Source organism: Ptychodera flava, chromosome 19, assembly GCF_041260155.1.
Source record: "Ptychodera flava strain L36383 chromosome 19, AS_Pfla_20210202, whole genome shotgun sequence".
Taxonomy (NCBI): Eukaryota; Metazoa; Hemichordata; class Enteropneusta; family Ptychoderidae; genus Ptychodera; species Ptychodera flava.
In genome coordinates, this window is record NC_091946.1 from 18,749,265 (window position 1) to 18,812,852 (window position 63,588).

General features: G+C 39.0%; 2 protein-coding genes across 12 annotated transcripts in view; both read right to left on the reverse strand.

The window, feature by feature from the left end:
- Window positions 1-4,823: 4,823 nt before the first annotated feature.
- LOC139118803 (uncharacterized) lies at window positions 4,824-29,674 on the reverse strand. 6 transcript variants are annotated; one of them, XM_070682270.1, is made up of 17 exons: window positions 29,574-29,674; window positions 28,910-29,004; window positions 28,375-28,419; window positions 24,149-24,262; window positions 23,601-23,711; window positions 19,578-19,691; window positions 19,266-19,371; window positions 18,665-18,798; window positions 17,002-17,203; window positions 16,346-16,474; window positions 14,739-14,952; window positions 14,279-14,394; window positions 8,729-8,860; window positions 7,886-8,128; window positions 7,186-7,266; window positions 6,618-6,752; window positions 4,824-6,308 (listed from the first exon to the last, which is right to left on the reverse strand). In XM_070682270.1, the coding sequence occupies exons 1-17, from the start codon at window positions 29,623-29,625 to the stop codon at window positions 5,911-5,913; spliced, it is 2,421 nt and encodes an 806-aa protein (XP_070538371.1). In that variant the 5' UTR covers window positions 29,626-29,674; the 3' UTR covers window positions 4,824-5,910. The 6 variants fall into 6 exon arrangements, with proteins under 6 accessions (XP_070538371.1, XP_070538370.1, XP_070538373.1 ...); XM_070682269.1 differs by having other exon boundaries at window positions 7,186-7,335; XM_070682272.1 differs by lacking the exon at window positions 28,910-29,004 and having other exon boundaries at window positions 7,186-7,335; window positions 29,574-29,633.
- A 30,400-nt stretch (window positions 29,675-60,074) lies between these two features.
- The window catches only part of LOC139118804 (uncharacterized), a 26,322-nt gene continuing 22,808 nt past the window's right edge, over window positions 60,075-63,588 (reverse strand). For 4 of the 6 annotated variants that reach the window (XM_070682279.1, XM_070682276.1, XM_070682278.1 and 1 more), the window contains 3 exons: window positions 62,971-63,120; window positions 61,252-61,386; window positions 60,075-60,942 (listed from right to left, as the gene is read on the reverse strand). In XM_070682279.1, the coding sequence (XP_070538380.1) occupies window positions 60,542-60,942; window positions 61,252-61,386; window positions 62,971-63,120 (686 nt within the window). In that variant the 3' untranslated portion in view covers window positions 60,075-60,541. Of the gene's footprint in view, window positions 60,943-61,251; window positions 61,387-62,429; window positions 62,629-62,970; window positions 63,121-63,588 lie in introns of those variants that run through there. The other 2 variants (XM_070682281.1, XM_070682280.1) reach the window with 2 other exon arrangements.

Below are 63,588 nucleotides of genomic sequence, written 5' to 3' on the forward strand. Positions count from 1 at the left end.
CAAAAATATTCAAATGAGGGGAAACAAGGATAAATTCTGCGAATGGCAAAAACTCAGTAAGCATTGGTCAGATTGGGTTGAAAATTAGAATGTAGATTCCTTTAGGTATCCTAGATTATGTGTGCACAAATTGGGGTGAAATTTGCACGTTTGTATTTATAGGCTATTTTTTCCGTTTGTAATCAAAAAAGCTTTTTCTCTGAAATCGCTCGTCTGATCGCTCTGAAAGTTAATATTCATGTACCTCAGGATGATCTCAGTCAAGTTTGTACAAATTGTATTGATATTATCATATTTGTAATTTTGGGGCAATTTTCCCAATTTTTGGTCAAATTTTTTTTTTATCCAAAAACTACTGATCTGATAGCTTTTGTATTTGGTATACAGTTATCTAAGGTTTATCTCTATATAATGTATTGAAGTTAGGTTGAAACTGGCAATTTTTTACTTTTGGGCAATTTTTGCCCTTTTTGATCAAAAAAATAATTCTCCTAAAACTACTGATCTGGTAGCTTTAATATTTAGTGTACAGATTCCTAGTGTTTATGTTAAGAAGATATATTAAAATTAGGATGAAATCTGCAAGTTTGTATATCGGCGGGCAATTTTTCTCATTTTTGGTCAAAAAATGTGTTTTTCAAAATTTACCAGTCTGATTACTTTGATATTTAGTAAACAGGTTCCTAGGGTTTATGTTAAGGTGGAGCTGCATGTTGCCAACACAATTTTTCAAAGCAATATTTCTCATCAAAGATGCAAAGGTAAAAAGGTAATCAGCCGCTGTACGTAAAGTGTACATCTGCACCTCCTGTTGTAGCGGACTAGTGTAACGTACGATCGATCGACCGTTTCAAAAGCTGATTTCTCCCTCAAAGTTTTCATGTCGGCGGAAGGGCATGAGAGTCTTTTGGTCTCCATAAAAGACTGGTCGGAAACAATTTTTGACTGATTTTGCTTCAAACAAGGAACGGAACTGAATTTCTGTCATCAACTTTCCATGATCCGCGATTGATCACGATATTGGATCTGCACCGGGGCAAGCAGGTACAGAGAAATGATCGTTGTTGAATGCTCCACATAGTTGGTACTCAGTTGAAGTTGCTTTTACTTTGAACATTTTTCTGCTACTAACGATTGGGTCATTTTAAAAGTCCAGATTAGAATTAGCGCTGATCACTGAATGTCATTTTTCTTTCATTAATATGCAAAAATAAACATATGTCTGCATTTTTTGCAAGAATGATGAAAATTAACCTGCTCATGTTACAATGTATACCACAGGACCTCATAAGTGGCTATTTAAGTCAATATTACAGCGTTTTTCTTTCTTTTTCAATGTTACAAATAAACCAGCTGAAGAGCACAACACTTGTGTAGCTGTCTTTGCAGGAACTGTGCTCGGGACTTGTATTATTTGACATTTGGGACACTTAAAAAGAAGGGTTTACACTCGTACTCAAGGCTGTAATGATTTATTCAGCTACCCACTTTTCTCACTACAAAAATTGTAATTGTATCAAAGGGACAGCAGTTTCAACTTTTACCAAGATGTTTAGCGTGTGTTTTCTGAGTGACAACTGCATACTTTGTAACTCGGTAAATTTTGCAGTTTAATATTTGAAAATTTTCAGGTTGTGAAAGAACACAATTTTGAAATTCATTGTGTTAAGGTTGTCAAAACAACTATTACTATTCGTTTTTCTCATGTTGTTTATCTAGTCCTGGCCTGCTTTTACTTATAGGCTCGTCCTGGCTCACTAAGAGGTACTGGGAATCTTCAAATGACTACACGAGATGTTCAGAGATCGTTGGCATCACTTTATTTCTCGGTATAGACAAACTTGATATGTATCATTGCCCAAGATACGCGTCTGTGTCTAAATGACTTGGACTTCTCTTTGATCGTTCTGTCTTCCTGCCCTGTCTGTTGCATTTTTCTCTCTTGTCCTTTGTATTTCCTTTCTTGTATTATTAAAGAATGGGATTTAAAAGTTATATTTAAGGCGTGGCTTTGATTATATGATAGATATGAATTCAAGATAAAATTATACGTCCAATCGTAAGCATCAATACAGGTCTGGATCATAAATTTACATGTCACAATTAATATTCAAATGTCAAGTGACACGTTGCAAACCAATCAGGGGAAATTCTCTTGTTCCTTTATTAAGTGTTGACTATCTTCGTCTTTCTAAATATATTCAAATATATTCTTGTTTTCGTCCAAACTTCTTAAACATCCCTGTAATACAAGCATCTTTTTTGCGTTTGTTGCAAATATGCTTTGTATTCATAATTGAGATCTTGTTATTTTAATTAATAATTTTGCTGGTGCCTATAACCACCTAGTTCATAAACCTACGTCAGAGGCAAACAATCTTTGTAACACAACCAGTTGACTACCAGCACACTGTACGGTGTTTACTGTCATTGTTTATGGAATTTTTGTTAAGACTCACAATCACCTAACTATTAGTATGTTTGTTGTACCAATACAAGTATAACTTGTGCTTTCAAGCATTGCTTTGAATGTGCTTATTGTAGAGCACAAGAAACACCGCATTGTGATGTAATAGTTGAGTTTTTATACTGTCTTGTTACCAACGGAAAGTCAAAGTTTATGCAATTGATCTATATATTTTTGCTTCTGTTTGTTCTTATTTTGCAGGCTCGCTTGTAAGTGATATCAAAAATATAAGGATGGCAAACAAAGAATATTCTTGATATAGCCTTATTGCAATGATGTGCGAGGGCCACTCCTTGCCAGGCCCGCGAGGAGAAGGGTACTTCCTTTACATATGAATTCAACGTGTATGGGACTGTTGTCCCAATGGACAACTCTGTGACGATTTAAAGGAAATCCGAGTGCCCTGTACATTGAGCTTGGCGATCTTGACTTTGTTGGCCGGATGTCGTGCTCGCGTTCGGTAAAAATCTGTGCATTTGGATCACATATGATTTAGAGGATCGAAGCGAGTTCAATGGCCCGTAGTGCAGAAGGCGTTGACCCATCGGTGAAACTTTCTACGGGGTTCACCGGTTTTCAACAACCAGATGGTTGCCCCTCCCCCACTCCATGCTAAAGTGTAAGCTTTCAAAATGTTTTCTGGTTCGGATAGTAGAAAAATATCTTTGCATAGACCATATGTAGGCCTAAGGGTAGCTCGAACCTCAAACTTTGACCGCAAAGTGGGACTTACTTGAAAGTTTATGATTAGGGCCAACGTAACACAGCCAACACGACAGAAGAAACTAGCGCACCTTCACGTTGCAGATTGGCATGTATTCCCACAAAGGAAAATGGTCACATGGTTCCGGATATGCTTTGACCAATTGCACTTGACCATGACTTCCCTCTATGCTTTACAAATAAAGTTTATTAACCAAGCGGGGATATATTGACAAGTTATTATTTTCGCAGATGAAAATGTGCCTTTTCTGCTTTAGGATGGACGTGCTGAATTGTATCGCCCAGATCTGCTCGTAAATTTTCAACGCTAAATTTGTAAGACGATTTTGTGGTGGTTCTAAAGATGTCTGCAGTTTGTAGAACCGCAAATCCTAAATCCTTCTCAGAATTTATTCAACATTTTTTTCTGTCGAGCACTCACCTTTTGTCATTTTTCCATGCATTAGCTGACTTTTGGATCTGTCTGTCCGTCTAAGCATACGCTCATTTCACATGTCCGACCCCAGGGGGTTGCGGTTTGGTGGGGTGTCTTGGTCTCAGCACAGGTTTCTTGTTGCTATTGTTCAATCTATTTTATTTTAGGTCGAGGCTATTGCCACACGCGTGGCAATAGCCAACTTGGCTATTGTCATGCAATGTGATTTCATTCCGACCTGTAATTGACTATCTCAACGGTTCACGTCTGAGTCTATACTTTTTGCCGATAATTCAGTCAGTGTTCTGAACCAAGCTTAATCTACATGGCCGACCGTCACGTCTAATTGAAAACGCGCCACGGACAACTCCATTGATATCCAAGTCATCGCCATCGTTTTTTATCTTTGTCTCACATATTTTGTTGGGGAAAAAGAACGATCTCAAAGTGTTTGGGTCAAGTCTTTACTGTCGTTGCCAACCTCGAGTTCAAGCATTCACTTCCCGGGGTATGGCTTCATCCTGACATAACTTGTGTTACGTGATATAGTGTGTGCCTCCAGAGTCACAGTGACTAAAATTATGCTCTTAGCCTAACTTTCCTCGATAAAAGCTGTCAACCAATCTCTTACAAAATAAAGAATAAAAACCAGAAGTCACTGTAAGAAGTTTCGTACAAAAGAAAAAAAATACAAAACATTCCCTGGGCCTCCCTTAAACAAACGTATCGCCATTATCCGAAAGTTCCGGCGTAGCGTAGTTCGTTAACAACTAAAACAGGCTAGGTCATGTGGTCATAGGTCATAGACAAACGTTTGAAGCAGTCAGGGTAGTTTTCTGGAGTCAGTTCAGGGGCCGAAACATTTTCTCTAGGGCTAAAATGAATACATTTTGATTTGCTTTCTTAAAAGTTCATTTTAAATGGTATCTTTTGTCATGGTGCATTCTTGAGCATGCAGTATAATACTGTCAATCGCAGGGTTTGTATTTAATCACAAGGACTGCCACCCGACCGGTCGCGGTGGCCCCTTCATGGAATTCATCGACCACCTTCCCGAACATCGACTAACTTCCCAAGCGCAAGCTGAATCTTGGTGGAAATATATACAATCTGAAGCAATTTCCACACAAACTAGGAACAGTTTGATTGTATCAGTCGACAAAATCTGCATCCTAAAAAATCTTAGTGTGTCTGACTCAATAGCCACCTTGACGAACATTTATAATTGTACACACATTTAAATTTATTCAACCTACGAAAGCCGAAAATACAGAGTACTATGTCCATTCTGTGTAAAAAAAGTACATAAATATCTGAAAATCAAATAAATGTTATTTCAATATACCGAAAGTACTCCTTCATTCACAGAATATAACAAACCTTGACAAAGGAAAAATGCTATACCTAATATTGTATTGCACTTTCTTCTAGAGGATGCCCACCGATTGTTGCCGGCGCGGCAAATATCGAAAGTGTCTGTTAATTAGACCAAAACAATAATAGGTTTGTCTCTGGTCATTGACATGTTCGAAAAATGATACGGCAACGCGACTTTTCTTTATTTTTTTAAATTTTAGTGGAACTTGTTTTGTTGGGCAAATGAAAAACAGGAAAACAAAGAGTTGGCGCTCAAACTTTGAAGTGATGCAGGCGGTGACCAGAAACAAATACATTTTTTTGGCCTAATATAAGTTTTTCCTTTCTATACGTCGACATAATATATATATATATATATATATATATATATATATATATATATATATATATATATATATATATATATATATATATATATATATATATAAGTTAGCACAAATGCTGGGATGACAATTATCATGATTCTTGTGTAATAACAAAAGATTTAGTCTGATTGGAGAAGTGTAAATAGATAGTTATAAGTGAGAGAATGTAATGGTTGTATACCAAATCGACTAGTTATATTCAATCAAGCCTATTACTTCTAAGAAGGTAAGGAATTTCTCCTATAGTTTTTTAAACAAATACAACGTCTTTATACCGCTTTAAGGATTTCACGCTGTGAACTATCACCATCTTAATATTTAGATATTTGCATTTTAAAGGAAATCTTGTGTACGATTCGCAATTGAATTTTCTTATTTCCGCATGTAATGGATAGTAACAATTCTCGGACGAAGAGTAAAAAAATTCTTCTATGTCTTTAGGAGATGCTTAAGATTAGCGGTAGCTACTATGTGTAGGCACGAATGTGTCAATGACACCTTTGAAGGTTACAAGTACTATAATTGTGCCGTACAATCCTGCAATAAATCAACAAACCGGACACTCAAATTACATGAGCTGGGACGCTAGTGTACCCTTTTCCACGGCATCTTAACAAGGCTGCCAATGCCCTTTTAAATAAGCCAATTCTTGTCTTTTTCATATTTTTATCCAAAGCGTTTTCCAACTCAATCCAAAATGTTTTTACCTCTTCCTCTGAGCCATTTTCAGGCCATTTGATATATGTTATGAATTTGACGATGCGTTTGATCACCTGGGAATGGTTTGCTTGTTCGATGCCACCTTTCACAACGGGGATCAGTTTCTGCCTTCTGTTGATCCAGTTGTCCAGGGCAATCCTTGCCTCGTGTTCGCATGTGCCACTCTCGAGGAAATTTGGAGAGATCACCAAAATGGCGGTGCGACTGTTGTCGAACGAGTCTTCGATGTTATCGAAAATAGCTGTCAGGAATATACAAGATTGCGACTAACTCAATACATAAATCGACCGATGTACCCGAAACTGTGAAAGGACTTTCGGGTCATTCGAGTCCATCGATTAAGTAATTTAATTCACTGATGAAACCACCATGAAGAATTTTTAAGCGGTAAAAGAATTAGGTCCTTTACAATGGTCTCAAGTGGCCTGCATATTCATGAACTTTTCATTTAAAGGACACAGAAAACATGTGGAGGAACTGTGATATAACAAAAAGGCATCGCTGCAATAATGACTTTGATAACAACACAGCTGACTTTACGTGCACCCACCTTTTCCAGCTATAAAGTCTCGGTGATGTAGCAACAATTTGTATTTGCCATTTCTTTCGAGTCTCTTCATAATATCTTCTGCGAAGTCTTCGTCCTTGCTACTGTACAACACGAAGGCGTCGTATTCTTTGTCACCTGTAAAGTTATCAGCTGTTATGGCCACCCTTGACGTATACATGTGCATGCTTTGTTCTAGGGTCAATTTTATCATAACCAAAGGTTTATCTAAAAAATGTATAGGTATTGCATCCGAATGACTTGTGTTTAGGTTTTAGAGATGGTCGTGTACGTTCTATAAGGATCATGCACAACCAACAAGATGATATTCTATTGCAGTTTACTATATTGAATTACAAAAAATGTATAAAAATGTCCATGAGCGTTACGTATTACAATGAGCTCTGTGATTAAATAAGTTTATCAAGACTTATTCAACATCGAGGCTAGGGATGCTCAGTGTTCTTGGCCAACTTAATTCCATGACATATGACAGTTCAACAATAAACGCGGTAAATGATTGTAAATAACACTAAATGATAAATTATAAAAACAGTAAGTTATCACTTACCATCGTCTTCAAAGTCATCTATGTCAGTTGTCAAAAGCAAATACATCTGTAGCCTGTAGCGGTATCCAAGATAGAAACATACTGGGATGATAAAAACCAGACAAGCTATTGGAATCCCGATGCTTAGGCCTATATACAATTTCTTTTGCTCTAAAGAGAGAACGTTAAAATATTACATGGAAACGAAGTTTGGAGCTGTGTTTTGCCTTTATACAGAAATACCGACTCAAACCTATCAACATACCGAAATGAGCATACATAAATATATACATTTGTAAATGCCTACGCTCTATGTAGGAGAAATGCTTTAATATACCGGTAACAATATTCCTTTCTATATCTACATACAATAATGCATAGACACATTAATCGGTGCAATGAACGCACTCAAGTACATATGTACATAGATTGATATCCGTATACGTATGTATACTATCTACGTACGTACATTCATAGTTCACATGACACAGACATAGATGCATACATAGATACATACATAGATACATACATAGATACATATGTACGTACGTACGTACGTACGTACGTATGTACATACATACATACATACATACATACATACATACATACATACATACATACATACATACATACATACATACATACATACATACATACATACATACATACTATTAAAATGATTGAATCTTCGTTGACCATTAAATGTTACAAAACTACTCACTCATGACCTTGACCTTAAATTCACAAGTGTCAGTGTTGTTTGCCGAGTCAATTGCTGTGTATTTGACTTTAGTTGTTCCAATGTGGAAGACACTGCCAGGTGCGTAGTTGTTCTGTACGGTAACATTTTCCGAGTTATCACTTACTGTTGGTACCTGCCACGTAACATTGGTCTCTGTGTCTTCATCTCTGATGACTTTCGTTATCTCCTGTGGACATCCATCAAATTTTGGAGAAACTAAGTCTACAGGTAAATAAACATTCGCAACATGGATGCGTGTTGCTATTTGAAGTGAGATCAGTATATAAATAAAACTTATGAGATCAACATACATACATCAAAATCATTATATGTTTCTTTGATTTTATTAACCCAAACATCCAATGACAAAAGAGCAATATAATTAATGCAAACTTCAACTGCTAAATCTATAAATGTGTTCGCTACTTGTGATCAAATACAAGACTTAATCGTCAAACTTCTACAAACTGTAAGACTTAACATTTAAATGTGACGTTTCTGTAGGAAAGGTGCAGCAACACCTTTACTAAATAAAGAATAATAATCACGTAACCAAAGAAAAAATATACCCAACCTTTGCCGATATTTGAAATTCGAAATGACCACAATATCTGTGCCAATCCTCTGCAGAAAATTAAATGTTCGACTTTAACGAACCTGAGACGCGGTGAAATCTCTGAACTTAAAACTTAGGATGCACATATGATCAGAAAACATGGAGGATTTCAAATTTCCGAATATTCGTCCCTGGGTAGCATTTACCTTAAAGTAGCAAAAAGGGTTTTGTGATATGATTAAAAAGAAACGGAGTGTTTACTCTACCAATATGACAGTGTCTTCCTGTCCAGCCAGTTTTGCACATGCAGCCGAGATATCGATCACAGGAAGTTGATGAACCTGGTACACAGTCACATGACATGTTGCAGTATCGTCCGAATACATTTGTAGGGCAGACTATAGGGCAAAGTAAAATTAATAAAACGTATATAATGAACATGCATGGTTTGACAGTTGAAAAAAGCAACCAGCGTGAAATCGCGTCATTAAAATTTTAACTAGCCTGTGATTATCATGCCCAACTTCAAAATCATACATGTAATAATGCTCACGAACCATGTGTGAGAAAAACACTTTCATATTCCATTTTGACAATAGTGAAACACTGTGACAACTCATTACTAAAATCTTATATTATAGGTTATATTGTTATGAATAATTTGTTTCCAGCATTTATCAAAACGCTCAAAATAAGAAAAGAATCAATTATAAATAAGAACGAGTACGGACAGTTAGAGTATATGATAAGGCGACACCCTGAATACACTTACACCGAAACTTTGCTAATTCAAGCATCTGTAGGCCTAAGGGTAGTAAGTTTCGTTTTAAGAAATCAACTTCGCACCTAACCCCATTAAGAGGACTTCTATTATATGCTCCTTATCTGTTAAATGCATCATAGTTTCTAGACGTCTGTGTAATGCAAAGGTGCACATGGTCGTATAAAATGGAACCTTTGAATTTGTTGTGGACCAAAGTAAAGATTTATTCTAAACATCTATTCAATTCCGGCATTAATTGTTCACTAAATTTAGCTGTCCTTCACTTTTAGTATACCAATTTATTTAAGCAATAACCCCCGCCGTATGACGGTATTCACGAGATTTTGGTAAGATGCGCGACATATAGCACGAGCTGATAGGCGCCGAGTGCTATATGAAGCGAATTTTACCAAAATCGAGTGGATACCCGACAGCGGCGGGGGTTATTGCTATTACATTATATCAACTTGTGTGTCTTTGTTTTCGTACTTGGGTATTTTCAAAACTTTAAGTTAAGCCCAAAATGCAGAAAGGACGTCTGAGAGATTGAACGTCGGAAATTCTGCGCCCGAGACCGAGCATTTTTATAAGTTAGGATTACGTACAGGCACACAGTATCCTACGATAAATACGCACTTACGTTCATCTTCATTGCACTTTATTCGCATGCAACACAAACACTAATACTTGTCAAAAATACCTGCTGCTGTCAAACAGAAAACGGGTCAAGAGTTCAAATCAAAAGAGAAAAGTAACAGTTTCTTCGTAAATTTACATAAGAACAATAGTCCTGGCTTTTTTTTGCATACTATATTTGTCTCATTCTGTACCGCATGCGCGTATACGGTGTACGTCGACCGTCCTGCCATTCAGAGGTGGCACAGTGAAGTTACCGGATCTATTTTTGATGGATAATTTGGACGTTAATTGTATCAGAAAACAAGCAGATTTGAAATAACCCAGACGTGCGATGACTTCAACTTTGATGAACAGTTGTACAGTGTGCTGACCGATTCAGCGAGAGCTGGACGCTGACACGCGCAGTCGCCAGGAGTCATTCCATTGTTATTTTGAACCTCTTGGTCTTCATCGTTGGGACAACCCGGTCTGTTACAGCCAAACTTAGCTAAAAAATATCTGACATACCGTTACTGTAGGGAAGTGACAATTTATTAGTGTATGAACGAATACTATCTTCATTCCAAAGAGCGGTAGGATATATCACGTCTCGACTCCCGCAATATCAAGCAAAGTGCACGGTGCGCTGTCGCCCTATAAGTTGTGTGCATCACACCCCAAATATGCTGCTTCAGAGATGCCTGTGTCATCATCGATCCCAACTTACTTTAATAAAGAGGTGAGTTACAGACCCACACTTAATCTGTGTATCACATTCGGTCTTCGGTCTTTGAAAGAAAGTGGGCTTTTTCGGTTTTTATCGAGAGTCTATGGTTTAGACAGATAAGTTCAAATGCACCGACTGGGCAATTTTCGAAAATGCTGGTTTAGGCGCCCATTTTACCACCACTATCAGTGCTACAGTATTTTAGCATCGATGGAATGAGCTCTTGTCCAATCAGAATAGCGCATAGTAGCATTATATATTATCACAAATCTTTTATGTTTTTGGTTTTTATCAATTGCCAGCTTTCGTCATATCGACAATCCCCTAAACTACCCCCTGCATGCATGTTTACAGCTAAACGTACTGCTTTCTTGTCGCCCATCCTTCCCTGCGGGATAGATCAACCCTCTTTCCGTCTCTAACTCACATCCACAGGCTGGACTATTGATCTGCCCCTTTCAAACTGTTTTTATTTTATTTTTGACTTTGTATTTATTTAGTTCAAAGGTGTTTTACCTATTATCACATGAACTGGCCCGAATTCCCACCTGTGTGACGTAGAACAAGGACGGATAAGAAATCCGAATTACCCCTGTTGTACGTCATCAACCGGAACTTTTTTCTTTCATGGTACCGTTCATACATGCAGGCGTCGCGACACGAACAGATTTGTTGTGATCGATGTCGTGCTAGCTCGCACGTTATTTTTACAAAAAGGTGACCCGATAAATCCAGACATGGAAACATAGAAGGCATATTTGTCCAACGAAATTTCAAGTCGCTAAAACAATAGTTTTTCCCGAGAATCGAATGGAGATACCGACGAACGTTATTTTAATGGCTCAGTAACGTCTCGGCTCCAGTCGAGTCGTGTGGACGTCGTACCTGGCGATCCCGGTTGGCGATAAAACCGAAACCTACACCTCAAACTGAATAAATGAGTATAGTATAATCTTCGGGAAAGCGACATAGGAGGCACACTAGCCTAAAGTCATTCGACTAACAACGATCAATTTCCTTAATCACACAAAAACTCCGTAAAGTCTCGCTCGGAATCAAACTTGCAGCGCGGCATAATGCTGTAGCGAAGACATAAGCTGTCGAGCTGTGTGCAGCGCTGGGGAATCCCATGTACTTCGATCCGGAAAGTTGACTCAGACAACACTCAAAACAGAGTTTCCGTCAACAAAATTAGGATGTATCCATGGACGAGATATGTGTCAATGCAAACATCAAAGTTCGTAAGACGAAAACATTGATGACCGAGATCGGGATTGACGAGTTGCCGGACGAGTTGACACCGGCAGAGACCGGTGACGGCAACGTTGTGGGCAATGAGTGTGTCATCGAACGGAATCTTTCGCGCTCGCAAAGGTCGTAAACTTGTGTGATATTTTGAAAGCCACGGCATCTCTGAGAATGAGAATTACTTTTTCGATCGTGTCATCTCATTTACTTCATAAATATAATTGTAAATATTCTAAGTAACTCTGAATACTATGTTTATCCGTCGCTAGCACGGTGAAAGCTATGTCCGCCGATGGCCAACTTGCCTTGGCATCGGTACAGCGCGAGACAATGATTGACACGTTCACGTGACCGAATCCGTACGTCTGGTTGGTGGAGATATAGCAAATTTCAGCTTGATGGGATTTATGAATGAAAGTATCTCCTGGGTGACGGGCCGCTTTACTCTTTAAATGAAAGTAATCCGCGTAAGTAAAACACAAATCGCGACGAAATTCATGCAATTTGTTACGATAATTTTGATCCATCTACGTCAAAAGAAAAATAAGAAGACTGTTCATGTGATAAATATATAATCCCATGGTATTTTTCTCTGTTTGACGTCATCGTATACGAGTGTTTTTCGCGGAGCCGCACAACTTCTCGCCTTCGGCTCGAAGTTGTACGACTCCGCGAAAAACACTCGTATACGATGACGTCAAACAGAGAAAAATACCATGGGATTATATATAAGCATTTAGGGAGCATTTAATTATTATTATATACTGGGCTTGCAAATTGTTCTTGCGCCTCTGTCAAAATAATAGAACTCCAACCATTAAAAATGATGGACCCCTTCAGAATATATCATACAAATTTGATGACACTGTGCGGCATTTCTCGAGTGAATTTTGAAGACTAGTTGCGTTTTGTTCTTCTATTGCATTTATCGATTCCGGTTTATTGGTATATTTATTTTACCAATTACATACCCTGTATCGTCAAGGTAATTTGTCTCTGTGTTGCGTGCATTAATTGTTATTGTTAAAAATCAAGTCTAGACCTGGGTTTGATTATCAACGGTAACAGCTTAGGACACAGATATACAGTGACTGTCTATGTCCACAAAGTGGGTACTGGGTCTTTCAAAACGCAGTGGTAAGCAGCAAACACGATTGGAACTAATTTGGGATAATTGGATTTTTCAAATTTCTCAAGAATGGTAGGTGCCCTACAAGTGAATTGTTGCGATATAAGAAATTACTCATAAAAACAAGTGTGTATCTTAAAAAGAAAAGCAGATGAGCTTCAATTTGCAGATCAAATAGACATTACTTCACCATCCAATTATCCCAAATAGGTTCCAGTCGTGTTACCACTAGAAATTATTAGTGATGCATACGACAAGAACCTCAGAATCTACTTGCAAAAGTTACAGTTACTTGGCCTTTAATTACCAATTTAATGCAATTAGCATTAGTGTGGAATCACGGTCTGTTTATATTAATTTATCATCTATTCTCATCTAGAATTAAATTGAACTGCTAACAATATCATAACTATATATATATATACATATATATATGTATATATATATATATATAGACAAGAACATCATATTTATATTGTAGTATTGGTGTACTTATCAGTAAGTTTACATCACGTACATGTAGCTTATTGGTTCTCAAATATTCATTTTAAGACTGTTTATATTGAAACTTCACATACCATATTTTCGCATGTATTCATCGTGGAATAAAACTAATTTGAGTCAACTGTCAAGTGTTTATACAACGCTTGTCCATATACGGTATTGGCTAAGCCATGTCCCACAGGTGAGCACCATATAGTATATACCTTGTCGACTATCGTTGTTTTTTGCTATATGGCCTCCAATGTATAAGGACTCAGGTATTGACTTAGATAGGTCTCATAACTTCCCAAATGTTTATCAGAAACCTGTTATTATTGAAACTTGAAATAAATATCGTGTACTAAATGCATCATCCCAAGTACATCTTACTTTGAGGCAGGTCAAGAATCATATGTGTCAAGATTCATATGTTCTGAGTTGATATATTTATACATGGGTCCATCTATGAGGTATACATTCGGTAATGTTTCATAAGCCCCACCAAACCTCGGCGACATTATGCAAATTATCTGCCACTGCCACAGGTAAAAGCTGTTCTGAGACAAACTTTTTTACACTTACCTAGTGAAGAATTTAATAAGACAGAAAACACATCGAAAATTACCTAGAGGTTTTGTAAACTTTTTCACAGGTGTGATTTATTTTGAAAATCAAGTGACCCCTGTGCTATTTGAAAAAGCAAAGGTCTAAATTACAGTTTTCCAAATTCCATATGACCCCCCTGCCCCAATCATTCCCGGCAATAATAACTTAACGTTCCCTTACTTTTGAGTTCATCAGCGTTGAATTTTTATGTGTGTAAATGAAATTTCAAAAGAAATGCATACCCGTTGCAAGAGTCGTGGATGCGACGTAGACATGATTATATTTGTCAGTTACTTTACATTCATACTGACCAGTCGTTTTTTCGGAAACGCCTCTTTTTATAGTCATGACAGATATTCTGCAAAATAAAAGCACCTCGTCAGCTTAATGCTTTTGATTATACTATACAGTAATCTACAACACAGAGATGTCGGACGTAGAGGGGAGCACAGGGAAGATTGCCTGTTTACGATTCATTTATGAATTCACTGATCTTCATGTAATGCCACAGACTGAATATTTTTAAACTTAAAAAAGCAGGATGTCGAGCAATAATACAGACAATTTCATTCCCTCAAACTTCAATCCTAGTTCAAGAATCATATTTAAGTTCTTCTAAAAACTGCATATTGTAAGAAGACATCTTGAATCATCAGCTTGCTTATTAAGGTTTGCCATATTTTATCTCTTCGATATACCTACCCCATGGTGCGTTCATCAAAAGAAAAGCCTTCCTTGATAATATGATTTAATGGGTTATGATTTAAGTATTCGTTGTTAAAAGACCATGAGATCCTATTCATCCATTCGTTGTTTTCCTCTGGCAACACCACATTGTGGCTCTCACACGTTAGAAATGCTACAGTACCGTATTCAACGTACAGTTGCTTTGGTAAAATCTCAACCACAGGTTTTGCTGCATAATACAAAAAAGAATTATGCCGGATCGACTATGCTTCTAGAAAAATGTAATATCGTTGGTCTTAGGTAAAAATTCAGGAAGTCGAATTCATCATAGATACTCTAAGCTGGCAATCGAATCAAAATCATTCACGCAAACCCTGCAAACACTATGATTCCGATGCTCCCAGCATCGGTTTTAGACTCCGAACACGATTTAACAAGTTCCGAAGTCGTTACACTACGATGTGATGAACAACATCTGTTGCTTTCATCAAATCTTTTCATAAAACAGCATGTATTATCGCGTTAGCGAAAAAACCAATATCCGATATAGATGAATGTATTATTTTCGTCGATCAGTAATTTAATAATCTGGGGTGTTTTTAACATTAACGGAAATACACCGTCAGGAAGTCTGTTCGCTGGTTTGTTGGTTACTTATTTGATTGGTTGATACAACTGCAGTTTGCATACATATATAAATACATACAAACATACATACATGAATACATATATATATATACATACTTACATATCACACATACATATGTATGCGTGTGTTTTACGAGGAAAAATTTTAGTTACGATCTAGTTGTAACTCGCTGATAGTATTAAGATATAGGACTATAAGTGTAACCGTCAAATGTACCAGACATCTTTCTCATATCATTCCCACAAGTTTCGCCTGGTGAACGACATTGTCGATTTAATTGATGCGGGCGGACTTGGCCATCTCTCGCCTTTGCCGTTGCAATGAGTACTTTTGAAGTAAACCGACTTGCAGAATAATTGTGGTCAAAAGCTGCAGTATTTCTCATTTTGACAGGGTATTTGACTGGCTAATGATTGCAATCAGACGAAAATGAACTTATTTGATGTCCTTACCATTGAAACAAAACATTATCACTATCATCAGAGTAGGTGATACCAGGGGATACAAAGTGGCAACAGAGGGCGTATGAGGGGGAAAACTGTTCTTGATTGTAAATTGTAATATGGCGGATTTTATGATGAATGCCACATATGGGAGAACTTGGGAATTTTATGTACAATGAATCTGAATTATTTTGTAATCGTGACACCAATCATGTTCTCTTTCAATTTTTCCACTGAGAATCTGATATAAATAGGAAAAAAGGGAAGGAAAAATAACTAACTTTTCTGTTTTACTATTTCTCTTTAATTATTACCCAAATAAACAAAAGTGGCTCATTGTTTTAACATTACGTTGGACAGCAGTCATACATAGATATGCTGCGTTTCTTTCAAATCCTGAGCTATTATCAACTCTATGCCTCCCATCGAAATAAAATAATATAAACAAATGAAATCGACGCAAATTTTTTTCCCTTCACGCAAAAACTATATTGTAATTTTCATAAACAGAAGCGTTGACTTAGACTTACGGATATCACAAGCAGGTCCATACCATCCTGGTTTACATTTGCATGCACCATTAAATACACTGCAGTCTGCATCATTCTTGCAGATACAAAGTTTTTCGCATGTCATTCCATATTTTCCCTGTGGACAACCTTAATATAAGAGAGAAAAATTGATTTTATAGGGTGTTCATTTTTAACTGAAGCATATCTTTATAAAGTTACTCTTTTTACCAAGTGAAACATGTGAAAACTTAATCGTTAATCACCATAGTACCTACTTTTTCTCGACGGTCTATTGATTACACGTTGATTCTCCTATATTGCAGGCGTAGTTCTTTGCATGCTGTGTACAATGAAGATGATCTAACTTTAATGTTCCAAAAATGGAAGGACACATACTGTTGAATACTCCGATAAAATATTGAACTCACGTGTACCTACCAACGTAGCTCCATCAACCTATTACGTATTTTAAACATCACTGTTTAGACGTCATTAACAACATTGAATGGTTGGCATTGTTACATATGTAATGGTATATAAGGCATTGTCAAAAGGTATGTAAAAATTGAGCAAGCAGCCCTTCTTCTCATTGTTAGGTTTTTCTAGGTCCCTTTTTCTTTCAATAAGCATTTTCTCCATTTGTTTCCTTAGTCACAACACTATCTTACTCTTACCTATATAATCTATCCAAAGTTCAGTCGAAAACATTTTTTTACCCGCTCCATAAAAGGTGACGTGTATCGGCATCGAAGGATTTTTTGTGTTGATGTTGTGAAAGTCTAGCTTGAATAATGCAGTCGGAATGAGTCCGATGCCATCATGGTGGGATCGGTTGAACCATCGATTATCGTACAAAGCACCAGGAGGAAAATCTTCCTGTTAGAATGAAAGACGAGGCGTGAGACTTCGATGTTTCATGATACACATCACATCGATTGTGCGAGACTGCGCATGTGTAAATTACACGAGGTTTACACATTAATGTGTTCCGGGGTCCGTGTTACAATAAAGTTACTATTTTGTGTCCCCTAGGGTTCGTTCGAGATAGCTAATATGGTGCTTAAACTTTTGCTCAAAATTTCCTCAAGGAATCTTATTTTGGGACCAATCCTGACGGGTGTAGCCATGCTAGCAGGGTACGCTTACCCTTTCCGGACACCTGGTACAACCACTAACTATAAGTGGTTCAGGACTGTCCTACTTAAATTTGTAAATCTCAAATGTCCCATGGACCTGGTAATGTATTACCTTGAATGAAAATGATTATTGGACCAGTTTGATGTCACATTTCAACCATTCTCTTTCAAAATGAATAATAAAAACTCGGGATTCATTGTGCAAATTTTGGTACTAGAGAAACAAATTACCATGATAAACCGATATTTGACTTTCAAATTGGCCACCATCCCTGTTTTAACCATATGGAGAAAAATAAAAATTTGCATTTTTAAAAAAAATAAGACAGTGAAATTTTTTCATACACCAAGGGCTTTAACATGACCCCCGCAAGTAGTAGATCAGAAAAGAATTTTAAAAGTTTGAGAGTCAAAGTATCTGTCCCGGAAGCGCATTCTACCTTTAAAAGGTATCGGAGGGAATAACGACGTCAGCAATGTTTGCCAGATACATGGTAAAACATGTGCCATATATGATTCGAAAAATGTTTTCATAACAAGTTACACACGTCGAACGTCTTGCGCCGAGCTATTTATAGAAATTTGTTCATCGCACTGTCGGACGTAGTGTCACTATCAAGGGAAATACAAGGGAACGTCCGAGATAATACTAAGATATCACGTAGTGTGACCCTCAACATGATCCTTTAATATATAATTTTCATCAAATGGAGAACGATGTGCGTGCTTTCATATTTGAAACCAGATATGGTGAGAATGATCCTGTCCTGAACCTCAAGTCAGAACAAGCTTACTTAAAGACAACGAGACGCAGTGTCGAGACTGGATTGGAAAGGGAGTCAGCTGATAATTATTCCAATTACCCTCTTCCACAAAATCACAGCTGAAGTGCACTTAACATGAATACTCAATAATTATAGCGTTTGCTTACTTGCAAAGCCATTCCTATCTATATGTACACATTGCTATGTGTGTACAATACTACACTTTACTAGTGGCCAAAGTTACTAAATATATTCTTGCCATCTTTATATCATGTTAGGGTAACAGATGACGAAATAATGCATTTTGTTTCTAAACGTAACGTTTGCCTTTGATATACTATAACCGGCTTCGAAAATTGAGAGAAAAACTTAGAAAATTCTGCCCCTCCCAATCTTCTTCTGTCGGTTTCATGCACTGATGACTATAAAAGGTATACCTTTTCCAAATATACGCTTGTATTTATTTCGAGACCGCCCAAGCTCTTCACTTTTATTTCAGCATCAGATACTGAAAAGTCGACATTCACGGCGGTATAACTCATATGTACGGGCACAAACACTGTAACCTTACCTACAAAGTACAGAAAACTTGTTAGGGTTACACGATACAAATAGAGTGTTTAAGTTTGGTGAAAGCGTGTCAAAAATATGATCAATCGATTTTGTTCAATCGGTTCGTTTGAATGATTTTGAATTCTAACTGTACGCAAACCGGGGAACGATTGAAATAGTCAGTGCGATCAGATGATTATCCAAATACAAACACGTAATGTGTATCTTGAACAGCGCAATTGGCGATACCTTTGCAATAGTGAAAACCTTCATGAAGTAGCTACAGAAGCGGAAAGCTTTGTACATTTTAGAGAGTTGCTTATGTAGGCATTAATAAGATGGAACGATCGTTTACTATTTTGCACTGATAAAACCTGGAAAAAAGCGAAATTCACTTATATTGTACAGCGCAAATTGGAGCATGCAAGTCGAAATAACAAATCGGCGAAGTAGTACTTAAAGGGGTTTCTTGCCATTTTGACTTACACTTATCATTATCAGAATCTGCCTTGAATAATGGATAATGGACTCTTCGTGACAATACTTCTTGCGGCAAATTTGACTTCCCAAAGTAGATGGCAATCGGTAAGTCCTGTAAAGGTGTCAAAACAAAACCGATCTTGTTGCCAATATCACGGTTACTCTCCTTGCAGTAACCGTGTTATGTTAATCATTTTTGACTTAATAAATCTTATCGTCATGCGTATGTTTTTTTGTTTGATGTCTTCCCACTGCTTGATAAGACCTTGACGTCCAGAGCAATATCACTACTCACCAAAATTTTCAAGAATTTCGTACCAATCCTTTTCGTGGTTCCCTCGTTGGCATCTCACACGTTTCATTGTAGTACAGTGGCCACCCTTCAACATCTTCAAGAATTACTTTTAGAGAACATTGAATATTGCTTTCGTCCTGTGTGGAAAACGGGATCCCATGTTACGTAACAAAGATAAAAGCTCGTTATTGAAAATAGCGTACCTTCCACTGAAGGAACCTAATCCAATCGAAATTTTCGGCAAGTGCAATGTCGACAGAATTTGTTTACGACCTGATACATAATCCATCTATGTATAGAACGTTCCACAAAGTAATTACACAATATACCGACGTGCCAAAAAGTATTTACGCACCCAGCTTCAGCAGTGAAAATGTTTTTAAAATAATGAATAGCACACACTTTACAAGGTTTTCAGAAAAAATTAAACTATATTTCCAAAAAAGCAGACAAGTGAAAGACAAAAATCGTACAATATTTGATCTCACAATAATTCCGGGCAAGAAAATCACGCTCTGAAAATCGTTCGATTCTCTATGGGAACAACTACGCCAAAGCATCATGAATATTAATGAGGTCAATCGAACGTTCGTACCAACTGTCAATAATGGGTATGTCCACCCTTTCGCTGGATGACGTCTCGTAGCCGCTTTGGCATAATATCGACCAGTTTCTGATTAATATCTTGATTAAAATGTTCCCACAAAGTAACTATACGGTTGTACAGGTCATCAACGCTGTGTATTGGACGAGAATGTAACTCCAAATTGATCAATTTCCACAGATTTTCGATCGGACTCAAATCTGGAGACTGCGCTGGCCAATCAAACGTTGTGAAATTGTCAAATGGATAGCCATAATCTTGGGGGGTTTGTAGAAAAGATTTGACATCCAAGGCAGTATGTACGGGAGCATTATCCTGTTGAAATACGAAATCAGGCCCGACAAGTCTCAGTGCCGACCGTACCATTTCATTCTGGAGTATGTCTAAATACTTCCAACGATTCATGGTATTCTCGACACAATCAAACGAGCAAACACCAGCAGCAGAGAAACATCCCCAAACCATATCGCTTTCAGCACCAAACTCGACAGTTGGATTGATGCAGTGTATTTCATACTCCTCGCCAGGTCGCCGTCGTACGTACATCCTCCCGCGACTTCGAAATACAGTAAATTTCGACTCGTCGGTCCAAACAACACCGGACAGCTGAGATGTTGTCAAGTTTACATGACGTCGAGCGATTTTAATCGTGCTGCGATGTGCCGGGGTTGCAATTTTGGCTTTTTCTTGGCAACAAATCGACGAAGGCTAGCTCCTCTGTAAAGCCACATCACCGCACTTAAACTCAAAGAGTTTCCCTGTGTCATCGTGAAATTTTGCACGAGTTCAAGGGCCGTTTCGAACCTGTCAGCCAGACTTGACCGCACCAACATCCTGTTTTCTAGTTCAGTCGTTAGCCTCGGGGTAGCGCCTATCAACACGATCATCGTGCCAATAGAAAAAAAGCTTTATCGACACGATGATCGTGTCTATAAGAAGTTTCCGCTTATATGCACGATGATTTGTCGATACGCAGGTTTTCTTACGCACGAAACGATCATAAGGATTTGTTTCTTACGATCATCAAACACAGCAAATAACGTTAATGTTAATAAGTCATCGGGCAAGCAAATTTGCTTTAATGTGTATCGGCGCACTTGTCTTCCTTAAAACAAAAGGCACGATACTTTGTAATTTTAAGTTCGAATCTCCATCAAAGATCGGCGAGATTGTCAAAATGCAGCAAATGTAGCGGGAAAAGAGAAAAAATGGGAAAGAAGAGCGGGAGAGAAGAGGAAAATTACAAAATAACAGATAGAATGAAAAAAGGAAACAAAAAGGTCTCGACCGAGCGGGATTCGAACCCATTTGATACGGATGGATACGTTCACTCTCACACCGCGCCTCAGATGCATATGCCACTGTACAATTCATAATTGTTATGGAGACAATAAGCTTAAGCTTTATCAATAAAAGAAGTGTTGTTATATGTTTTAAGCTGCGATTTTGTTTGCTATGCTCTCTAATCAACTATTTTTTGGCAGTTTTAGTCTCGAAAACGTGAAATATCGTGATCGCGAACACAATGCCATTGGTTGTTTAAGCTTTTATGAAACGGCGATTGGATTTTAGCAAGCGATGTCAGCAATTGAACACACGTAAATATGAAGTACACACTTTTTGTCACGCGAGGAAACTTTATTTCATCACGAAAGCCGTACATTTAAGGCCATTTGATAAAGCAAAATGGTGACATGTGTAAAATTTGCATTTAATTGCAAGTTATCATGATCGTGTCGACAAAGTGCTTTTTCGCACTTACCAACACGATCATCGTTTCGATAGCCAGAAGATAGCCCCGGACGTCTAGACCGTTGAACGTTGGCCATGGTACAATGTTGCGACAGTTTTTTGATGTTGTATCTTACAATGCCTTTAGATATGCCCAGCTGCCTTGCGATTTCCCGGTTTTTGACACCTTGAGTATGAAGTGCCTCTATTTGGCCCTTCATATGATCCGGAAGGTTGCAAACTTTGGGCATGGTTTCATTCACAGAATGTTTACAAAGAAAACTTATACAGTAACCTCTTAAGACCTCTATCAGATTATTCATAAGCAACTCTGGCAGCTTTTTCCGCCCCAAACTTTAATAGGAATCATATTGAAAAAACTCTGATTGGTCGATATTTATATATGAATAGAAGAAATTTAACCGCATGGAATTTGGCGCCAAATTTGTAAATATTTATGGTCCCACTTCTGGTATCTAAACATAATATTGTATGCAATAATTTTTTGACGAAGTTATTTTGAAAGTTTTGTAGGTTTGGTATATTTGTGTTTCTGTACGCACTTAGTTTAAGGTGCAACGTCAATCCACGAGCATGCCAATTTCTTTGTATTGCGTATTGAAAAATGAAGTAAAGCGGGAAATCTGCGTGGCATGGGACTGGATTTCATGTCGACCATCTGGTTTGTGAAAGTATGTTCTCGGATGCCAGCTCTATAACACTTTCACGTAGTCACGCTTATAAACGAGTGATTATTTTTGTTTATTGTCAGATCACGTGATCAGTTGGCTATGGTTTGATAAAATCTCATCTCCTATAAATTTCACTGAATTCAGTTAATTATTCAGTAACTATTAGGATACAGTTTGATTCGTGTTTGCTTATATGATGCACTCCTACGTACCTGTAAGTGGTAGCCTACAAAGAAAATGTTTAATCGGACTAAGGTCAAGAAATGATGTATGATTAATAAACACGATTAGAACTAATTTGGGATAATTGCATTTTCATACTTTGTAAATTTTCTCCAAAGTGTTAGGTGCTATAGCTGAATGTTGTAATATCGCAAATTACTCATAAAAACAAGTGTGTTATATAAAAAGAAAAGCAGATGAGATAACATTTGTAGATTAAATCGACACTACTTCACCATCCAATTATTCCAAATTAGTTCCAATTGTGTTAATGGTGTAAGGTAGAACGCGCCTCGGGGACAGATATTGGGACACAGAAACTTTTCCAATTCTTTTCTGATCTACCACTTGTTGGAGTTCGTCTTAAAATTTTTGGTGTAAAAAGAACTTGTCACCGCCTTAGTTTGTCGAAAATCGAAAAGTTTATTTTTTCCCTTAGAGTTAACACAGGGATGGTGGCCATTTTGAATTTTAAATATCTGGAAATCTCAGGTAATTTGTCTCTCTAGTAAAAGAGTTTGCTCGGTGACCCCTGATTTTTATTTTTTTATTTGGTAAGAGAATGGTAGAAAGCTTCATTGGGGAACGTTTTAGCAAAAGTTTAAGTCTTTCTCTTTGGAGGTGCATACTACCTTAATATCATGTTCTTATTATTATGGACATTACCTGTTTCTAGTGTGCAATAACATATAATTGTACAGCACTGATGAGGATAGGCGGAAGGATATAAAGTGGTATGAATACTTTTCAAGGGCGCAAAACAATTTAAAGCATGACAGGGAATCGTCATATCCTACCTTAGAATTCATAATCACAATAGCCAGGATATATTCAGGATCTATATCGCAGTCAAGGTACCCCTGCACAGAAATGTCGCCCGTTTCTGAGTCCACAGTAAATCGCTCATTCTGATGAAAGGGAACAAAAAACAAATAACCCTTTTCCATTTGACACTTCTAATCTACACTCTGTATAAAGTTTGTGTTTGTGTGCGCACTAAACTCTCATCAATCCATCCATCCATTTTCCTTTCTTCCTTTCCTTCGCCTTCTCCCTCTCTTCCCCTCTCTTCCCAATCTCTTTCCTTCCTATCTCCCTTCTTCCCGCTTTCCCTCCCTTCTGCCCATCTACTATTTTAAAATAGCGATAGAAATAGATACGTATGCAAATTTAAAACAGAAATGCTTTTCTTTGAAAAAATATACATTTCCGAATGTACGTACACTATCATGTAGGAGCTTGGCAGTGAGACCTTTGTCGGAGTTAGTGCAAGTTGTCAAAACTGTGTGAACTTCTGCGCGAGTGCGTAAGTAAATATTGAACAGATTGTTGAAAATCAACTAACCTTGTTTCCATCTGTTATCTGTATAAAAGTACTTGGGAACGCAGAATGTGTATTTGAATAATCGCTCGGAACGGCGGATGTCTCGTTTATCGTATTATTGGTTCTGATACTCAGCTAGATTTCAATGAAAATAACAATAATAATAATAATAATTAATATAAGTATTATATAGAAATAATAACGCGAATAATAATAGGTTCAATTTCCGTGAAAATTTCACCATAAGGGTATTTTGGGTCGAAAAGACCAAATATGATATCGATTTCACTGCCCATGTTTCCATGGTAACCATTTTAGGGGTTGAAAATATCAGTTTTTCTAATATCCAATGAAAAGTTACTTTGAATGATATGAAAATTATCTAGCGGGGGAAGTTCGGGTCAGAGAACACAAAAACCAGACTTATTTTAATGTTTTGAGTTGCCATGGTAACTATTCGACACTGGGACTCAAAGTTTTGTGACCTATAAACAACCCGTTTCACTCTCACAGTTGTATGCAAATTTTAAAAGTCGCCAAAACAACATGACAACAATATGGCCTTTTCAGCACTGAGACAAACTGTAGCAGGGCTAAAAATAGACCATGGCCCTTCTGTTGGGAGGAGGCATAATTTCCGTGTCATTGTGATTGATAAATTATTATCAAAATCCAACGAGAATGCGTTTTTATTGGGCATCGTTTCCTGTACCTGTCATTCAAGTACGTCAGTTCAGATACGGAAACTTTGTTGCAAAGTTCCACCACATGGCCGGTCGTCTCCAGAAGAAAGTCATACTATGGCAAATTTCTATGCCCAGCTGGGTTTGACTGCATTTATCTAGCTCGTCCCAAAGCGACGGACGCATCTTTCAACCTTTCAGCTTGGTGAAAAGGGCATTTATTGTTTCGCCAAAGGCCTGTGGACTCGCTTATTTTTGCACAAGTGCTACATGGACTTAGGAAAAAGTTGTTGAATACTCACTGTTTCAGTGAATCCGCCATGATGAGAGAGTTCTCAAATCAAAAAATGTTGCCGAGCTCGAATACAAATGTCTTCTCATTAAATTACGTCATTGTTATACAAGAGTTAGCATTCCAAAGTCTGTCACCCTGATTTTTTCAAAGTTTGGAGAAGGCCGACATTTCCATCTAAATGATTGAACGACGTGAAACACAAAATTCCATCGCATATTATCTGGCAATATGTACAGTAGAAATACTGTATACCATCGCTCCAGGTACATTTAAGCTTATTCTCCACAAAATGGCCACAGGCGGCGTGAACTTTCTGAAAGGATTTCCTAAACGTCCTACTTGTTACCTTAGGGACTCACTTGTGATGTCCTGAAAAGTACTCTCTGCAGTAATTCCAGTTTCTGTCAACATGCAAAGCTCAACGACAAGATTATAGCACAAGACGTAGTGTACAGACTACACATTCACGCGCAGGTGAACTCAATGGCGCATGGTCATATTGGCAGACTACACTGGCAAACGAGTGCGCATGCGTGAAGGTATATTTGCGGCAAATACACTGGCATAGACACTCCACAGTCGTTGCGCGCTGTGCCTTGTTTTGTGCGCGCCCACGACTGCCATGATGGGCCTGCATTCGAACACCTCTTTTTCAGAATTCCCACAGCTTCAATGAACTGTTATTAGATTTCTATATAATACTTACAGCCCCTAAACTTGTAATGATAATAATAATAATAATAATAATAATAATAATAATAATAATAATAATAATAATAATACAGTAGAAGTGGTAGTAGTAGTAGTAGTAGTAGTAGTAGTAGTAGTAGTAGTAGTAGTAGTAGTAGTAGTAGTAGTAGTAGTAGTAGTAGTAGTGGCAAAAGCTCAAAAAGAAGTGTGCGCTTTAATACTGTGGCAGCCTACCGGCTAAATCTGATTTGGTATATTATATTACGACAAGAGGTGCATTCACATGTAACATTATATTCTCCGTTGTTTTCAATAAGTTTTGATGGCAAGAAATTGAAAGCTCTCTGCAACTTCCTTCCTATTGAATGTTGAAATTACAAGGCGCCAAATGTAAAACAATTAATTTACAAAATCATGCTTACTTAAGAGATACAATAGATGAAAATGTATATAGAGAGGAATTTTCGATGTATATATTGGCCACACAAATGTGTACATACATATACATACACATAAACATAAGCGCACGCATATGATGTATTCATTCATACATTTAGAATACATACATACACACATATATCATACGTACGCACATACACACATACATTAGCACAAACATGCATAAACACATATACACTCTACACATACATTCATACACACATTCACACACACATTCATACATACATACATACATACATACATACATACATACATACATACATACATGCGTACGTAAGTACGTACGTACTTTCGTGCGTGCGTGCATGCATATGCATATATAAATATATATATATATATATATACTTTCTCGTGCGTGCATGCATGCATATATATATATATATATATATATATATATATATATATATATATATATATATATATATAATATATACTTTCTCTCTATATATTTTTCCATCTGATCTGTGCCTTAAATAAGCGTGATTGTGTAAATTTATTTTTTTACATTTGGCGCCTCGCATGAAATATCCCCTCCAGTCAGCTAGTTTAGCCCTGTCTACTATCCCAACTGAGTAAGTCTCCTCGCCGGTTCTCCGGGCAGTTAAAGCTAGTCATATCCTCTCCTCAGTACGAAACCTACATACTCCAATACCTGATTTTATCCCTCAACCAAAATCTATCGTATCTTGGCTGCTCCATGTGTGCTCGCTGTGTTTTCCTCTAGGTTCAACGTAGCCATTGAGCAAGAAATTGAAATTTAATACCAGGTGACCATAAAATAAGTGCTGATAGGACAACGAGCTCTCCAAAACGAAGTCAAAAAATTCGTTTTGCGAACACCGTTTTCTACTCCCAGCCAGCTATGTTACACAGTGTACTTTTACAAAGAAAGTCGCCGTTTCAGATCTTTTACCAAAGTGCAATAGGTGTCCATAGCATGTTACCCATGATTGTTGGTTTCAGGTGAGGATTTACTCTTTAATGGCCGACTTCATCGCTAAGTGGGTCAGTTATGTAGACTGTGAGTTCGAATCCGATCAAGAAGTTACTGAATTTATCATGCACGATACTAGACTGACACACGCCTCCCAGTTTATAAGACAAGCTGTTAGCATAAACATAGCAAAAAAGACGTCGACAGATATTCTCCTCCAAAGGGTCTTATGTTCTGTCTTATGTAAGCCCTATGCAAAAAAGGTCACAGTGAGTACGTAAATTCTCGTATCGCTCCACTCGTGTCATTCACCGGGATGAGGCCAAATCTTTCTGACTACATTTGTACCAATACACATATCGACCATACAGACATTCTTCGAGTAGCTCATAGCTCATAGTTGTCCTCACCGAATTACTTTGTGCTTCCTATGATATTGTCGTGCCAGTGACATATTTGTCAAATAGTTTATCAACGTTAGAAGCGCAATCGATGATCAACATTTACGAAATAATTATTAACGTCTGTAAACCTGTGATATTTACGGTTCACAATATGCGTGCTTTCTCTAAGTATCTAAATAAATTACCTCATGAGCAGCTAACGAGCTTTCTGCAAGCAGAAGACAACAGTCATTGCAAATCACAATATAACAAAGGAAAATTCACACGAGTTGGCCACGTGTAGACCGGGATGACATGAATTGGCCTAAACCAGTATCGATTTATTCGTCCATGGTCACTTTGTAGTGACAAGTATAAAATTACTTTATAGTTTTATGTTGATGAAATGTAGATTTTATTGTTCTCGCCAGCTTTTCTAATGGAAGAATTTTCATATCTTTTTCCTTGTTGTACTAAATATTATCTATTTAGTATGCGGTTTAAAATCTATAGCACAATATATGCCCTGAACTGTTGGTATGTTAGCAAATTTTGATTTCGGTTTGGGTACAAGTTTCCCCTCGAAGGATACCATATTTGTTTACATGTACAATTTAAATATTTTGGTCTTCATAAGTTGACATTATCGATCATATGGCATATATAATTTATGTTTATTAGGCACTCTCCGAAACATTCTACCTGTGATTTTTCAAACTAGGCGTTGTCAACCTGTTTGCTTCATCGCCAATGCCCTTCGCCATATGTTGGGAGGAAGTCTGATTCTAAATTAAAACAGTTACCTTGTGACGAGGAAAGGCAAATATAACATCGCCAACAGGAGTGTCCTGAAACATATAAAGAAATGTCCAAATTAAAATAAATTGTATGTATGTATGTATGTATGTATGTATGTATGTATGTATGTATGTATGTATGTATGTATGAATATATGTATGTAGGTAGGTAGGTAGGTAGGTATGTATGTATGTATGTATGTATGTATGTATGTATGTATGTATGTATGTATGTATGAATATGTGTATTCTCCTGAAGCACAATATATTTCCTCTAGTCCAAGATATAATATACTGGTTGTCAATAGCGGTTCCTCTACGGTAAGAAAGCAGAAGTACTTCAGGAAATCGTGATCCTTTGCTTGGTATATCCATTGAAGGACTTTTCTTCTATTGTCTGTTTCACAATGCAGGTACGAACGTCACAGTACACTCTATACACATGCAAACAAGCGCTCGTGATTTGAGCGTTCGGTATAAATAGACAAATATAGTTCAATCTTTATGTGTTCCGCATAACAAACGTTAACGTACGCCTTACCTCGCGAATACGAACTTCAAATGAACATGACAAAGGTTTATTCTCACAACAATGGCGAATGCTCTTTCCACTTCCTTCACACATAATCTTTACTCCTAGAAACATTAAATGATTATGTTACTGATCTTAAATGGTATCGTAAAAACAGTTTGCAGCCACAGTGCGAATACACCTGCAATATTACTTACAGGTCAAGCGAATATACGTAGCGTTAAAAGGGAACAAAACTCTGAATTACAAACGGTGTTTGACTTTTATTGGTGGCGGACAAATCAGTGGTGTTATTCTCTGTAGTTCTTCAAGTTGATGTTATTTTCCGCAGATTGGCAATATATTACATAAAAACTATTATCTCTTCATGGAGAATGTATCAGTAAAGCTTGGATCCCTTCCCCGTACAAAGTTGCAGTCATGTTTCACCGAACTAGCATGTTTTGCACTTGATTTTGTGTCATGTTAGCATCAGTGTATCGTAAAAAGGTTCACAATACACACTCTTCAATTTCGTCTGAGTCTACTTCCTTTTCTGACGAAAGACTAAAAATAAACAAAACGTTCCCCTATTTTAAAGCAAGAACTAAAATGGGTCATGACAGAGCAATCAGACACAAAGTTTCAAGATCAGATACAGGATCAGATGTTCAATACAAATTTTCGAACTCACCTGTATTTAGAATCAAGAACAACAGTTCTAAGGCACAGACAGTCCGTAACATGATGACGCCCGATTTCAACCATGAAGTAACAATTGCAAAAAGGAACTGCGCATGCGCACCCGATGGTCTTAAAGGGCTGGTGAAGAGTAAAAATGAAATCGCTGAAAAGGTGATTTTCACTCGTTAAATAATACATGGAAAGGCACAAGCAAAAATTTACGGCAGAAAAATGGTTTAAGTGCGTATTTTCCGGGAAAAAATTGCGTTTTCCGAGTCACATTTTCCCGCGAAAAAATCAAACCCGGAAGTGTGACGTCACTTTAGAGCAGCCTATCTGTACTCATCTGTACTTGCTTTGAACACGATGGCAACTTCTGTCGAGTACCGCGACCAAGATAGTGTTAGAGAACGAACAATAGCTAGATTTTGGGCTGTACATGGTAGCTGTAGGTCTCTATCAAATTGTGTCAGTCATACTGACAAAACGCTCGCCGGCTCTATCGTCGTCCACTGTTATGTTAGTCCTACCATAGACTCTCGAGAAACGAGGGTCTATTGTCCTACTGACAAAACGCTCGCTAGCACTGTCCGTATATTATCCATGGAGGTAAAAGCTGGTACACCGCCGTGGTATTATCGTACTGTCTTCCATGTCAGTCCTGACAAAACGTTATGGGCCGAAAAGCAGGTGCCGCCAACTGGTAAATTTCATGAATTTCGCAAAATCATCACAAAAGATGTTTTGAAGGCTGATATACCGATTTTTCTTATTTTTGACCTTGACTGAAAATTGGGAGGGGAAAGTAGAGCTGTTCGTAACTGCCCTCCCACTGGCACACACGGAAAATGTGCCCTCCCACTAAATTTTGATGCCCGCTGCCCTCCAGTATCTATAGTCTGCCCGCTCCCCACTCCCCACAACATTTCAAGCTCCCCTCTGCCCTCTCCCCACAACTGAAATTCAGGAAATTTCCCATTACCCAATAGATGCCCTCTAGGCAATCAAGATCAACGCAAACCGTGCGAACAGCTAGCAGTATAGCTTGGAACATTGCTCCCCTCTAAGGCGCTTGATACCCTCAAGTTCTATCAACCACGCCGCTTTCCCCTCCCTCTATACATATCTTCCGGTGCCCACTGTCAAAAATTTTCTCCCCGCCCACTGAAAACAGTGAAATTTCTTCCCCGCCCACAGTAAATATCGATTTTTTCTCCCCGCCCGCTGATTAGTTTTGAAATTTGCCCGCCCGCTGAAAAACTTCGCACGAACACCTTTTTGCACGAACAGCTTTGTTGGCGGCACCTGGAAAAGGCTAGGCTGTCATCGCCGAACAAACCGGGTTGTGAACATTACCGGCCGAAACAATTTGGGCTAAAACCTACAAGTGCCGAAACAGCTAGAAACTGGAAAGTCAGTGTGTATCGTCATGTATCATTCTGTGTATGATCTGTTGCAAGACAGTGCGCGAGCTGCGGTATTTTCGAATCATGTACGCCTGAAAACTTCTAATCTTTGACATAGTTTTGACGTGAGATTCAGAGCCCGTGTAAGACGTATTCTCAATAATCATGACTCAGTATCTCACTTTATATTTAATATTCCCATCGATCTGTAAACGTTGATTGACCGACTGTCAAAGGTCACGCCATGCCAGGCGATTGCCGAGCTACAACAGCCAACGGCACATACGTTTTTAATGAATCATTCTACCGGACACGTTTTTAAAATCAACTGCGAATTTCCGATATTTCTTCGGCAATGTAAGCTCAGGTCTGTTGTTGTTGTAACTTCTACACTGAATACATCGTCAAGTGTGAACGGTATGATATTTAATCGCCGCGACGTACATACATCAGACAATCGATTGCGCAACACATGGTTTGGCCACATACAAATGCTTGGAAAGCTGAAGCACTGGAGTCGTCTGAGTCGTTCGACGTCTTCGGTTACGTAGAACTCGTGGGGTAGAACTACACCACCAAAACAGTCTAGCCAATCACAAACTGCAATCACTAGTTTTATTGATAATCTTATAAATTAGGGCTTGCCTTCTGGAAAATTCATGATTGTATTCCGTGAAAGCAATCGTCAGTGAAGTGTTTGTAGCGAAGTACACGCCTGGCTAGCTCGAATGGCAGGGCTGTGTGTAGCGGCGTATATAATAAGCTTACGGCATCAGATCGTCTATGTAGCCGACACGAACACGAACTGTCTGATAGCAGTTACCAAATACTATGTGAAATAGCAAAGAATGAGCTAAAAAATCACTATCAGTTTTAAGTTGCAGGTAGAATAAGTCTGTGCCATTGTATAAAATACATGTTATTACGGCCGCCCCGTATAACGCGGTAACAGCCCTGCCATGCAGAGCTAGCGTCTGGCTACAGGAGTAAAATTAACCCGCTTTGCTTTTACAAATTTGGTCCATTTTCTGGCCAGATCTTCATCCTTTGGCCATTGAAACAATTTTGATGCTGAATGAGAACAATGCACAGCGACACAACGCTTAGGCGCTGTTACAACTTTTTACGATGGATTTCGAGAATGCACACAAAAGCACTGATGTGAATATCGCCGCCGGCGGTCAATGTGCTGTAAATTACGTCACACCCGACATTTGCCGAAGTGTACCGAAGATTTGTATCTTTGTTGCTAAGGGCGTCGCTAGGGCCTTTATTCGGAACTGGGAGCGCAGTTTTGAAAAATTCCAATGCAGATCTTTTTTTGACCATTTTATTCGTCAAAAAAAAATAAAAATTTCATTTTTACTCTTCACCAGCCCTTTAAGGAATTGAAACTCAGAGTGACCTGAATACAAATCAAGATGTAAACAATCGGTACAGCGCTCGTCTGCTGCTGGATGTGTGTAAGCTTGTTCAGACCATGCGTTTACTTTTAATTTAATTGGCAGAGTGCTTCAAATGACTACGACCCATCATTTCAAACCAACATACGTTCTTTTTCAAATGGCTGTAGGTTTCATTAGCAAACTTGCTAAATGCATGACGAAACGAAACGAAAGGAACGATACACGCCCTATGATTGGCTAGACGCTGCAATGTTGGTTCTTTTCGTATGCAATCTTTTGTTCTGATTGGCTGAACGAAAACGACGACAGAGTTTTCGTTCCTTTCGTTCACATTCTTTTTCTTGATTGGCTGAACGAAAGTGACGAAATATTTGCATATTCATTTTGTCTGCACAGAAGGGCGAGCTGTTGTTAACCGAAATGCTGGCGCCTCGCTCTCATTATATATTCACCATGTGATTCCGCACGTCTTTGAAATACAAGGAATAAAACTGAGCACAGATTGAAACACTTTCATGACACGAGTTGAATGTAGGTCACGGTGAATTAACTGTTTTGAAAAGCTGGTGGATTCATGCCCTGCCGTGGCCACAATGTAGTATTATTTCACTCAGTGTACGTTTCCAATGTACCTGGAAATAATGCGGCGGAGCCTCCCTTTTAAAGGACGCGAAGCTATGGCGGCGTTCACTGTGTAAGTGGACACCAAAAGGGCAACACGCGGGCACACGCTCCAGAAAATGCCACTTTTTAGTTTTCCCCGGCCGCAAAAACACGGACAGACTGTCAAATGGTCAGCGCGAAGTTGCTGCCGATCGAATTCTGTGGTTATATTCAAAGTCTAACGCGACTGGAAGACATTTTTAGGAAATTCGAGCGTTTGTGGTGGGGAATCAATGACCGTTGGTGATTTGAACCGACCGTCAATCAAACGCTTGTATAAACTCTGTTTGCAGGATTAGCAAAATGTGACAAAAGGTTGATTTCAGTTTGTGTAATCAATGTTATAGAAATCAAACATCGTACTGGCCAAATGTTTGACTTGGAGGAGAACGCCACTAATGCGAGAACCTAGGATTGAAAAGTGCGGCTTTAAGAAAGTTGATAATTTTGTTTATGTGATAGAACAATTTATTGTCGCGAGAGGTCGGTAAATTACACGCGGACAAAGTAAATAATCATGAATAGTAATAATACAAACACTTATACGTAAAAAATTCACAACATACATAACCCATACATAACCCATACATAACATGGGAATGATATCAAAACCAGTCATTTTATTCATCAATAAATTACGTATAAAACAATGAAATCTACGTGTGTGGAGCAAACGATGGCGCTGCTTTGCGAGAACTTCAAATAAAATCGCATTTTATTGCTCATACGTGATAATAAAAGTGTCTGAAACACAACAATATATAAAACGAAAATAAAACGACGCAAATTTTCTTTCCTTTAAACGTACATCTCACTTCACTGAACAAAATTATATGTCTCTGCGCTAAGAAAGCACACACGTCTGCAACAACAGGCATAAACCACCTAGGGTGTCGGTACATCTCTTCCACAGCTCTATATGTTTTCAGGTACGAGATGACATGTTCAATTATGATCCGACAGCAGTAAATTCCCGATTAAATAAGCGTCGATCACGACGATGTGGTATGGTCATGTGACGCCGGCTAAATCTCGTAATCAGGGGATAAACATTAGGATAACCCTGGTCGGCTAATAAATACACATCTCGCGGTAAGTGCAGTGCCTCGCCGGGACCAATCGTCGGTAGTAAAGCGAATTGACCGGCGTCGTTATTGTGCCCCAGAAAGCCCGATTGGATGAAGATTATACTGCATCGATTATCAGCTATTATCTGAGTAGCAATGCAATGATAATGGCATAACCACTGTAAACGTCACTCTTAGTTCAACAGTTGGCCTACATTTTTCATGCAACGTTCCGTCAATTGTCCCAATTGCATTCGGAAAGAACTCCCAGTTACCTCGTAAATCGTCTATTTCTTGCCGTGTTGGCCATCGCACCATACCTCGGAAATAGTGCCACATCATTGGTACAATATGGTGAATGTCCCGGCTAACAACTGATGTGCTTACCCTAAACCAGGCACCCAGAGTGTCAATATTGAGATATTTCCTCAACCATATGAGTACCATCAGGATTCGTTGTTCTGGTGACAACATGTTATGTCGTCCGACACGTCTTGTAAGGCGTGGCGACAAATCGTCAATTATTTGCAATAGTGATTCCGGTGTTTCTCCAGTCATTAGCCATAAATTGGTAGCTAGGGTTGTCAAGGAGTTGCATCCATGCTTGCGGGTGGTAATACTGGGTCGGAAACAGGATCGTAGTTATCCGTGGCAGTTGTTGAGGTATTGGCAGTGACGCATGCAACAAAAGCAGTGTGTCCAGCAGAGGCATAGTAGCAATCTGATACTCCACGGAAGACTGATGGTTTGGAAGAGGTGGCAATACCAGTACACATAATTCCCGATATAAAACAATGATGCCCAATTTCTGAAAAAGCAGTTCACGAGTAAATCCAGGCATGGTGATATTTATTGATGCTGTGTCAATACTGCAAAAATTTGTTATTATAGTTTATGCAGTGCGGACGATTTTCTCTGCGTGGGCAATCTTTTCAGTGATTGGTTAATAGAATAGTGTCTTGTGTATGCAAATTAAGGTATAAATATACACTTTGCTGATTAGGTAATAAAAACAGATGATACGCAACTTTATTGATTGGATGATGGCACGTGCTATAGACGAGGAAAGTGTCTGTCCTCGAGTCTTGGAAAGTGTGACGATCAGCATTCTCAGCATGGCCGCGCCGACTCGTACTCGTACACGTCTTTGCGTGCGAAAGCCAGAAATAACAATTATTGCCGAAGGGTACACTATCTTCGGCAATAACTACAACCGAATTGTTGAGTATGTCAGGGGTCGTGGCAATGAGCTCCCATCGCAAATTAGGGAAATGTACACTACTGGTACAACAGCTAGACTGAGGCGGAGAATTCGTGATGCAATATCAAGTAGAATTGCAGAGTAAGTATCATGCAATGACATTGCATTATTGTTGCTATTATGGTAGAGGTGATAAAGTATTGCATGTTTTAAAGATAGTATAAGTTATTCTCTAAAATCGTAATGATCTTTGTTTCCATGGTAAAATCTACTGGTAAATCATTTTTACATAATATTTTGTGTAGTAAATTGTTATTATTATTATTGTTATCATTATTTATAGTCAAATACACGTCCGGGAAAGAGAGATGCGATACGCACAGCAACACAAGCCAGAACAACGACGACGACACCAACAGCAACTGCAGCAGCAGCAGCAACAACAACAACAACAACAACTACAAGAACAAGAACAACCAAATCAACATGTGCCACCTGGCCGCGAGATCCCGGTTCCAAGAGCACGGGCCGGCAATCGACGACCGCTTCATAATATTGTCAGGGAAAGTTATGAGGCATATCTGGTTATTATGCAGAGATTGCCCAGAATTTTAGATCAAATTGAGAGAACACTTGAAAATATAAACAATTCTTTATAGAGTTATCTCATTTTTATTGTCATTAAAAACAGTGTATTTCATTTTGATATCTGCCTGTTTGAAGTAGTAGTAAAGTAAACGTGGACAACTGGGATTAAGTAAGAATTTACACCCATTTTATTCATTTATCTACATGAAGCGAAGGAAAAATTAACCATCCATGTAACTAAAGTATGACCCTGACCTATATACGAACTCACGCACGCGCAGCAGTGCATTGACCTGAACTAAGCGGGGAAATTCCCTGCTGAGTCACACACAACATGTTTATACATGTACGGGAAATTCCGTGTGAGTCATCACCATCAAACTAGCCTATATAAAGGACCCCGTTGTCAGTCCGGCCGGCCGGTCGCGGAGTCTAGCTGATGTTGAACACGAAGTTCCTATCGGTACGAACTAACTTTCATATCCATTCAATCCATAATATCGTAGATATCGCTCCAGCGGCGGACTAAATCCTTCTTGTTTTTGTATTTCTAGCGCCTGATGAAATATGTTCTGAATAAGTTCTGACCCCGGAGCCTCTGTTGTTGCACCTTTTTCTTGTATTTGTGTAAGCAGCTGTTTATATTGAACGTAATAATGTTTATATTTCTCTCTTCTTTTTGCTACTCCCGTTTTCCCTTGTATTACATCAATAACGACACCAGGTATGGGTGTTAAGGCTAACAGTACCGGAACTGTTGGAATTGCTGCTATTACAGCAGAGCTTACAAGAATTCCCTTAGTAATATTGAGAGCCATATCAATTCGACCCATTAATTTATAACTGCGACGATATGCAGCGCTAGTTCTTTCTATATAGTCGGCCAATTGTTCAACGCTTTCAACAACTGAGATGTGCATTTTTACTGTATATGTAAGGGGGATAAAAAATAATTGTAGTAATATAGAAAGACAATATGGCAGAAGGAGGAGAAGAAAATATACCACTCCAGGATTTCGATGATGCATATTTGAATGATGACGATGTCACTGCTGCTGAAACATCTTTTACGGATGATACTTTTGCAAACCCAGATCCTACAGTGGATAGCCCACAGGTGGATATTTTAATTAAACAGAGAAGAGAACTTACAAAAGATAAGGCTGAAGGACTCTTAGACAAATATAGGATTACTAATCCGGATGCACGAACCGAATTGATTTTAAATGCTAAGATTATTAATGGTGAACTGTATTATAAAGAAATCAGAGTTACAACAGATAAAGGAAGTAGATTTTTAGAGAGATCCACATTAAAAAAGAAGGCAGGAGGTTCTGAATTCGTAAATAAAGTATACGAATGGAGTGGAGTCGAATATCACTCAAGCGCAGAGCCCGAAAATGTGAGTCGTGAATTGCATTCTGAAGATGTGATAACCGATAAAATACCGGCTGAGAAGATGACACCAAAAGACATGGGTATATACAAAGATAAACTGACAGAGTTACGGCGAGATGCTTCTGGTAATGCAGATAAAATACGAGCTTTTGAAAATAAAATCGACCAATGGAACAATCTAAACCCTGAATATAGAGCTTTTGTTGATGAATTAAAGATGGCAAATATGCGTCTTGATGAGCTTTACAGTGAAAGAGAAAATCTGTTAGAGCAGACAGAACTTACACCCGAACTCAGAACAAGACTAGCTAAAAATTGATGACCGAATTGAAGTACAACTTGATATGATCAGTGGGGCACGTGAAAGACTGGCGTCGACTAGGTCTCTTCGTGATGTAATTTCTGATCCAGAATTATCACTGAGACTGAAGCTGACAGAGTTATTTAAACGAAATGGTATAACAATCGCTGCAATACTGACTGCCCTTGGAATGACAATATCAACAATTGCCCTGGCTGTGACTAGAGGAGGAGGGGGAGCAGGGGGAGGAGGAGCAGGAACTGGCGGGTCTGGTTCAGGTCCGCCCAAAGTATATACAAAAGCGAAAGAAATTGTAAAACAATTTGGTGAATGGTTAAAAACCTTGGCCGCAAAAAGTGCTGCTGCAATACCAGGTTTAATCGGCTCCCTTGTCAGTTTTCTATTAAAAACAGCAGGATCGGTGGTTGGATTTGTTGGAGAACAGCTATGGATATTTTTAACTGGATTAACATTAGTCATTATAAATAAAATTATGTATTAATATATCACACTCCCTACGCCATCAACATGTTTGGTGAAAAGAATATTGCAAAGTTTCTTTCTAAAAATAAAGACCTGTTTGGTTTCTCCGTTGAATTGGAATGGTGCAAACTCCGACGAGTAAATCGACATATACTTCGAGCAAATCCAGGTGTCCGACTCAAAGATGATAATCTATATCATAACATTTTAGCTTTCGTGAAGGAATGTCAAAAGACTAACTTCTTTAAGCGACTAGAATTCATAGCTGTATTCCAGGATACTGAGGATGACCAAGAGGCTCATCATCTCCAAGAATATTGGGTTCTTCGATTGATTCGCGACACAGGCAATCGATTTATCTTTCAGGCAGACGGAAATATTTATGTAAAGATGTGATTTTTTCTTCTAAGTTATTATATACACGAAGTGAAACGTAAGATGTGATTTATTTTCTTTTTTTCTTCTACTATATACATTACACGAAAATGGGGTACGATAGAACATTATCACCGACTTTCACCAACCGAATACCGAATGGAACAAAGTCAGAAAGAACTCATCACGTGATTGCACATAATCCAAGTGAGGCAGATCCAGGCCAGACACTTATAATACGATGTCCGAAGTTAGAAAGCGGAGTACTCTTAGTTCCAGATACTTTCGACCTGGTTTTTGATCTCGAAGTAACGGGAGGTGGAACTACCCGTGTAGTACAAAATGTTGCAAAAAATTTGGTGGAGCGTATGAAACTCACATTTGAGGGTCAGACACTTTCCGATTTGAATAAATATAACCTCATTGAATGTTATCGCGATCTCTTCAAACATAAAAAGGAGAGAACAAACATGACACTGTACGGAATTCAGAACGAAAATCTAAGAAAATTGAGAAGTGGCGCGACCGATGCAGATGCCGCCGTCGTGGGCGATAAGTTACTTTTCGACACATATAAAACAAAATATGCTATTCGTCTCACTCATCCCCTCGTGACAGGTCATGGAGTTGCATATCCAAAAGCGTTAGGGAGTCATATTGAATGGGAAATTACGTTGGCACCCGCCCCCCAATTACTTGTCAGTAATCAGTTTATTACAACCAATTATAAATTAAAAAACATTCAAATGGAATACGAGACAATTTCTGACCTCAAACTCGCGGGGTCAACTGCTGGTTATTACAACGGTGGAAAAGTTACCTTTACGAGCATATACATTATTTTAGAACAATCCCATTCAAAGAATCGGACACGGTTATCAATGAAAATATAAATGTACCACGACGTAGCATTAGAGGTATCGCTATACTCTTCACTAAAAATCAGAATCAGGCAGAACTGAACAGTGAACTTTTCTTTAATCCATCCATTGAATCTGTGTCTGTATCAATCGAAGGCATTGCAAATAAAGTGTACGCTCAGAAGATGATACCAAGACAATTTGGCGAGAGGTGCGACGGTATTTTGCTGAAGATAAAGATTGGTGTGAAATTGATATAGATGAGGCCGATTATTTGAAGAATAAATTCTGTCTGTTTATCGATCTGCGTAGTTTTAAAGATATTGAGTTTCATGGAAATGGTTTAAAAGTAATGAACACAAAGGACGGAATTCAACTTGAGATCCTGAAGAAAGATACCGCGTGGGTTGGCGATGACGCTCACAATGATAATATATTTGCCCACATTTATGTTATCAGTGATGCCCAGGTCACTGTTGAAAATAGTAGATTAATGTCTTTACAATTTTAACCGTAACCATGACCCGTCGTCCGTCCTATCGGCCATGTTCTGCCAGCCATTCGCCCGTGTCTGGATTGTATAGCTGCACACGTTTGATATCATTTGGCGCCATCATGATTTTACTACGCTTTTCACTACGGATTTCTCCAACCTTTTTCCGTACAAACTGTACAAACTGTGCCGGCTCCGGCTTCTTCCCAGTTTCAAACAGATCTTTATAATCTTCAAAGTTCAAATGTTTTCTAACACAAACATCTTTCACCCCTTTATTTTTTTTGTCTCCGAAGTTGGAGTTCGAAAAGCATACACTTTCGAGCGTATGCCGACAAAATCAAGAATAGGTTCACCATTCAACTCATCTTTAAATTTACCTATCACTTTTTTATTAATCTTCGGAAAGTTGGGGGCTATCGCACCGCTCATCCCACTAGTATCATATATAGACTTCTCACCATTCTTTTCCACATCTTCTCGGACTATATCATTGAAAGTTACGTCCGGGTCCGGTATCGGTACACTGTAAACAAAACTGTCAGTATCCATGTAGGCTAATCGTATTCCAGGGAACTTGACCGAAAGTAATTGTAATGCGTCTCATACATAAGCAGCTTAGAAAGTTCCAGTACTGCGGCGCCGATGAAAACTGGTTTTACATATCTATGCTCATCCGTTTTCAGTTCCAGTAGGGCACTGTCGCAGGAATCGCCATCCTCTTCGGAAGTTATGAAAGTTATATGTTTCATCTTTGGATTATACTTCTGAATCTTTTTACGTCCACTATCCGTGCCGTTCCAGTCCGAAACAAATTTAAAGTCTCTGTACTTTCGAACATCTTCTATTGTCTTACCGAACATTGCATTATTCATCAGCTTATAGAAATTCTTTTCAAAATCTGTCCTCCCCTTTGCCCTCATTTTAGTGTTAAAGTCATATATTTCGCGAGACATGGAGCTTCATCGAAAGCAAGCACCCGATAAATCTTTTCAATCTCATTCCCATCCGAAGATAGAATTCCAGCAACTTGTAGTGTAAGACGTATCTCTCTCTATCCATCACACTTGTAATCAGTCGACCGCCCTGCCTCGGAAATTCATAGTGATGCGGCGCTAATGGCAAATCGCTGTGTTCTTCATGTAATTCGGGGGGATATTCTAAGTCTACTTCTAGAAAACTTGGTGGAAAGGTGGCGCCAGGTCCCCACGCTCCGGCTCCGCCCCCCGCTCCGCCGGCTCCGCCCCCTTCTTCCCATTCCTCCCACTCTTCCATCGTCATCCAATGAAGTCCGCCCGTAGGCATTGGTTGACTCATTGCCCAGCCGTAGAGATTGTTTGCATCGAGATATTTTATTTCGGTCACCGGCTTCTCTGGATCGTAATTCCCGCCGGCGGGGCCAGCGTAAGCAGGATGATTTGTCTGTAAATAATGAATATTACACTGGCTGATGCCGCCTCGAATTCCCCGTTGTACGAAAGTCATCTGCTCAGCATCTTGAATGAGTTTAAACTTATTACCCGTGTAAAGTAACATAGCATCCCATGTCAAGCCAGGCGCTGACATGTAATGGGCCGGATCTAACTTATATGCTTCTAAACATGTGTCGCGAAAATTTTCGAATATATTAGCAAGAAGGAGAACATCCGTCTCACAATAGAATTCCATATAATCACGAATCGTCTTACATCCAACTTCGTCCCATACTCTTAATGCATGTTCGTAATCAGACTCAGAAATCCCCTCTTCCGTCAATTCGCTATAAAATTCCCCCTCTCCGGGAGCTGGTTCTCTCCCAGTCTGTCAACCGAGTCTAAATATTCGTAGGGAAGAAACCTTTCGCCCTTTGAATGTCCGGGTACGAAAGTGGCGCCGCCGTCCACCCGTGGGTCTCCGGCACAGTTTTTGCCAACTTCGCCAATGACCCCATCATCAACTGAGCACTGTCCATAAACTTTATAGAAAAGAAACGTCTCTTTATCTCCTCTTCCCTCCGGCAACAACAATTGAGGCGTGAAAAATAAATGTTTTCGAGAGACCCATAATTCCTCCATTGCTCGTCTTAGCTATGATTTTAGGCTCTGTCCGGAACCCCCATCATCTCCTTCGGTAACGATTTCATGTAATTCTTTCAAAATAAAAGAACCATCGTATCCCTTGAGGTTGTGAAAGTAGATAGGAATGGTTCTCGACGGCCGCATCCTTCGCAATAAAAGTCGCCTCCTCCTTCACTACTCGGTATCCTGCCGGCTCTCCACATGCAATACAGACTGGATCACATCCGTCGCGCCGGTAATTAGAAGGATCCCTCATCGGTATTATTTTCCAATAATACGATTTAGAATAATACTCGGCCCGTTCTTTCATATCCTTTAGAAAGTCTGTAACACAGGAGAGACCTGTGAATGTTCTTTTACCATAAACAGTGGGTCGGCCCGGGCCTCGTTCCGAAGGTCCCCACCCCCGTTCCACCATAACATACGAAAGACAAATTGGAATGTGTCGGCCGGTCCCCTTCTCAATAATTGCCTCAGTATCTGCATAGACGACGTAGGGAGAAGGAACCTTCTTCCGATGTCCTTCGAATTGACATACTTCCTTAGGAAAACCTGGCTGGGCAGTGTCTGTTCCACAGTACACCTGATGTTTTTCTAATTCTTCTGTTGACTTAAAACCTCTTTTACAAACCGGGCAAATACACTTCCGTCTGCGCTCATTCTTTCGATTAGTACGAGAATTACGAAGGCGATTTTCCGCAGTAATTGGTACGAAGTGAGAACGGCCGCCGTCTTCGCCAACTATCAGTAAGATATTTGCTATTTGATTCCTATCGGCTTCACCTTCGGCTCCGCCAGGGGCACTATATAACACAGTTATGTCGGACGGGGGAGCGGGATCATTTTCGTAGATCTGAAATACTTGAAGTTTGATGCCTGGATTTTGCTGCTCGAAGCGCCTGAATACAGTCAGATCGGCGGGCGTGGGCGTGGGAATACCTTCCCAACAGTAGTCAGCCATAAATGGGGCGTACGTATTCCATTTTCTCCTTACCTGACCACCCTCTTTTCACGAAACTCGGGGTCGGCCAACTTTAAACTTGCTACGATGGCGTATTGAAAACAGTTCTCGCTGCCCGAAGGTAGCACCAGATCGCTAACACAATGCTTATTTTTTAACCATCTGGGAAGTTGGACTGCGCCAGCCCCGGCCAGCCCCGAGTAAAACTTCTACTAGAATTACTTCAAAATTAAGTATCTCCTCGAGAACGAGACCAGAACCCTCAACATTTTCAATTGTATCAAGCATACGATCGTAGCGATCTATTAATTGTTGCCCCACATCCAATCCCGATCCTCTTACATCTTTTGTGTATGTATCATTTAATTTAACATACAATGAACGCGGTTGTGTATTACCAGTTTTCGGATCCGATAATTTGACTTCCATTTCGGTATAAACAGAGTACATCTTTCCGGCCCCTTTGACCATACCTTCAATATCCACCAGCTCCCCGATATCCTTGACTCGCTTGACTTCAGGAAATTTTTTTTGTAAAACTGCTCCCTTGAATGCTGTATGTAATTGACTGGCCATAATAATCTTTATGATATATACTATCCTAAAATTTTTAAAATGAAAAAATAATTATTCTATGATAGGTCATCAAAATCCACTATAATATTTTTGTCAGCATTTATTTGTTTATATATCTCGCCTAATCTTTCTAAGTCGACTAGTTCTTCCACATCTTGAATTTCTGGTTTATTAGGCGCAGCACAAAATATTAATCTCTCAACAGTGAAAGAAAGAGCACGCTTACTTAAGCGCGGTTTAAATGCTAAGAATTCTATCTTACTACCTTTCCTGATATTACGAGGTACAATAGCAGGATTTTCTCGGACTGGCAATGGGCTCACTGTTTTAAAACCGCAGTCAATTTCTTGAACCATATCAATACATGTAGCAAAATCGTGAGCCCCTCTCCCTCCCCCTCTTTTAAACTGAAATTTAAAATACGCCACTGGCTGAGGCCCCTCGCTACCTCGCTTCTGATAAACTTTAGATGGATTGTAAAATCCGGTAGGATTCTTGGAGTGAGCGGCTAGGCTTGCAGCATAACTTTTAGCAGTGCTTGCATCGAAACTTTCACCTAAGGTACGGAATACTATTAAATCGGTAAACTTTTGAAGACTCGGTTGCCAACGGACACACACCCCATCGCATGTAGCAGGATCTCTAGAGCCGTACTTAGGTCCGATGGGGAAAACTACTTCTAGCTCACTGTCTACGTATATGAAAGGATCTACCAATGATTCACCAAATATGAGTTTCCCTTCGTCACTGATTTGAATATTCTCTTCTCCGGTTTCAAGTATTTTTATTGCAGTTGAAATAGAAAGGATTGTCATTGTCTTATCGTATATATCTTAATAAAAAAATAATTTAAAAAATTTTTTCTATGATATAGTATCCTAAAATGTCATACATATTCATAAATGGACCAACTGGAAGTGGTAAGAGTTACGATGCAGTAAATTTGGATCCGTATCACGTACCAGAATTTGACACTAGTTTTTCCAGCAACATTGCCGACTTTTATAATGGCGTTGTTTCGATTGCCGATTTTCAGAACCAGTTTATAGAACATACGCTTAGTTTACAATGTCAGGCTGGGAGGAGGAGGGAGGTTTCCCTCCCTTCAGAACAATACATTATTTGTGACTCTTCCATAATTCAACATCTGACTTTTTCTCGAATCCGAGGCGTTTCTGTGGCAACGGAAGAAAAAAAGATTGTTTCTAGAGCATTTGACCATTTACCCAGTTTCATTATCATATTCAAAGATATGCCTTGGGATTATTGCAGGCGGAATGTGTTGACTCGAGCCAGGTCGTACGAAATAGGCGCCTTAGAAGAACTAGAAGAGATTCACAACAAGTTCAAACAGACTTTCTTAGAAATTTGCCACGACTACAGACTTCCATGTTTGGTAATCGGAACGCTCTTACTCCCCTCTTCTCAAGATATACTTAATCCAACAATTGATACCGAGACAGTCGGACCAGTAGAATATCCACAAGCTTTTGACTTTGGAATTGCATGGAGCGGCGGCAGCCAAGGATTTTTAATAGACGGTTTCAGCAAGGAAAAACTTGAAAAAGCGTACTTCCCACCTGGACAAGAACAACTAGAACAACCACGAGTCTCACTCAAGAACATACACAAACTTCTTAACGCTTGTGAATCTGTGTGTGCTTATAATGCTCCGTTTGACCTACGAGCACTTGACATTATGAAACCCTACGGTTCTGTAACACCGGACTTTGAAGTTACTTGTCTATGGCTCATGTCAGTTGTGTACATTATACTTCAACCAGAACTTATAGATAAAGCTGAAAAAGGGGGACTCGAAAGAACGGACTGTGGTAACATGAGAAGTCGTTTTGAAGATCTTGCAAACTTAATATGTTCAGGAACCGAGGGGCCCCCACCTCATCCACATACGGCCGAAAAAGATGCAGTAAGTGAACATTACTTACGACAGTACATGATAAATACTTGGCCAGGTGGGGGGTGGAAGTGGGGTGGTAAACTGACACTTTCGGCTTTCAAGAAATTAAGACTTTTTCCATGGTACTTATTGAATAACTTTCGTAAATACTTACGTTAGTACTTACGTAGTACTTGACAAGTACCATGGACAGGAACTTACGTAGTACTTGACAAGTACCAGCACAGGAACTTACGAAGTTCTAATAACATTTTCCTCCGGCTCCCAACTATTGAAACTTTCTGGATAACCTTTCCATTTTATCAGATAATATTTCTTTCCTCTAATTTTTTTCGTCTTCAAAATTCGTTCTACTCTGTACAGCTCGTCGCGTTCTGAAGGTGCGCTCTGAAGTTCATCGGAATAGAAAGTGCCGAGTATTTCCTCTCCATTCAGATCTTTTATTTTGTAAACTGGTGGCGTTCCCAAGCCAGCTGCGTACACAACTTTTGAAACTACGAAAATCTCCTCTGTCCAATTTGGTAAATATCCTTTCTTGAAAGTGGTCTTGTATTTTGTAATTCGGACTCGTTCTCCGGCTTGAATTCAGGGTTGGCTCCCCGGCTGCCAACTCAGGACCGAATAGTGTATAAAATGCCTGCCAATCGTTCTCCTCTGTTACGTCCCTGGGTTTCATTTTGATACTTCCGTGAACGGTGTTATTGTAATTCTCAAGAAGTTCTGGTAGAATAGAAAGCCATTCACGTGTCTGTTTATATGTGAAGTATTTCCACATCATCATCTTAAGAGTCCGATTAAAACGTTCACGACGCTAGCTTTTTGTCACTGTAGGTGTGAAACCAGTGAATTCCCACCTCCTCCAACCACCCCTGCATTTTTCGGTTTGTAAATTCCCGCCCCTCATCTGTCTGAAGTTTGTCGGGCCTTCTCCCGGATTTCTTAATCACGTCTTGTAGCGCCTCTAACGTATCATCAGCCGTTTTTGACTGTATCGGCCTGGCCCATGCGTATTTACTGAGCACATCGATTACTGTTAGCATGTATCGAATGTTATGGTTCTCTTTTGCGAATGGGGGAGGGAATTCCACGAGATCCGCTTGCCATTGAGAGTCTATCGATGTTACAAAAACGCGTCGGCCGCCCCGGAAGGCACCCCCACGAGAACGAGGTACCGGTTTATGTAGATTATAAGTTAGCTGAGTTTTTAACCAGTCCTGCACCTCTTTCTTAGTAACTTTTAGTCCGCTGGCCCGTGCTGCGTCATACAATTTTTGCACACCTCCAAAACCAGTTTTCGGGTTGTAATATAATTCTCTAAGAGTACCTTCGGCTTCCATAATTGCTATATTATACGAATAATTTTATGTCGTACGGATTCCGTAAACGAAATACTAGTTTACTGAATGGCCTACTTTTCAATTGCTTGATTAGGCCCACGGCTTCCCGTTCTGACACCTCCATTCCATATCTTTTTATAATAGTTTTGTGTCTATCTTGTTCGGTGTGTAAAATAGTACTAACATCTGTATGTTTTCCCTAAATGGTTACTAATACTAGTATATTGTTGAGTCAGAACCCAGACAGATAATCCGTCATGTCTTGCGCTGAAACCAAGTTGGACTAAAACGTTACTGCGCTTCTTCATATCTTTGGACGAGGCGCAGTCGTCGAGGATTATTAAAGTGTTCGTTCCAGCCCATTCTTTATGCACGTAGGCTAGTGTATCATCCACAGCATCGAGTCCGACCGGAAATATAAACACGTTGTCATCGGTGAAAATGAATCTTCTATTATACGCTTTATTATTCATGAATGTTGGGCAAATGAATATCACATATTCGAATTTCCTTAAGTACGGACCGGTGAGGAGGTCCAACATAAATTCTGTTTTGCCAGAATATGTCGGTCCAGTTATAATCATGTTGAATGGTGGGGTTACGTATATTGACATTTCCTCTGGATCTATATACTGTAAATTAATGAATCTCTTCTAGTTCTTTTAAGTTACTGGTTCGAGTTAGATGAAACCCAGTCACATCGACAGCATCTGAATGAACTATATAGTTAGTGACTTTATTCCAGTACCTACAATAGTAATGAATATTGCTAAAGATAACAAACCAATTTTACCATATTCATGAATAGGGTCTGCAGATGCTGCCTGTTCTGGGAGGGGAGGGGAGGCCCCCGAGTCGTGTCATTGTGAGGTGACTCTCCGGGCTCGTCCTGCCACTTCACAGGATCTCCCCCCTCCTCCCCTCCTTCCATCTCATGTATAGCACTTTCTCGAACTTCCGTGTTTATATCACCATTCACCCCGAAGGACATAGATTCTGTTGCGTATTGCAATTCATTATTATAACCTGAGATCGCCGGGCCCGAAAGAATGACCATCTCAGACGGTAAGAGAAGTAAATTTGGTGAGACTGCCATATCAAGTTTGACACCAGTATTCATTATTGTGTCTTGATATCGCCTATAACTGATTACTTTGTCGGTATTGCGAATTTCATCTTCGAGGAGAACGCCGAATTCTTTTCGGACTTGCTCTGCACTGCCAGTATCACCCACTATGGTACTGCGAATATTTGCTTGTGCGCCGAGTATGCAATATACGTAGGCTTCAAGACTTTCGTTGAGGCGAGCGAGACCGGCCTTTGTTAGTCCCGAGTCTCCTGTCAGAGGAATGAAACTATTGTATTGTCCCTCCGATCCATCATTTCGGAAGAAATAGTAGTGCGGTCGTTCTTTGTCGGACAGTACATGTTTTTTCTTTCCAAAAATGGTATGTGTATAGAAAACGCCTCCGTCGGCGGAGAGGAAAAAGTCCCGACCGTTGTATATCGCTTTTGGCTGTCGAACAGGGCCACGATTAGTGTAATATTCATATCCATAACCAAGACCTTTATTTTGACCTTTTCGATAACGAAAGTCGGACTTCGTTGGACTTATATTTCCAAATTCTGTACAGAGAAGTTCATATTGGACGAGATTGTACGGATTGTCGCCCGCTTTGAAGGTTGGGGTATCGTCTGGAAGTGCAACGCCCATTTCGTGAAGGATACGACGTATTGTAAAATATACATGGAAACGGCAGAATGATCGTATTTGGGCGGAAATTTCTTATCGACGAGATGGGCGAATGATATACCGCAACCAGTAGTGCTGCACCATACGGCGAAATTTAATTGCTGGTCCCAGTATTTCATCTTTGGGCCGCCCAGCCAGACATTACTTTCTTTCGCTGATCGATGAGTGATTACGTTATCTTTAAATATATCCCTTGGATGAAAAGTAAATTTATCTGTCGGCGTTACATATATTTCTAAGTCCATGAGAATAGGTTTTACTCCCCCGTCCGGTTTGGAAGGAATATCAGCATGCTGTACTGTTGGTATGCTCGTCTTATTCAATTGAAAAGCAACTGGGAATAAGTCTGTACTCATTATTCGTGTTTCTATATACATATAGATTTAAATGGAGGAGAATTTTCCCGGAATCCCTGTCGGAATCCCTATCGGAACGATACTAACATTCCAGACTATGTTAATACTTTATTTCGGATTCAGGTTTAAACGAATTTTTTATTTTTTACTAAGAATAGATAACATACTGCAAACAATGGAGAATTTAATAAAGTCATCGGCAGCGGCAAATACGCGTTCCGAAGGGGCTTCGGCGCCTTCGGTGCCTTCGGACGCTCGATCCATAATAGAGACGAAACGTGAAAAAATACTCTGTGTCATCGCAAGTGGTCAAAGTAAGTTATTTTTGGTAAGGAGTTTACAGTTAGAGAAGTGGAAACGTGGAAAGATGAATTCATAACACGAGCCTTTAAAGTCTATGAAGCGAAATACAGTTCTCTTATAAGTGATACCATCACTCAAAGTTTCATAGATCTAGGAGCCCGTGCAATAAGTCAGGTAGTTCCAATCGATGATCGAGATAACTATGCCACTGATCTTAAAAAGGATTTTATTCTAAACAGTGAAATAAAACGATTATCAGGACGGATAGCGTACACGTGGGGGCCCCTGATTGCTCTAATTTCCACCGGTTTAATTACGGGTAAACATTTAAATTTTAAAAAAATCGGGTTTAATATAGTACCTGAAATAAATGGATTCAACTTCGCCGACTCAGCAAACGACTCCGTCAGAAGCCCCGCCGACGACCCCCACACCGCAAACGGCTCCGCCGACTCCGACACAGCGCAACATAGAGAAAGTGACGTTACCGCCGAAGCATCCAGGGAGAGTTGCTTCAGGGAAGCGACTAGCGGAATGGAACAGGCAAAACAGGGAGAAGAAACTAAAAGCAATGGAGGGGAATGGGGGGAGCGATGCGGTAGCGACTGAAGCAGACCTACCGCCTACAATGAAAGAACAGTGTGATAATAATTCACGCTGGTATAATAAATGTTATCTTGTTTTAGGAATTGTGGGAGTTTCATTGACTGCATTAGGGCTATATTGGGGGCGTGCTCGGCATACCCCCTGTTCCGTCCGGAAAGATCCTCCCCAGAAAGCGAAAAAAACAGAGCACGTAGCAGCTCCCTCCGGAACAGTTCCGACAGGGGAGGGGGAGGGGAGGGAGGACCCAGCTCCTCTACATTGTATGAGATGGATTAACTCCCCATATTTTTATTTTTATTTTTTTATTTTATATACTAGTCAGCAATCATGGATATTAAAACAGTTGTAAACACAATGTACGATGGTATTGTAATCGCAGGACTTGCGATGGGATATCTTATGATCTCCAGCAAATTTCTGAAAATAGAGGTTGGCGATCCAAGTCGACCAAATTTGACTCGATTGGCAAAATTAGGCGGTGCGACTGCTGCCGCGGTTGCGACCAAAGATCTCCTTGAACAGAAAAATATTATTCCTGCAGAACCTTATACTTCGTAATGGGCACCTTCGGAATAATAATAATATTCATCGAACATTTATACTTAGAATATATACATACAACGTACAACAATGATCATTTGGATTGAAAGCCAAACAGGTGAACCAGTCACTGTTAATTTTTACCCTTGCATTGACACGACACAGTTTACGAAGATAAGACTGCTAGAGTGCGGACTATATAATTCATGGCATAACATAACATCGACAAATAATGTAATAAAATATCAAGAAGGTGACCAACCGAAGAAGACTAAATCAATACGTCCAGGTAACTACAATATCGATACGTTAAACAAAGCAATCGGGTTGAAGCAAAAAATTAATTTTGAAAAACATCTGCCGACAAACCATGTTTATCTAACTTTGGCTAAAGATATTAAAGTCTATTTCAATGCCACAGGTAGCTTCGCCAACGTCGTCGGCTTTTCAGATAAACCTGAGAACAACCCAGTTATAAAAAGTACTATGAGTCCGAAGAAAGTGGATTTCTTAACAGTCACTAAATATATAGTTCATTCAGATGTAGTCGATGTTACTGGAAATTATGTTTCATTTGGTTCGGGTACCTCCGGAGGATACATACAGGGGAAAGTATCGAACTGTTTACAAATACTTCCCATCCGGGATACGAGAGAAATAAGTGAAAAGGTTACTTACGATTTTAAAAACGGAGCAATTTCTATGCCATTGAGAAAAGGGGGAGATTACATGAATTCAATTCGTATCTGGATAACGGATCAGGATGGAAACATGATCGATTTCAATAACTGGCCAATTAGCTTTTGTATTGAATTATTGTAGTCCCGAAGCGGGCCCCTACCGGTGTAACCCTATCGGAAGATAAACCATCCCACGACCAATCCTCCAGCAATATATATCATTTCATATTTCTTTTGCTCAGGACTGGGTTGATAATAATCTGAGAATTGAACTGCTTCGCCTTCGGAACGGCTTTGCGCCGCTGCTTCTTCAAGGATTTCTGCATCTGTATCTCTTAACTCAGCTGCAGCATGTGCGTCCTTTGCTTGATTTTCTCTTTCCCAATCAGCCTGTAGTAATCTTTTTTCTGACCAGACGTTGCGATCATGTTCAAATTTTTCTAATGCTTTATCATGTCGGACTTTCTCTTCAATAAGAGCCTCACCATTCCCAGAAAGCTTTTGCCCGATAATATTTCCTCCTGTGAATGCCGTTGCATTTAATACAGCACCGAGAACTGTCATTCCTATAGCTGAAGCCATGATTGTGTATATTACAAGGTATTATTTTAATTTTCACTGTATATAGGTCCCTACGGAGTATGTCTGATCCAAGTGGCTTCGGTCTAGGTACAATTCGTATGCAAAATCTTGAGCTTGAAGATCTGAGTGATGTTAAAGTTAACAATAATACTAAGATGGCTGCTAATCATAATAAGGATTACGTCCTTCGTTATAAAGACCGCGAAAAATATTTCGTTTTAGCCAATGCCGCGGCGCCACCCCACGAACATGCTGTAGAATTTTCCGAACTTAAAGACATTGATGAAACTGTAATTGACGCCACAAAGGCTTCGAATGATCCTACTCCTTTTGCTCTGACATGGGATGGGGATAGTCAGAAATTCATGCCTTATAATGTGCCGCGTAACATCTTAGATATATTGGATAGTGAAATTGCAGGAGGTGTTGCTGAACCACCAGGAACTCCGAATGTGATTTATTTTGATAGCAATGTAAACAAATACAAGTTGCTAGATTTTCGTAGTTGGCTTACTCCTACGAATCCATACATTGCACTTCTTGGTATACCAATTCATCTTAAAATTAGTCCTCTTAATACAATAATGAAGGCAGATAATACACTAAGAAGGTGGATAAACGAGGGGGAGAATTATTGCTCGTATACAGCTAGCGGAGTTCCAGTTAGATTATTTTGGGACACAACTTTAAAGAAACTGGGTCTGAAAAGCGTCGGTGATGAGGCAGCTGAATAACTTTACAGACAGTAAATCAACAGATGACTGATAATATGAAAATACTTCAACATGGTACAGTTCTCATTAGATGTGTAAAGTTAGCTACGGGAGATGAATTTGACGATTTGGTTGGATATTATGCTATGAAAACAGATAACAGAACAACTTGTGATATTATCATAAGTATTGATAAAGATCGGGGAGGGGAAATGAGTATTGAATGTTTTGTTGGTGGGAATAGAATAGAGAACGACTTAGGAACTACATTTGTACGTAGAGATAAAAGAGTGAACACTTTAGATATCAGTACCATTCATCTGAAACGTCTCATATTATTTGAAGTAATGGTCTTCCGTCACATTTTAAGTTCAGAGGAAATTACTAAAATTTTATCTATCAGGTGAACAAGTTCGCACCGATAGGAACTTCGTGTTCAACATCAGCTAGACTCCGCGACCGGCCGGCCGGACTGACAACGGGGTCCTTTATATAGGCTAGTTTGATGGTGATGACTCACACGGAATTTCCCGTACATGTATAAACATGTTGTGTGTGACTCAGCAGGGAATTTCCCCGCTTAGTTCAGGTCAATGCACTGCTGCGCGTGCGTGAGTTCGTATATAGGTCAGGGTCATACTTTAGTTACATGGATGGTTAATTTTTCCTTCGCTTCATGTAGATAAATGAATAAAATGGGTGTAAAATTCTTACTTAATCCCAGTTGTCCACGTTTACTTTACTACTGAAGTGCATTATTCACGAATATAACATCTTTGGTCAACTTTGTATTAGAAGGCGTCCACACCCTACCCCACCCTCGCGCCCATTCTAACTCCGCCACTGTCTGGTTACTAATTATAGCGAGGCTTGGACATTTAAGGTCCGCCGCACATCACACACCCCTAGTCATCACATCTCATCTCAATTCACACAGTTAAGTTCAGATTTGTTCAGATTTAACGACTGAGATTCCATCAATGTGTACCTGAAAAAGTGCGATCGCAGTCGTAGATCCACGTACACTGCTACGACTCTCCATGACTGTGTGTGTTGAGATGAGTCCGGGCGTGTTGTTTCGGGCAGTGTGTGCCGCTGGCCTAAACAATGAGCGTGATTCATTGCGGCACGCCCGATTGTTCCTCCATTCCATATTTGAAACCAAAATAAGGTTGAGAAAAGTTTAGAAAATTGCTTTTTCTTTGATTTGTATGTTGTGTTGTACAGTACCGCCTGCATTATACATGAACAGTGTATACATTGGGCAAGTAGCCTGTGCTGTTTTACCATAGCTAGGTCCCCGCAGTCCGAGATAAGTCTTTCTATAGTATCAAACATTTTCTCCGATTACTGTTATCTACTGCGATAGATTCCCACTTAACTGATTTGTATGATTACACAGGGAAGCCTATCTTTCACAATCTAACATTTGAGATATTTTAGAACAACATGTATGCAATTTTCATGTTTTTCATAAATAACACACAGGAGAAAGTCATACTCAGTGTTTTGTCCAATTGAAAGTCAAATTTTCACCGAAACATGTAGAGGTGACCATCTGTAAGCCAAACGAGAATAAATATTAGTAAAGATGGATATTAATTGAGCGTTCCCATTTCAGATCCCAGTTACTCATACAACGGGGGTATAAGCAAGATATGGTACCTCCATGACAGCAAAGAGTATCGAATGTGTTGAAACCCAAATGGCCCCTATTCAGTACCACGTAGCCTACAGGTACACCTTAAAGGCATACTTACCAGGCCAAAATACCGAGTGTTGAACCCCTTCAAAAGTGGCAACACCTGGAAAGACATCGTGGCAACCAATTTGCCACCCTGATCTCTAACTATTTATCTCTACACCCAATAAAGCACCAGGACACAAGACAGTTGTACATCACAGAAATTAAGGGAGAGATCGAAGACATTCACTACTTTTGTCCTTTGTATTTCCTTTCTCGTATTATTTTAGAGTGGGATTTAAAAGTTATCTTTAAGGAGTGGCTTTGATCATATGATAGATATGAATCAAAGATACAATGAAAGGTCCAATCGTAAACATCAATACAGGTCTGAATCTTAAATTTACATGTCACAATTAATATTCAAATGTCACGTGACATGTTGCAAACCCTTCACGGGAAATTCGCTTGTTCCTTCATTAAGTGTTGACTACCTTCATCATTCAAAATTTAATTCAACTATATTCTTGTTTTCGTCCAAACTTCTTAAACATCCTCGTAAGACATTAGCATTTTTTTGTGTTTGTTGTAAATATGCTCTGTATTAATTATTGAGATCTTGTAATTTTAATTAATAATTTTGCTGGTGCCTATGACCACCTAGTTCACCAACCTATCTTTGTAACACAACCAGTTGATTACCATCACACTGTATGGTGTTTACTGTCATTTTTATGGAATTTTTGTTCAGACTCACAGTCACTTAACTATTATGCTTCTTGTACCAATACAAGTATAATTTGTGTTTGCAAGCATTGCTTTCCAAGTACTTATTGTAGAGCACAAGAAACGCCGCATTGTAATGTAATAGTTGATTTTTTATACTTAATACCAACGGAAAGTCAAAGTTTATGCGATTGATCTGTGTGGTGTTTTTCTTCTGTTTGTATTTTTTGCAGGCTGACTGGAAGGTTTTTCAAAAATCCAAGGACGGCAAACAAAGAAGTTTCCTTATATGGCCTTATTGCAATGATGTAAGAGGGCCACTCCTTGCCAAGCCAGCAAGGAGAGGGGCACTTCCTTTACATGAGAATTCAACGTGTATGGGACCGTTGTCCCTGTGGACAACTCTGTGTCGATTCAAAGGAAATCCGACTGCCCTGTACACTGAGCTTGGTGATCTTGAGCTTTCAAAATGTTTTCTGGTTCACATAGTAGAAAAATATGTTTACATAGACGATATGTAGGCCTAAGGGTAGCTCAAACCTCAAACTTGGACCGCAAAGTTGGGACTCACTTGAAGGTTCATGATTCGGGCCATCGCAGCTGGGCATGTATTCCCACTCAGGAAAATGATCATCATGGTCCCGGATATGCTTTGACCAATTGCACTTGAGTATGATTTCCGTGTATGTTTTCCAAATAAAGTTATTAACCAAGCGGGGATATATTGACGACAAGTTATTATTTTCGCTGATGAAAATGTACCTTTTCTGTTTGAGGATGGACGTGCAGAAATGTATTGCGCATGCAGAACCAAGCTCAAACTGTTGCTCAGCAGAAGTAAAACATGGTCGACCGTCACGTCTAATGAATGCGCGCAACGGACAACTCCATTCATATTTGAGTCATCGTCATCGTTTGTTACCCTTGTCTCACATATTTTGTTGGCAAAGAAAAGAACGATTCGCAAAATTTTTTGGTCAAGTCTATATTGTCGTTGCCAGCCTGGAGCTCAAGCATTCACTTCCTGGAGTATGGCTTCATCCTGGCATAACTTGTTTTACTTGAAAGAGGGTTCGCCTCCAGAGTCACAGAGTAAACGTTTGCTCTTAGCCTAACTTTCCTCGATAAAAGCTGTCAACCAGTCTCTACAAATCAAAAAATAAAAACCAGAAGTCAATGTGAAAAGTTTCGTACAACAGAAAAAATGTAAAACATTCCCCGGGGCCTCCCTAAAACAAACGTATCACCAATATCCGAAAGTTCCGACGTAGCTTTTCACTTCGGTCGTTGACAACTCCGACAGGCTAGGACACGTGGTCTTCGGTCATAGACAAACTTTTGCTGCAGGTCTGGTTAGTTTTCACGAGTCAGCCCAGGCCCCGAAACATTTTCTCTTGGGCTAAAATGGATAAATTTTGAGTTGTATGCTTACAAGTTCATTTTGAATGGTATCTTTTGTAATGATGCATTCTCGAGCATGCAGTATACTGTCAATCGCAGGGCTTGCATTTAATCACAGAGACTGCCAACCGACCGACCTCGGTCGCCCGCTTCATGGAATTCATCGACCATCTTCCCGAACATCGACTAACTTCGAGAGCGCAAGGTAAATCCTGGTAGAAATATATAATTATTAGAAGCAATTTCTACACAAACTAGGAACAGTGTGATTCAATCAGTTGACAAAATCTGCATCCTAAAATAAATTAGCGTGTCAATAGCCACCTTGGCTATTGTCATGCGTGTGGCAATAGACACTCCGTTTATTTTAATACGTTGGAGTATGATACTGCCAATAAAGATTTATACTACCAACCTTAAGAGTCTTGGTCTTATATAACCGGTTTCTGAAGATTTCTTACTGAAGTTTTCTCCTTCACTGCATGCACAGTTTTATGTGCTAGAATTTGTCCACGCTGACTCCGTGTTCGCTGTACATTCCATTACAAGAGAGAACCAGCACAATGGGACCAATAATACAGCAAACATAGTAGGTGCACTAACGCCAAATTATGTACCCCCTCCCGGTCCATAATGGACGAGAGCAAATTTTGCATCACATAATTTACGAGGCGAAGCAGAGTACATTAATGAGGGGCAAAGTTTACTACTTGCGTCCATTATGGGCCAGGAGAGGGTACTTTTTGCTATCATTTTTTAGTTTAATTTCTTGACAGTGCCAAGAAACTTATAGTTTCTTGGCAGTGCCAGGAAATTTGTAGATGTAGAAAACATCTGGGGCTACAAAGCTGGATATTCAGATACAATAATCTGAGGGGATGACGTCATTAAATTCACTGGTACTGACAAAGCTATAACATGATATATAGTATAGCAATATTAAACAGAGAACTATGTGACCAGTTGCTTTCCTGACATCGGGGCAAATGGTCTTCTGCCTCGAGGGTTATTTAAGCTATGATTTTATTACATGCCTCTCTTACGTAGTTTTCAATTTAAATGTTTTGGCTTATTTGCAAATGACGATCATAGCTTTCTTCCATAGTAGACGGAAATCTATTTAGAACGGTTTTCGTCATCGAACGGCGCACTGATATAATTTAAATCAATGTTATGCGGTTTCTTGATCTCTATGCGTGATTTTCTAACAAAACCCGAATATCCCATTTAAAATATGTTATTTCTCCAAATTTTAATCCCGAAGTTGTTTCGATCAAAATAGTTCTAGGTCACTTTTAGTAAAATGATGACTGTGCGACCCGCTACGTTAATGAATCCTGTGGGGTTTGTGACATTCGATACATGTAGTAAAACACTCCAAGTGACTGCTATATTGTACAAATGTGTCTTTCACCACTTTTTCGCGAAGCAAAAAAGATAGTCTATAGCTTGACATGTATCATCGTATGGAAATAACTTGTTTATCTCAGTTTTCTACTGTAAGAGCTTATAGTGACATTTAGTACAAGAAGAGCTAAATTGTAGAATTTGCACGCATTCAAAAATGTAGTATTTAGAACTTTGTAATCATGCTCTTGTGTTATCAAATGACTACATGATATACTGAGGTGATGAGGTGAGTTACGGATGTCATATCATGTACGTGTACGAGCATTTGTAATTGTACACACATTTAAATTTATTCAACCTACAAAGGTACTATGTACATTTTGTGTGGAAAAGTTACATCCAATATCTTATTATTATTATTAATCTTTATTTCAGGCCATGAATGCCCATAATATAAAATAATAGAAGCAAAAAAATATACAGAAGTTAAAAAGAGCAAAAAACTTAATAAAGAACCTTTCTACAATGTTTCCGAAAAGCTGAATGAAAATACGAATCCGACTCTACACAGGTACGGATAACTGGGTTTTCACTCACGGACAGACGCTTGCAAAATGCGAACAGCAGTCTTCGGTGAAGGGAAGCAAAATTAAAGATGTTTCTTGGTCACAAAATTGTGACTAATACTGACGTAACGCTTCAGATCAAAAATCAACCTCAAGGCATTATTATAAGCTATCCTCAGTTTTGACATTAGTTTAGCACTAAAATTACACCACACGTTCAAACAATAAACACTACACAAAAAACTTTTAAAAAGGACACATTTTACTTTCTGAGAGCACTGGCCAAAGTTACGAACAATAAAATTGGCTCTCGCATAAAACTACGAAGCTGTCTTTGCATATCTGCATCGTCCATCCCAGTGGAGGACATAATGTAGCCAAGATATTTCTTCGAACTTACAAATTTAGAGAATTATCATACAAATATACATGAGGAATCCTATCCTGCTTCCAAGATTTCGGAAAAATAGCCATACACTCAGTTTTCTCAGTATGAAAGAGAATATCATGCTCGTTACCTTAGTGTTCACAAATGTTGATCAATTTTCGTGAAGCTTTCACAGATGGACAAATCAAGGCCAGATCGTCAGCATAAAATAAGTGATTCATAATATGATTCGCTAAATAACATCCTACGCCAGCAGACTGTAGCTTACTACTTAACTGGTCTACATAAATAGCAAAACGTTTTGGTGAGAGAATACTTCCTTGTCGTACGCCATTAGAAACTTGAAAAGGATTGGAATCAGCTGATGCCCAGTGGACGTAAAACAGCTGATTACTATAATACCAGTACTGCAAAATACGAATAATAAACAATGGAATGTTGCGACTGATCAATTTTCTAAACAAAGTCCAGTGGTTGACCCTGTCAAATGCTTTCGTGGCATCCATGAAACTCAGAAAAACTGGCGAATTTTGCCTTTTATAAAAATCAACCATTTCCTTAAGCACAAAGATACACACGTCAGTAGATGTTTGCTTTTAAAGCCGAATTGAAGAGCACTAGTTTCTATAAATGAATCAATCCTGTGTAAGATACATAATTCCAAAGTCTTCGAAATAGCTGTTACAATTGCAATGGGCTATAGTTGTCAACGGATGTAAGATCTTTGACTTATCTTTCACAATAGGGCATATCGTAGCATACATAAATGTGTCGGGTAAATAACCATGTATAAAGAAACTGGTAAAACACAAACTCAATAGAATGTATAAAATTGAGCTAGCATAAATCAAATGCTCTGCGGCAATGCCGTCTTTACCACTTGCTTTTCCCTTTTCAAGCATTTTAACACAACGAGTAATTTCGTCTACAGTAACCACCATATCTTTGTGAAAATCAATTTCTTTCAATGACGACAACACAAAATGCTTGTCATTGCAGTTTGAGACTGAGTTAAGCAGCTTCTCATAGTGATTTTCCACATGTCAGCAATGTTGTCGTGCCCACAGCAACCACCTACGTTAGTTGGAAGGGGACAGCTCCGAGTAGCGGTAACAGATTTCCAAAATTTGCGCGAACCTCCCTGCGTCAAATTGTTAGCTAATGCATCCGCCTTAGCTTGACCTTCATCCCTTTTACATGCCCTGAGTACAGACTTAAACTTAGCACGAGTTTTACGCATGAGATCAAACAGCGGACCAGTTCTTGGCCTACCATTAGCGGTCCATAATTCAAACGCATCGCGAGTGGCATTATGAAAGTTACGCACATGCTCATTCCACCCTGGAACTGTGTTGAAACCCGTTCCAGAAGACGTAGTAGGAATACTATTGTGAGCTGCTGTAGTGAGACTAGTAACAATATTTGAGTACAGAGAGTGCAAACCGTCAATATGGTCGATATTCTTACAATTACAGTCATGACACTTTAAAGCAAAAATATCTCAAAGTCAAATGAACGTAATGTCAATATACCAAAAGTACTACCTTCACAGAATATAACACACCTTGACAAAGAAAAAATGCGATACCCAAAATGTCCTGCCCTTCGTCAAGAAGATGTCCATCGATTGTTGCCAGAGCGGCAAATATTAGCACTATCTGTGAATTAGTTTCCTTTCTATACGTTGGCAGATACACACACATATATATATGTAATATATATATATATATTATATATATATTATATATATATATATATATATAAGTGTTAACAAATATCAAGTATATATTAAAAATTGTTCACAAGTTAGCTCAAACGCTGAGATGACAATTATCATGATTCTGACGTAATACAAAAAGGCTTAGGCCAATAAAAGAAGTGTATAATAGATAATAATATGTAAATTTAGAGAATGTAATGGTTGTATACCAAATCGACTAGTTATATTAAATTAAGCCTATTACTTCTCGCAATGTTCATATTTATATATCTGTATTTTAAAGGAAATCTTGTTTATTCTTCTCCATTGAATATTCTCATTTCCGCATGTAATGGATATTAACAATTCTTGGACGCATAGCGATAAAAATGTCTGCTATATCTTTAGGAGATGCTTAAGATTAATGGTAGCTACTATGTGTAGGCACGAAGGCGTCGCAGTCCATGGCGCCTATGAAGGTTACGTAATTGTGCAGTCCAATATATTAATTACTCCTGCAATAGATGAACAAACCTCGTGCTTATAAAACATGATTTGGGACGCTAGTGTACCCTTTTCCACGGCATCTTAACAAGGCTGCTAATGCCTTTTTGAATAAGCCCATTCTTGTCTGCTTTTGCATATTTTTATCCAAGGCGTTTTCCAACTCCGTCCAAAATGTTTCTATCTCTTCCTCTGAGCCATTTTCAGGCCATCTGATATATGTTATGAATTTAATGATGCGTTTGATCACTTGGGAATGGTTTGCCTGTTCGACGTTCCCCTTCACTATTGGAATCAGTTTCTGTCTTCTGTTGATCCAGTTGTCCAGGGCAATTCTCGCCTCGTGTTCACATGTGCAACTCTCAAGAAATTTTGGAGAGATCACCAAAATGGCGCTGCGACTGTTGTCGAACGAGTCTTCGATGTTATCGAAAATAGCTGTCAGGAATATAAAGAGAATAGGGCGACTAACTCAATACATAAATCGACCGAAAAAACTTTTGGTCATTCGAGTCCATCGGTTAAGCAATTTCAGTCTCAATTATGAAACCAACATGTCGAATTATTTAAGCGCTAAAATAATAATGTCCTTTACTCGACAATAGTCTCAAATGGCCTGCATGTTCTTCCATGATGAACAATTCATCAAACGACACAATTAACATATGGAGGAACTGTGATATAACAAAAAGGCATCGCAGCAATAATGACTTTGATAACGACACAGCTGACTTTACGCGCACCCACCTTTCCCAGCTATAAAGTCTCGGTGATGTAGCAACAGTTTGTATTTCCCGTTTCTTTCGAGTCTCTTCATAATATCTTCAGCGAAGTCTCCGTCCTTGCTACTGTACAACATGAAGGCGTCGTATTCTTTGTCACCTATAAAATTATCGGCTGTTATGGTCTACCTTGACGTATACATGTGTAGGCCTTTTTCTAGGGTCACACTTATCACAACAAAATGTTTATCCACAAAATATAGGGTTATGCATCTGATTGGCGTCTAGTTACGTTTTAGGGATGGTCGTGTGGGTATTACAGGGACCATGCAAAATCAACAAGATGGTATTCTATTGCATTTTGCAATATTGTATTACAACAAATGTATAAACGTGTCAATGAGCGTTACGTGTTACAATGAACTCTGTGAAAAAAATAGCATTTTATCAAGACTTAATCAACACCGAGGCTAGGGATACTTAGTGTTCATGGCCAACTTACAGGTCTTTCATGATGACCGTTTACATTAGCATGTTCATCACACACATTTTCATCTAAATTACACGCAGAATGTGTTGATAAGCCCGACATTAAAGTTGCTGACTCTATTAATCACTTGTTAGAAAAACACGAAAGTCTCTCGGATGTTAGGAAAAGGGTACCTATAATTTGCAAGAAAAACATACCAGGGGGTTCTATGGTCTTAGCAGAGATGGATCACAAATTGCCAGAACACAGGGAGCCAGTTTATGACCTCTTTCACGTAAACAGAAAGGCAATTGACTGCACTCACAAGTTGACCACTCACACACAATTATTAAATGAGTCGGCAACATTGTCTGGCTTATCAACAAAGTCTTGTGTACTTTAGAAGAAAATGTGTGATGAACATGCAAGTATAAACGGTCAACCTAAAAGAACTGTAGGTCCGTGACATTTGACAGTTCAACAATAAACGCGGTAAATGATTGTAAATAATAAACACCTATTGCCTGGTCATGAGGGCTATAGCGCCCGTCTATAACCCCGAGGGGCCGTGTGTTACCAGAAACACATCGCTATTCCCCGAGGCCGTAGGCCGAGGGGTATAGCGATGTGTTTCTGGTAACACACGGCCACGAGGGGTAATAGACGAGCGCTATAGCCCGAATAAAGACCAGGCTATAGGTGTTTTATAACACACCACATGCTCATGTTGTATTGTTATATAGTTTTTAATGTGTTTGATATTTTGCACCGCAACAATCCATTGTGACAAGTTTAAGCTTACCGGGCGATGTTTCCACAGCGATTTCAGTTGTACGTGGTACCACTATCTTTCAAAAATATTCTAAGCATACCCAGCGATATTCTTAGTTGCACTTTAATCTTTTCCGTCGATGAGCTGTTCAAGTTCCTACGCTGTTGGAATGTTGGAAAATGTTGGAAAATCTGTTTCAGAGAATGTGTCGTCACCTATCCCGGACGTACATCACGTTCTAGTCACCCGCCTTTGTTGCAAAGCTGCAGACGACACTGCGGTCACGTGACTGGACACTTTTTCAAATTTGGTCAGAGCTATTTCCCTAGGGAAATAGCTTTTCGAAAAATACCCTCTGACGTCACTTTTGTCGATCCGGTGGGGACTAGTCGTATCTATTTTCTTGTCACGTGACGTATTCTGGCGAATCACGACACGGAATGAGCATGTGGCGTGTTATAATAATAAATGTTACATTATAAATACAGTAAGTTATCACTTACCATCGTCTTCAAAGTCATCTATGTCAGTCGTCAAAAGCAAATACATCTGTAGCCTGTAACGATATCCAAGATAGAAACATACTGGGATGACAAAAACCAGACACGCTATTGGAATCCCAATGATGAGGCCCATATGTAGCTTCTTTTGCCCTAAAGAGAAGGTAAAAACATAACACTGATACTGATATTGAAAATACGAAATACAAACTCACAACCACCAGCACAGCGAAATGAGCATACATATATACATTCGTATGAACGTACGCAGTGCGTACGAGACATGCATCGATAAACTGGTAATACTATTCCTTTCTTACATATCTACATACAATACCAGATATGAACTGAATATGCTCACGTGTTTAACAACAGGTTCATTAATACTAGTACGCTTCACAGAACAATGAGATATATGTTATCACTACATGTAGCAGGTTTTTTAAAACTTCGCACAGTACACGCAGAGTTTAATCACTGATTACAAAACTTTATTTAATATGCGAATGAGCTGTCAATTAACTTGACACTGCTCAATGATTTATGGGACAATTAGATATCCATCAGATCAACATTTGTAGCACGTTTTATTTAATTTAATGCTGTACTTTTAGAGTAATT

Coding starts and splice junctions, on each gene's coding strand:
- LOC139118803 (XM_070682269.1), bottom strand. CDS start 29,625: ATGTTACGGACTGTCTGTGCCTTAGAACTGTTGTTCTTGATTCTAAAT. Junction 23,712..24,148: donor AGATAACAGATGGAAACAAG/GTTAGTTGATTT, acceptor CCCTTTCATCAG/AATGAGCGATTTACTGTGGA. Junction 14,953..16,345: donor TGGACCTGCTTGTGATATCC/GTAAGTCTAAGT, acceptor TGTATTATGCAG/CAAAACCTGTGGTTGAGATT.